Here is a 72,089-nt window from a genome sequence, read left to right as displayed (position 1 = left end):
CGATAATTGGAACAGATTTTAGTCCCAGAAATGAAGTGCTGCAATAAAAAATACTAAACTTATGGTATTGCCTTGGGAACAGACAGTAGGCAGTTACTGAAAGAACTTAAAGAAAGTGAAAACAATGTTCTTGAAGGCTAGAAAAAAGACTAAAGATACACAATAGTAGAAAGCTTAGTGAAACTGTTACCCGCACTGTGGCTTATAGAAATTTTACCTAACGAATTATTGAATCTGAGTATGGAGAGTTCTATACAAACTAATTAGAAATTAATTCTTTTAACTGCAGATAACAAAATACAAAGAAAGAGAGATGATCTAAGGAAGGGATTGATATATTTTTAAGAAGAATTGAGAGAAAAGTAAAAGAACCGGGACAAGTTGCATTCAAATATAAAATTAATTCTCATCCCCAATTTCTTGCAACAAGTTAATCTTCATCAAATTAAGAAAGGATACTATGGCAAAAGGCCAGGCTATTGTCAAATAGAACATGACCTCAAGAAAAAGATTTCAAAGGAATTTCCGTGATACCTTTTATTAAAACTTCAGAAAGATGTAAGATGATGTCTTATGAACTATCTAAGAAAAGTCTCAGAGTCTTAAAGACATTTCCCCACATCACCCAAATAAGTGAATCAAGTAAAGAGGGCCTGAAAAACTAAGTGGTTGTGATTTTTGTCTATGGATTTAATTATGAATTGGCATATAGGTTACCCAGGGTGTTTTTAAGTATTGCGTGTTTGGACTACAAGGGCAGGAATGGTACCAAATGAAAAGAAGACTGTGAGTTTCCAAACTTCTATTGGCAGGAAGAAAGTGAGAAATGTCCCAAGCTGCAAACACAGACTATTTCTTGTACAAATACAAGAATAATTCAGAGAGAGCAACCTAGACTGGAGAGAATCTTTCCCCAAGAGTAGATCTAGATCCTAATCAAGGAAATGGCCTCACATCTTTGGCTTGACTTCAAAATTGCCATGAATCTGTGAATTCTTGGTGTTTCCTATCGTTCTCCCCTCGCCTATTTGAATAGGAGTTTCTTTAGTGGTTACCTTATGGCTGTCATGTTGTGTATGTTGGGAGTGTGGTTTGACGGGTAACTTTTCATTGTAGGTCATGCGTCTTCAGATTGTGAAGCACTGGATTTGGAGGAAGAGTGTGTGTTTACATTTGAAGAACTACCATCAAGAAGCCTCATTCTCACCTGAACTTGATTAGATGTTGAAATACTGGATGTCAAGCCAGTACACAATGGGAGGATGTTGTTCATGCCTTGGGACAGGGAGGTTCTCCCTGTGGGGATAATGTAAATAATTTGCGGTCACAGGGCACACTGTGTTTTAGCCCCACATTGTATGGTGACTTTTTATGTAGCCATAGATAATCAGAACATAGAGTCAGCTGAGATTAAGGAGGAGGGTAATTTGGAAGGTTTGAGGATAGAGCAAGAGGTATAAGATTGTCATCTAGAAGAAATGGACTATAAAATTTAGCATAATTGCCAGTCAGCACTGAAGACCTGATTATGAATACTAATTATGAGTCATAATTTGTTTAAATGCATCATGAATCATAATTTAACAATGTTCCTGTTATTTTTAATTTAGATCTTTTCTTCCCCTAACATTCACTCTTAGAAATCTAGCTCAAGGGCAGGATTTCATTAAGAAGAGATCTGAGAGCATCGGCTCGCCATGTAGATTACTGTTTTAGTCTCAGGCGTGGACCAAAGGGAGGCGACAGTAAATACAGAGCTGCTGAGTGGTACAAAAACCAAGAGACACACCAAGAAAAGGCATCAAGTAGGATCAATAAGGCAGTCAAAATTCTGAATGGTTGAAACTACTGTAAGTAGAAACCATGAGGGAGAGGAGGATGAATAGATACGCTATGAAAATACTCAGTTCATAGTATGCATATATATATTGGCAGCAGTGGAACAAAAAGGTACAAAATTTATAGAAAAGCAAAGATGAAGGAGTTGATGCTGATTCAGAGAAATGTCTTACCACTGGAGTCAATCATTCATTCATCATTTATTTCTTTAGTTGCAAAAATGCATTGAGTGTTTAAAATGAATGGGCACTGTTCTAGGTATTAGACATGAACATACTGATAAAATATAACACTACAAACTAGTGAGGGACATAGGTCTTAAAGTAAAAAACATACACATACATTAACACGCATAATGGAATTTTTAAAATTAAATGCATGAATACATACATGCATATATGTATATATATATGTATACATATCAAAATAAAGAGAAATATAAATGCTATAACAATCGTAAAAGAAAAATAATGGAACATAGAATGGTATAGCTTGGTCTCCATAAGGTGGTCAGAAAGGGCCCGTTGAGCAAGGAATATTAGAACAGAGAACTGAATAAGGGAAGGAGGGAATCTGGAAGAACTTTGCAGGCAGAAGGAGCAGTAAGCACCGAGGCCCAAAAGGAGGGTTGAGCTTGGAAGTTCTTAAATAGTAGGTGACAGGAACAGGAAGGAGAATAAGAGTGGTTTGAAATGAGGGTTCAGACAGAAGCTACAGTTCGGGCTTTAGGTTTTATTTTGAGAGACATCAGAAGCCATTAGCAGCCTGGATCGGGAGAGTGATGTGGGGTAATACATGTTTTAATAGGTGCTTTCTCTCTTCTGTATCGAGAATAGCAGAGCAGGAGTGGAATCAAGGATGCAGTTAGGCGACCATTACAGCTGTCCTGAGTAAACCTGACGGAGCTTTTGACTGGAGTCCTAGTTGATCACAGTGAAAGGCAGTGATTAAACATGAGATAGATTTTAAAAGCAGAGCCTATATCTCTGCTGATGGATTGATTGTGAGAGACAGGTGATGATTTCAAGCTTTTGTTTCTTAGTTTTTTTGTTCTCCCCTCAGTACCTGAATGAATGGTAGCTCTACTTCCTGAAGTAGAGAGCAGCTTCATAGGAGCAGTTTTGGAGCTGATGTTGGGGATAATTCAGAGTTTGCCTTAGAACATGTTAAACTTGAAATACAATTTTGTCATCCAAGTGGGGATTTCTTGCAGTATTTTGGTCTCTGGTTAACTGGATGGAGTGCCAGGTCATTCTTCCAATTACAGGATGCTCTAGGAAGGTTACCTGGAAGTGATGTGAAGGAGAAGCACATTTGTTGCTGAGTCTCAAGCACTATTGTCAAATATCTAGAATTTATATTATATAATGGTAGGGAAATAAAGATATTTTTTGATTGGTCTGTTGATCTTTTTTGAAGAAGAAGAGGATTAGCACTGAGCTAACATCTACTGCCAATCCTCCTCTTTTTTGCTGAGGAAGACTGGCCCTGAGCTAACATCCGTGCACATCTTCCTCTACTTTATATATTGGATGTCTACCACAACGTGGCTTGGCAAGCGGTGGCATGTCCGCACCTGGGATCTGAGCTGGCAAACCCCGGGCCGCCAAAGCAGAGCATGCAAAATTAACTGCTGCGCCACCGGACCGGCCCCTTGGTCTGTTGATCTTGATACACAGGGCCTTTCATGATTAAGTCATCCTCGTAGAGAATCAAGAGTCTTGGTTTCTCTAGCAATACCAAACCCTGAGTACAATGGATGAAAAAGTATTTGTTCAAAAATTGTCAGAGTAGGGGCTGACCCGGTGGTATAGAGGTTACGTTCCCACACTCCGCTTTGGTGGCCCAGGGTTCACTAGTTTGGATTCCAGGCTTGGACCTATGCACCGCTTATCAAGCCATGCTGTGGCAGGCATCCCACATATAAAATAGAGGAAGATGGGCACAGATGTTAGCTCAGGGTCAATCTTCCTCAGCTAAAAGAGGAGGATTGGCAGCAGATGTTGGCTCACGGCTAATCTTCCTGACCAAAAGCAAATGTCAGAGTAGTAAATGTAAAAAAGACTTTTATCTGATTTAAAAAGGAACCAGAAAAATACAATAAAACTGCTAGTTCGTATTTAAAAAAGGAAGTATTTGAGTGTTGCAATTGATAATGTAGACAATACAAATAATGTATGTTCGTTATAAAATATAATAATTAAACAAGTTTCCATGAACTCACTTCCCAACTTAGGAAATAGTGTTGCCAATATGAAGTCTACAGATGTGCTCCACTCTTATTCTATACCAGTGCTTTCCCTCCAGAAGTAACCCACTTTCTTGACTTTAGATTTATTATTCTTTTCCTTTTCAAAAACCGAGTTTAAAAATGTATATATGTTTTCCTAACAAGTATGATATTTAAGCTTTATAAAAAGGGTATCAGACACTACGTATGTCTTTCTGAAATGTCATTTTAAAATCAGCATTATGTTTCTATATAGATCCATCATGCTGTGTGTAATTGATTTGTTCATTTTCAGTGCTGTATCACAGCATTTCTCAAACGGTTGCCTGCAGACACTGGGGGTCTACATGACAATTTCAGGTAGTTTTAACACTCAAAAGTTTTTTTTATATAATAAAATGTTATTTGCCTTTTTCACTGTGTTGACATTTGCACTGGTGTTACTACAACCGTGGCAGCAGAATTGCTAGCACCTTAGAATAAATCGAAGCAAACTGTCCTGGGAGTCACTGTCGTCTTCACTGTTTTGCACTTGCCGCTCAATAAATTAAAAGCCAACTTCACTTAAGAATGCGCTTGATGAAGCAATAAACTATTAATTTTATTAACTTTCCATACTTGAATACCATCTTTTAAATATTCTGTGTGAAGAGATGGGCAACACACATAAAGCTCTCCAAATGCACACCAAGGTAAGATGCTTTGTGCAGTTGCTTTTGTTGCAGGCTGAAGTAGCTGCTTTTCCTGGAATGTCACTTTTACTTAAAAGCATAACTCACAGACACACAAATAAGTTCAGCTTGGGGATTTGGCAGATCTGTTTTTGAAAATTAAGAATGTAGATCTGTCCCTTTAAGAAAACCCTGATGGTATTTTTACCAATGAAAAATTTCAATGTGTCAACCAAAAATTAGAATTTGGGAAGCTTGTATCCATCATGATTAATTAAACTGTATCCCAATATTTATATATTTTTTTCTGACGAAATAATAAAATTTTGAATTTTTGATGTCGTATAGTGGAATATGTCAAAATTTTGCAATCTGCAAAACTCTGCAAAATAATATTTTCTAAATGATAGATGCACAGTGTTACAAAACCATGCCTGGGTAAAGATCCATTCAAAGTAAAGGTAGACCAATAGAATTTAATGTAACAGAGTACAAAACCTTCATTGATGAGGTTTCAAGTTGCAAATTACAACTATTATTTAAAAAACTACCACTAGTAGAATTTTGACGTCAAATTTGATGTAATATCAAAGATGAATTTATATAATTATATGAAAAAGACATTAAAATATGCACTCATTTTCCAAAAATATGTCTATGTGTGACAGGATTTTCTTCATCATACTCTTTAACCATAACAACATGTCAAAATAATTCGAAGGCATAGGCAGCTATTTTTTATTAAGACGGACATTAAAGATATTTGTAAAAATGTAAAACCGCACCATTCCTCTCACCAATATTTTTATAGATTTTATTTTTTTAAAGCAGTTTTAAGTTCACAGCAAAATTGAGGGGAAAACACAGAGATTTCCCAAATACTATACTCTGTCCTCACACACGCATCACCTACCCCATTATCAACATCCGTCATCAGAGCTGTACACTTGCTAACATTGATGAAACTGCATTGACACATCATAATCACCCACCGTCCAAAGTTTGCATCAGGGTTCATTCTTGCTGTTGTAAACATTTGTTGCACAGATGTGTAATGATGTATGTTCTTCGTTATGGTGTCATACAGAGCATTTTCACTTTCCTAAAAATTCTCCGTGATCTGCCTATTTATCCCTTCCCCCACCTCCCCTGGCAAACACTGATCTTTTTACTGCTTCATAGCTTTGCCTTTTACAGAATATTGTACTATTGGAATCCTGCAGTATGTAGCCTTTCAGATTGGCTTCTTTCGGTTAGTAATATACATTGAAAGTTCTCCTATGTCCCTTTATGGCTTGATAGCTTATTTCTTATTAGCACTGAATAATATTCCACTGTCTGGATATATCACAGTTTACTTATCCATTCACCTACTGAAGGACATCTTGGTGTATTTTTATTTATTTACTTTTTTGAGGAAGCTTAGCCCTGAGCTAATTATTGCCAATCCTCCTCTTTTTGCTGAGGAAGCCTGGCCCTGAGCTAACATCTGTGCCCATCTTCCTCTACTTTATATGTGGGATGCCCACCACAGCATGGTGTGCCAAGCGGTGCAATGTCCGCACCCAGAATCCGAACTGGTGAACCCCGGGCAGCTGAGAAGCAGAACATGTGAACTTGACCACTGCACCACCAGGCTGGCCCCTCTTTTTCTTTTTTTTAAAGATTGTCCATGAGCTAACATCTGCTGCCAATCTTTTTGTTTGTTTTTCTCTTCTTCTCCCCAAACCCTCAGTACCTAGTTGAATATCCTAGTTGTAGGTTCTTCTGGTCCCTCTATGTGGGATGCCACCTCAGCATGCCCCGATGAGCTATGCTAGGTCTGCCCTCAGGATCCCAACTGGTCAATCCCTGGGCCACCAAAGTGGATCGAGAACTTAACCACTTGGCCATGGTGGCGGCCCAGTAAATTACTTTCTTCCAAGTTTTGGCAATTATGGACAAAGCTGCTATAAATACTCCTGTGCAGGTATTTGTGTGAACATAGAGCACAATGGCTAGAGTATGGCAAGAGTATCTCAGTTTTGTAGGAAAGAGTCAAAGTGTCTTCCAAAGATGCTGTACCATTTTGCGTTGCCACCAGTAATGAATAAGAGTACCTGTTGCTCCACATCCTCACCAGCATTTGATGGTGTTCTTATCAGTAATTTTTTTTTTGGTAAAATATTGCGGCTTGTTTAAAAAATAAAATTAGACCATTGATGTTACCATTCCATGGGCTTCTTACTGTTATTTTTCAATTAATTACTAAGTAAATATTTTAAGAATATCTCTGTTTTAATTAATAATACAGTAAATACCAACACATATAATGCACAAAAACAAAAGAATTTGAGATCTATACTAGAAGACTTCAGTAAAACAGAACCAATAGGAAATTTCATTTGTATAAAAACAGTCATTATGAAGAATTAGCTCACTCAGTTATAGAGGCTGATCAGTCCCAAATCTTCAGAGTGGGTCAGTCGTGTAGGAGATCCAAGGAAAGCAGAGCTGGGGTTTCAGTTCGAAAGCTTGAAAGCTGGCAGTTAGGAAGAGCAGATGAAGTTTGCTATGTTGCAGATGTCATACAATGCCAGTCAGCTACAGAATTCTCTCCTGCTCAGGGAGGCTGGTCTGTCTTTCTTTTTTTTTTTTAAGATTTTATTTTTTCCTTTTTCTCCCCAAAGCCCCCTGGTACACAGTTGTATATTCTTAGTTGTGAGTCCTTGTAGTTGTGGCATGTGGGACATCACCCCAGCATGGCCTGATGAGTGGTGCCATGTCAGCGCCCAGGAGTCAAACCAGCGAAACTCTGGGTGGCCACAGCGGAGCACATGAACTTAACCACACAGCCACGGGGACAGCCCAGAGGCTGGTCTTCTTGTTCTATTCAGGGCTTTAGCTGATTGGGTGAGGCCCACCCACCTTACAGAGGGAAGTCTGCTTTCCTCAAGTCTGCCTATTTAAATGTTAATCTCATGCTAAAATTCCCTCACAGAAACACTCAGAGTAATGTTCAAAGAACTATCTGGGAACCTAATGGTCCAGGTAAGTTGACATAAGATTAACTGTCACAGGGTCCTTAATAAATTTGTTTTATTGTTATTTTATTGGAGTCATACTGGCGTACAATATGGTGTAAATTTCAGGTATATGTCATCATATTTCCGTTTCTGTATAGACTAGATTATGATCACCACCAACAGTCCAGTTTTCATCCATCACCCTACTTATGTGCCCCTCTACCCCTTTCACCCTTCCCCCATCTCTTTCTCCTCTGGTAACTGCTAATCTGTTCTCCTTACCTATGTGTTTGTTTATCTTCCACATGTGAGTGAAATCATATGGTATTTGTCTTTCTCTGTCTGACTTATTTTGCTCAGCATAATACCCTCAAGGTCCATCCATGTTGTCGCAAATGGCACAGTTTTGTCTTTTTTTCTGGCTGAGTAGTATTCCATTGTATATATATATATACCACATCTTCTTTATCCAATCATTGATCTTTGGGCACTTGGGTTGCCTTCACGTCTTGGCTATTGTGAATAATGCTGCAACAAACATAGGGGTGCATATATCTTTTTGAATTGTTGCTTTCACATTCTTTGGATAAATAGCCAGTCGTGGGATAACTGGGTCATATGGTATTTCTATTTTTAATTTTTTGAGAAGTCTCCATACCGTTTTCCATCACGGCTGCATCAGCTGCCATTCCCTCCAGCACTCTATGAGTGTTCCCTTTTCTCTACATCCTCTCTGACACTTGTTATTTCTTGTCTGGTTAATAATTGCCATTCAGATGGGTGTGAGGTGATATCTCATTGTAGTTTTGATTTGCTTTTCCCTAATAATTAGTGACGTTGAACATCTTTTCATGTGCTTGTTGGCCATCTGTATATCTTTTTTGTAAAAATGTCAGTTCATATTCTCTGCCCATTTTTTTATTAGATTATTCATTTCTTTGTTGTTGAGTTGTACGAATTCTTTATATACTTTGTAAATTAACCGCTTGTCAGAAATAAAATTTGCAGATATTTTCTTCCAATTGGTGGGTTGCATTTTCATTTTTTTGATCGTTTCCTTTGGCTTGCAGAAGCTTTTTAGCCTGATGTAGTCTCATTTGTTTACTTTTTCTTTTGTTTCTCCTGTCTGAGTAGACTGGTATTCAAAAAGATACTGCTAAGACCAATGTCAAAGAGTGTACTGCCTATATTTTCTTCCAGATATTTTATAGTTTCAGGTATTTACATTCAAGTCTTTAATAGATGTTTAGTTAATTTCTGTGTATGATGTAAAATAATGGTGTGTGTACTCTCATTATTTTGCACATGGCTGTCCAGTTTTCCCAGCACCATTTATTGAAGAGACTTCCCTCTGTCCATTGTATGCTCTTGGCTCCTTTGTCAAAGTTTAACTGTCCATAGATGTGTGGTTTTATTTCTGGGCTTTCAATCCTGTTCCATTGATCTGTGTGTCTGTTTTTGTGCCAGTACCATGCTGTTTTGATTACTATAGCTTTGTAGCATATTTTGAAATTAGCGAGTGTGAGCCTCCAGCTTTGTTCTCTTTTCTCAGGATTGCTTTGGCTATTCAGGGTCTTTTGTTGTTCTATATAAATTTTAAGATTCTTCATTATATTTCCATGAAGACTGTCATTGGAATTCTAACTGGGATTGCATTGAATACACTTTTATAGTATAAATTTGTTCTAAACCCAAAAAAGTTTTAGAACTATTCTGTATAATATTCCATTGGATAAATATAATCTATGTTTTATTTGTGCTGCTCTAGATGGACATTTAGATTTTTTCCAGATTTTTGTTATTATGAACAAGTTGGTGTGAACTGAGACTCCTGTTTTAAGTGGTTCTTGCTGCATTTATGCAGGAGATTTTCTAGAATACATATAATTGTGAAATTGTTTGGTTATAGGATATGTTCATGTTCCTGTTTATAAAACAATGCCAATTTGTTTTCCAAATATACTGATGTATACTCCCATCATCAATGCAAAAGGATTTTCTCTAAGTCTTCACCAACCATGGGTGTTGTTAAAATTCTTAATATTTGACAACTGTTGGGAAGAAAACTTTTCCTCTACCATCTTAGTTTTGAATAGCGAGAGGAGGGGGCTGTGAATTAACTGATAATAGATTAATAGAAGAAAAGATGACGTTTATTTACACTCGTTCACAAGAGCATTCACTAATGAGTATCTCAACAAATAATCAGAGGTAAAAGTTTATATACCAACACAATGAAACAGGCTGTGTGGGAAGGGTGTTAGGGCGTCAGTGGGAAAATATGAAAGGTTCTATTTGGCTTTTTGATGTTAATGGGAATGGGTAGTCTGTTTTCTTCCAGACTGGATGTTTCCCTGTAGGGGAATTTAAGGTAGCTAAATTCACACTTCTCAGTGCTAAGGGCCAGTCTTCTTTCAAAGAGAAAAGTCCCTCAGAGGAGGGTCATTGCCAACTGTATAGCTGTATTTTCTGAGAAGTAAGCTTAGCCTAAGTTTAGATGATGTTTCTTTTTGCAAGTGTTGTCTCTTTAGATGTTTTCAGTTTAAAATAAGCTGCATGTCATTTTGGTGGGCTTCTAACTTCTTCACAATCTACTAGGTGCAATATTGAATGTTATTGAATTCTGAGTTTGCATTTCCCTGATGGTTAATAACTTTGAGTATCTTCTGACATGTTAATAAGCCCTTCAGATCTCCACTTTTGTAACATGTCTAATTGTCTTTTGGTCATTTTTGTTATATTGGCTTATTGTAATTCTTCTTCTTGATTCTTAGGCTTCTTTCTATATTTTAGACAAAACTCTTTTGTCAGTTATAAGTGTTGGAAATGACTTCTCTGTGTTAAGGAATTTGGATGAGAGAAACTTTGCCTTTTAACATTGTCTAATAGTTTATTTTATTTTTAGTCCTTTCTGTGTCTTTTTTTAAGAAAGTCTATATCACCTTTAGGTTTTTGATGTATATTTTTTCATATTTTTTCCCTAAAAATGTTAAAAATTTTGTGTGCTAAATGTAATTCTAAAGATGGTCATCTCCCAAGATTGCTATCTCTTGGAATCAAACACAGAACCAGGAACTGCTGTGAAGAGATTTTGTAGATGTAATTGAAGTCCCAATTGGTTGATCTTAAGACTCAGAAATCCTCCTGAGGGGCTTTCCTTAATCAAGCCTGACCTTTAAAAGCAGAAAGTTTACTCCAGATAGCAGCAGGGGTAGAAGTTAGAGAGTTTCAAAGCACAGGAAGGGTTTGACACAGTGTTGTGGCCTTAACCATGGAGGATCCACATGAAGAGGAATGTGGAAGGTCTCTAGAAGTAGAGAGTGGATCCTGCTGACAGGCTGTAAGGAAATGGGGACCTCAGTCCTGCAACCACAAAGAATGGAATTCAGTCAATAAACAGAATGAGCCAGAAAGTAGTTTCTTCCTCTGAGCCTGTAAAGAGCCCAGCCTGGCCAACGCCTTGATTTTGGCTTTGTGAGAACCTAGGTAGAGAACTCATCTGAGTCCGTCTAGATTTCTGACCTACGGAACTGTGATCATGCATGGACATTGTTTTAAGGAAGTAAGATTGTGTAATTTCTTATGCAGCAATGGAAAAACAAAACATTTGGCCTTTATACTTCAATCATTAACATAAGGACTTGGTGAGAATTTAATTTTATTTTTCCCTATAGATAAACTGTAATATAGAAACTAGGGATTCATTTTAATTTTACCACATATATGACCAGTTTTTACAAAACCATTTACTGTCTATACTTAACCTTACAAACTCTGTATTTAATCAATATCAAACTTTCCTCTTTGATAATAAAGGACCTTATAATACTTTTATTCTTGTCCCCCTTGCTCTTAGATATCACTGTTTTCCAGTTTTTTTGTTTCAATTCTAAAAATTAACTATTGATATTATGATTAAAGATATTGTCATTGTTATTGTTTTTAAGGTATTTTTATTATCTTACATCAACTCAGTCTTTTATATTTCCTTATAATCTTACTTTTTCCCACACATCATTCCTTGTTCCTTACATTCTTTACATCTGGAAGCTTCCTTCTGTTACTGGATAAACACAGGTTCTTTCATCTGCCGCACAGTAGGGCCAATAACTGGAATGTCAGGCTTATGGCAAGGAAAGAGGTTTGTTATTGAAAGGCAGCAAGATGAGGAGATGGGAGTTAAAACTCAGATCCACTTCCTCGAAGGGAAAAACGTAGGGGTTTTTATCTGGGGTTTTAAGTAGGGGAGGGAGAGCATGTGGTCTTGCTGGCTGGCATCTTCCCATCAGTCAGCGTTTGGCCTTGAAGACTGCATTTCTTTTCCTTGTCTGTCTGGACTTTTCTGGTTAGTTTTTATCTTCAGCCTGTGTTCAGCCTTGTGAGTCTGAATTCTTGTGTCTGGATCCTGACTTTCTGGGAAGGACGGTTCACTCATGTACTAAAGAGGGAGAGAAAGACTTGGTTAGTGAAATAAGAGATGATTATGCTGAATATGCACAGCTGCAGTTAGCAAACCTTATCTTAAAGTTTTTTGCTCCAGGGGAGATTTTTTTAACTCTTTAGTTCTCAGTTTCACTTCTGAGACTATTTTGATTATTCCTGAATTTCCTGCAGCAAACTCGTATTGCTTACATACCTTAGCTTTTTGCAACGTTTGATATTAAAGTAGCAATATTCAAAGGCCAGCTCTGACGGTATCTTGTTAATCACTATTACTACCACATCATTTTACAGCTGAGAAAAGTGAGCCCCAGAATGGCTGTGATTTCCCTAAGGCCACAGGGAAACTCAGCAGGAAAACTTGGATAGAATTTCTGCGCTTCAGCTTTTCTTAGTCCAGTATTCTCTCCATTATTCACTATACAATTTTCTCTCCCACTCTGAAACACCTCCTGTTCATTTTCACTTCCTCTTCCCGCAATAACGTCTTGGCTGATTCTCAGAACTCTGAGGGAAGTTCGATGAGGGGATAAAGCATTGAAAACACTCTTTTTGAGTGTCACAGCTTCAGAACAACAGTGGGTTTTTCTAAAGATATCTACTTGCTTCCAAAATTTATCTCGGTACTGGAGTACCTTGAGCAATAAAGTAATGATTCATGCTCTGGTATCCTGTTGTTACCACCTATGAAATAAAAATTGTGTATCATTGCTCATTTATAGAGGACATTCTGAGAATATTGATTTCTACTTATTTCCATTGAGCATCAGGAGTATTATGTTTCATTTAACTGATACACATACAGTGGGTAAAATCGTCACATGAATATTTCATAGCATAGTTACAATTATTGTATTTGAGTCTAATGTATTTAGAGTGTATTATTTAAAAAACTTTACATAAATTATATTTTCCATCTACCTACTGGACAAAAATAAAAAAGCACAAAATTTTGGGAAAGAAAAAAATTCATTATTTTGTACAACTTATGATTCACCAGTTTTTAAATTGCATTTAGAAATAGAATATGGTCCATTTCTTAATTGTTTGCAATTAATTGTGTGTTCATTGTTTGTGCAACAAACTCATTCAACGAGTTTAATTTGGAAAATTCCTAATATATGTACTATTATTTGTTCTGCATTTTGTATCATCAGAAAATCTTATAAACTAGTGAATCAAATGAACCTAATTGATTAAATGTTCACTCAAATTTATGAGTCTGCTTAGGCAATGAATATTTTGCATACAAATCATTTTATGCTGCTTGGGTCCATTTAAAGCATTGCAGTGAATTTTATAAATGAATATCGACATTTCAATATTGCAGCATTTTGCTAACACATTATCTGATAACAACAAAAATAAGCAAAGGAGTTTTAAAAAGGAAGGCAATTTAATTTCATAAATAAAACCTCTCAGTCTCCAATCACTATGTGCTATTGAAGAGATTAATCTTTGGTGGAAGGCTCCCGGTGAGCACCATAATGGAAGTGGAGGGGTTGTGGGAAAAATCAGTGTTGTTTATAGCCATCTGAAAGCATACTTCCTCATTCCTCTACTGAAACAGTATCTACAGTGGTTAAATCCTGAAATCAGATTTCTCATGAGGAAAGAGTAAAACAGTTTCTTCAACATCAACTATGCAGTAAGTGGGCAAAAAAGAAATATCTGTCTTGCCCTCAAAGTGATATCTTTCTTAGACAAGTATTTCCTGTTGGTAGGCTAATTTGCTTCAAAAACACTACAGAGTTGCTGGCATTGTGACAGCTTCTACCATGTCCCTCTTCTCTCTTCTCTCAGCTCTGCCTTGGGCATCCTTGGCTTTTTTACTGATCTCTATCTGTAACTCTGGCACTCATGTCCACCTGACATGATGTTCGTCCCATGGGCACTTGTTTCAGAGGAGGGCGATGCAAGGACATCCAACCTTCCTTTTACCACTCTCTTCCTTAATTACACAAAATTCTTTTAACATAAGATTGAAAATGCATGTCCTGAATAATTAAGGGTAACTGAAGGGAATTTTGAAATAGAAAGAGATAATTTGAAAACCAATGATAAACATACTGTTTCAGTAGTACAAGGGAAAACCACACACACACAAAACATAAACCTTTATCAAGAGGTCCCTAGCCTTACTCCCTAAATTTATGATTTGCTCTTTTCTCCCCAATTTCTGAGACTCTCATTCTTCAATCATTCCAAGGCATATTTCTGAACTTTTTTCGAAACCTTATTCACTAGTACAAAATTGCTCTCACTCTATGACTCATTCCTTCCTCCTACCAAGACAATTCAAAGTTAAAAAAACTCACATCAGTCAGTTTTAGAGGTAAAGAAAATGCAGTCAACAATGAAACCATGTAGAGCTAGTCAGTCTTTCTATTTTTCCTATGATAACTTTTGGACCCAATATATGTGTCCACGTGCATACACACACACGTTTGAAAGAAAAAGTGTTAATATGAGTCAGCATGATAGAAGAAGTTTACTTTCACATTAAGGAAAATGTTTCTTTTATTAAATTTTACATCAAATTTTCAGATTTCCTTAGCCTTAAGGTAATATTATAGTGTCTTCTTTTATTCTGTTCCTCAACAATATCAAAAGCCACTCATCATGCATGAGAAATACAGGCCTCTTAAAATGTCTCAGTAGACTACAGAATTTTTGAGTGGCCACACTTAGTCTTGCAAAGACTTGCAGAAACTTTGAAATTAGTATATGGTTTTTTTTACTGTTGGGTGGGTCAAATTCTTAGGTAAACCAATTCTCTTCACTGGTCTCTGGAAGCAGAAAAGGAAGCACACTATGGGTTTATTAACCTCTTTTTCAGAGCAAATTCCCTGAGTGGGGAAATTAAAGTTTCAGTTACAAAAGGGTTAATGGTAATATCTTTCACATAAATATATTGTAGTGGAAAGTGAACCCACAGGAGCAACCTCTAACTCTGAACCAATACTGTTGGTTTGATGGGTTATGTCAGGAAGAAGCAATGTGTTAGGGCATCATCATCCTCATCTCTTGACAAGATGGTCCCATTGCTGGTGTGTTACTGGATAACGCCAGTGTTTGGAACAAAAGTTGCTCATGGTAAGACATTGAATTTAGTACTCTCCAAGCTGCCCCTTTGTAATCAGCCAGATGCTCTCACATTTGTATTGCTGGCTACCAGGAGACTTGGTTCAGAATTAATAAAATCTCTCATTGCGTCAACAAAAGCAAATTAAGTTGCATGTTCAAATGCTAGTGTGGGAGAGGAACTGCTCACTCAAAAGGGTTACAACAACTAATCCCCAATTAGAAAGGAAACATTTTGTATCTGTTGCTGTATAATTCTCATTTCCTTTCCCTATGAGCTAATTATATCAGTCACCCAAAGCTGAACTTTGTGTTTGAGTAGTTTGTTTATATAAAGTTGGAACATATTTTTTTCTTAAACAATAAAGAACGCATACTTTTTAAATAATATTTTGCACATTGGGGTTGCTGTGACCACAATAGCTTAATTAAATTTCCTCCTAGCCATCAAAAATTCAGTCCTGGTCAACATAACGTAAAGTACAGTGGAAGAGTGGAAATTATCAAATCAACTGAAGTGATTTGCTAACCTAGAAGAATTTAACCATTCATTTGAAAAAGTAATCCAAATAATTAAATGTTAATTGTTGATTTTGACAATGTGCAAGGAATAGTTTCTTATCTAATTTGATACAACTAACCAATACAATAAACAAAGAGTAAAGATTTTGGGTGCCTGAAGGACTTCCTTCTGCTGTCCACCTTGGGGAAGATTACATGGTCAGTGTCATTTTCCTTAGAATCATTCCTAATAGTGGACAGCTCCAGAAGGAAGCCAATGAAGACTGTGTGATCAGAGATTAGAAAATGTCATTTTTTTCAAAATCTCTCCACACCCTGCTGTGTTTGACTTCCTGCTGAAACGAATTGACACCAAGAACATTTTGAAAGAAGCCTGACCTCAAAATATTTGTTAGCTGCATGTTTATTTGAGTACATCTGTTATATTATTACTAAAATAATCAAATTTATTGAAATTGGTATACTATTTTCAAAAATAAACATAATCTAAATTATACATACATTCTTTAGCTGTTAATGGAGCTTAACTTAGAAACAAATTCATGGCCCATTATGGTTTGTAGCCTCTCTGTTATTTGCCAAAACAATGAAACACTGCTTCATATAATCAATAAAAAATAACAAACATTTACATGGTTGGACAAACTAAGGGATGGTTAATAGTAATCTTGTTCATACTTACAACTGAGAAATTATGAAATATTGGTGAAATGAATTTTTCATACAGGCTGTTTAGCTAATGAAATTAGGTAATGAAATTCAATATGTATGACATTAACTTACAAAATCAGAAATTTACCACACGAGGTAGAGATAAAACTTAGAATCTAAGTGAATGATAGTGGAAAGTAAAATTTAAACGTAAAGGGGAAAAAGCTCTTATACATAAACATTGGACTTTGGATTTAATACTTTTTAATGTATTTTTAAGATAAAAATCACATCTATTCAACAAAGTGTTCGTGGAACTTGTCTATATGAAGATGTGTAAAATGAATTCGCAAGTTTCTTTTTCAAGTTTAGGTTCTGATTGTGTAAAACATTGGGAAAATCTTTATGAAGCACCATTCTCAGCACTATAATAGAGACACAGTCAAAATATTAAAAACTTGAAAAAACAGAATTTTATGAATACATAATTAAGAATGATAAATTCTGAATTGTAAATAAGAAATACTGTTTTCTCCACTTTGCTTTTTATTAACTTAACAGTATACCCTGGAAATCACCCTTAGGAGTATATGGACATATTCCTACTCTATTTTTAGCTGCACAGTACTCTATTGTGTCTATTTGCCATAGTTTAATAACCAGTTCCATATTTATCCACATTTGGGTTATTTCCAGTCTTCCGCTATGACTAGCGCTGCTTCAGTGAATAGCCTTGTGCATGAATCCTTTTGTATTTTAGTGATATTTTCCTAGAAGTAGGATTAGTAGATCAAAGGGAAAAAGTATACATAATTTTGTTAGATATCACCAAATTCCTATAACAGAGATTGAACCATTTTGCATTCCCACCAACAAATGCATGAAAAAGTATTTCCCCCACAGTCTCACCAACAGTGTATGTCCTAAAACTTTTTGAGTTTTTGCAGTACAATAAGTGAAAAAGAAAAATAATTTTAAACACCAATAATCTCAGTTTTGTCAATGCTTGTTTATTCCATATTCCCATTCTGTAAATCAACATGCTTTTCTAAAAGTCATACATTTAGAACATCATGCAATTTTTCTTGCCCTATACCTTTTGTCTTTCTTCTTTTTAAAACATAATTAAATGACAAAATGTATACTATTTCTTTTTTTAAGTGAGAATCCAAGGAAATTAACTCAGATAGACATGGATACTTAAACACAGACTTTCTCTGCTTATTTTAAATTAAAAAAGGAGTTACAAATGCAAATGATGGTCTTCCAGGAACAGTATTTTGATATAAGGGCCATATGGCTGCTTCTTTTCTGCAACAAATGTGGCAGATTTAAATTCCGGCATGCCTTGACATTGCTCTCTTCTATCCCAACTCAAATACTTCTGAGGATATACATGCAACTTTCAGGTGCGATCAGCACTTTGAAAATATTTTGTTATCCTAGAAGTCTATTCAACTTGTTACTGAACCTGAAGTGAGTTCGCTCACCCGTTGCTCAGCAAGCCAATTTCTGACACCAGGTGTGGTGGAAGAAAGTAGGAATTTTATTTTTGCACAGCACTGAGCAAGGAGAGAGGGCAGCTAACGCTCAAATCCCAAACTCCCCGAAAAGCTAAAAAGAAGGGTTTTTATTTGGGGTTTTAGGTAGGGGAGGGGGAGCATATGGCCTTGCTGGTCAGCAGCTTTCCCACCAGCCCCTATCTCTTTGTGGGAGGAGATAGTCCAGGTGCTTGTCCTTGACGTTGTCTGTCTCCATGGAGAATAGTGGATTCTGGAGCCAGGAAGCCAGAGAGTAAGCAGGGAATGAGTGTTTTGGTTTTAACCCCATATATGCTGGGTTTAATGTGGGGAAACTGATATCAGGGTCAGTATCAAACTCATAGATCATTCAAATCACTTTAGAGCTTTAATTCTGAATGACGGCTTTAGAAGCTTCTTAGAACCACTTTTTTGACTCCTGTTACATAATTTAGAACAGTGGTTTTCTCCCTAATGTGTGACTGGTTCATGGGGAAATTGCCATTTATTTTAAGCTGACAATAAAGATTCTTACTTCCAGGAAACCCATTTCTCTCAGAGTCAGAAATCCTGATTGTTTTCTAACAACTAAAAAATATGAAATAACTGGCAATATTATATTTACATTGTACATAGGATAAATAGAGTTTTACCCAGAGCGGTCATAAAGTCTTAACTTAGTGTTTTCAGTAGATCGGTGTTGTTTTCCTTGGGGTCTCCTATAATTCAAAATGTGCTGAGAACACAAAGGCATATTTTCTATTTGTAGCTCTTTGTTCCCTTTCTCTGTTATAAGAAAGTCTATAACTTTCAAGTATTTTGTAGGCTCTCCTCGGGGGAGAATCTATAGTAGATATTCTACTCTGTTGTCAAAAAAGTAATGATCGAAACTAAAATCCCCATTTCCAATGTGGCATTATTTCCACTTTAAAAGAAGGACAAAAATAAATTTTGTTAGTTATTTTTCATGCTGTAAGTATTCGTTTGTGTATCAAATGCCAGCTGGTTTATATGTATTATTTGTTTCACAAAATATTTAAGATAGATATTATTATATATTTTACAGATAAAAACTGAGAGTTTTAAAAAGTAAAGTAATTTCGTCATTGCCACAATGCAATTTGGTCTGTGGACTTCCAATACAGTTCCCACAGCTCTTTTACGGTATGAGGCCACTTCCTCCAGTGAAGTTATGAATCTTGAACTTTTTTGTGTGTATGTGTGAGGAAGATTCGCCTTGAGCTAACATCTGTTGCCAATCCTCTTCTTTTTTTTCCTTGGGGAAGATTAGCTCTGAGCTAACATCTCACCTATCTTCCTCTACTTTGGATGTGGGATGCCACCATAACATGGCTGATGAATGGAGCAGGTCCAAGCTAGTCATCTGAACGTGTGAACCTGGGCAGCCAAAGCGGAGTGCATGGAACTTTAACCACTCAGCCTGATTCTTGAACATTTTTACATTTATTTCCCCAGGAGATAAAAATGGAAGGTTTTTTTGTGTGCATGTGATTTTATTGTGACCAGGGTACTTATCAATTATACTCTAAGATTGCTTTTACATAAAAGCAAGTAATTTTGTTAACAAGAAATAAAAATTTTCTTTATATGCAGGCAACAAACATTTTATTGTTCCTTTAAGACACCTTCATAGTGTTAAAATTTATAGACTCTGGAGTGAGACTGGTTGTATTCAAATCATCCTAAATCAGATGTTATCTCTGTTAGTTTGGGGTAAATCTTTCTGTGCTTCAACTTCTGCATCTATTAAATTAGTCTAATAATAATAATATATAACTCATGGGGTTGTGATAAAGACAAATTAAGGAAAAAATATATATATTTATACACACATGCACATTCATATATATACACTTTACAAATATATACTATACACAATATACTATATACTATATATATATGGTATGTACTATATATATATATACATATATGCACATACATACATACCCTTGAACAGTAATTAGCACTTAATAACTGATCTGCTTAATATATGTCAGCTGTTATTGCAATTATTTCTGAAAGCAAAAAACTTTGTCAAATATTTTCTACTACAAAGATTTTCCAATCACCTAACTGACTATTAGTTGCTTCTGCTCACTTTTCTTGACTATGGCTGGTTCAAGATTTTATTCTGCCCTCTGGCCAGCCCTTAGCAAAATTTTGAAGTTGGCAAAGATTAAATTTAGTTCATTCACTCTCCTATCTTTTCACACTTTTGTCCTACTTCAGTGTATTTTTACTTCCAACTTTCAGGGATTAATTTTTTTTTTATTCTGATTTGCTTTTCCTGTGTGTTCATATATTTATTCACAGTAAAGGGATTGTAAGCTTAACGTGATACTCTTATAGGTGTATTTAAATTAAAACAGTGGCCTGCAGAAAAGGCAATGCTACGTACAAAAATATAAATATCTAATTCTGGAATTTTAGGAATTCTAGAACAAAGTTTTTAGAAAATTTGTCCTTTGCAGTATCCCTGAAATCATAGTGGGTACCCATTCCAGATCTGTGTAAGGCCAGCCTGGCTTACCATGTGTGCCTCTTTGGTCCCAAGTTTATCATTAATTAACTGAAGAGATTGGATTCTGTGAAATTGAATGAATTGAAGATACTTTTCCCATGGCATTTCCCTGTTCTGAGCAGATATAGTTGGCAAGTCCCTTCTCCTGGGTCTCAGTTCTAGTTAGTCCTTGAGTCAACCACAGCTTTGGTTGTGAATGTCTAGCAAGCTCTCAGCAGGAGGCCTCAGACTTAGTTCAGGAGAGTGTAGCAAGCCCAGGGCCGCTCAAAATGTCCCTCTAGTCCCCGACTTTCCCATTATCTCCCACAGTAGCCAAAGATATCCGTGTAAAATAAAAGTCTAATTAGGCCACTCCTATGTTCAGGACAAAAGACCTGTAAGTTCTTCCATTGGAGAGTTTCTTCCGAAATTGGTGAATCTCTACTCTTTCTCCCTAAATTGAATCTTAAGAGTTGACCACCTACCTCCTCATGCTCTGCTATAAACACAGACTCACATATAGCCTCTGATCAGCATTTCAGTGTGGCTCATTTTTTTTCCGGCTTTATTAAGATATGATTGACATACAACATTACGCAAGTTGAAGGTGTACAATGTGATGATTTGACACGTATGTACTGGAGACTGGTTACCACAGTAAGGTTGGTTAACACAATGATCACCTCACATAATTACAATTGTCTTTTGTGTGATGAGAAATTTAAAACCTACTCTCTTAGTAACTTTTAAGTATGTAACAAAATATTGTTCACTATAGTCACCATATTGAATATTAGATCCCCCTAACCTGTTCATCTTATAACTGGAAGTTTATACCCTTCCTCCTTTTCCCCATCCTCCAGCTTCTGGCAACCACCATTCTATTCTCTATTTCTGTAAGTTTGGCTTTTTTTAGAATCCACATGCAAATGAGATCATACAGTATTTGTCTTTCTCTGTCTAACTTGTTTTGCTTATCATAATACCCTCAAGATCCATCCATATAGTCACAAATGACAGGATTTCTTTCTTTTTTATAGCTGAATAATAGTCTGTTGTGTATTTATATATACACAATTTCTTTATCCATTCGTCCATCAGTATACACTTAGGTTGTTTCCATGTCTTGGCTATTGTGAATAATGTTGCAGTCAACACGGGAGTGCAGGTATCTCTTCAAGTTAGTGATTTCATTTCCTTCAGGCATATACCCAGAAGCAGAGTTGCTGGATCCTGTGGTAGTTCTATTTTTAATTTTTTGAGGAATTAATTTTTTTTAATTTTCCATGCTGGCTGTACCAATTTGTAGTTCACCAACAGTGTGCAAAGATTCTTTTTTTTGGCAAGCAAAACCACATCCTTGCCAACATTGGTTATCTCTTGCCTTTTTGACAATACTTTTTTTTCAAGGATATAGAAAAAACAATCCTAAAATTCATATGGAGCCACAAAAGACCCCAAATGACCAAGGCAATCTTGAGAAAGAAGAACAAAGCTGGAGCCATCACACTTCTTGATTTCAAATTATATTACAAAGCTTACTAATCAAAACAACATGGTACTGGAATAAAAAGAGACATGCAGGGCTGGCTCCGTGGCCGAGTGGTTGAGTTTGCGCGCTCTGCTGCAGTGGCCCAGGGTTCAGATCCTGGGTGAGGACATGGCATCGCTTGTCAGGCCACGTTGAGGTGACGTCCCACATCCCACAACTAGAAGGACCTGCAACTAAGATATACAGCTGTGTACAGGGGGGGTTTTAGGGAGATAAAGCAGAGAAAAAAGAAAAAAAGATTGTCAACAGTTGTTAGCCCAGGTGCCGATCAAAAAAACAAAGAGACATGTAGACCAATGGAATAAAATCAAGAGGTTAGAAATAAATCCATGCATATACTATTAAAATATCTGACAAGGGAGCCAATAATACTCAATTAGGGAAAGATCATCTTTTCAATAAATAGTTGTGGGAAAACTGGATATTCACAGCAAAAAAAGAAACTGGACACCTATCTGACACAACTCACAAAAATTAACTTGAAATGGATTAAAGACTTAAATATAAGACTTGAAATCATAAAACTTTTAGTGGAAAACATAGGGAAAAACTCCTTCTCATTGATGTTGGTAACTATTATTTGGATATGACACCAAAATACAAACAACAAAAGCAAAAAATCCATGAGTGGGACTGCATCATACTAAAAAGCTCTGCACAGGAAAAAAAACAATCAGGAAAATGATGGAATAACCTATGGAACAGGAGAAAATAGTTGCAAACCGTATATCAGATAAAGGGCTTATATGTGAAATATATGAGGAACTCATACAAGTCAATAGTAAAAAGACAAATCATCCAATTTAAAAATGGACAGAGGAGCTGAATACACATTTTTCCAAAGAAGCCAGACAAATGGCCAAGAGGTACGTGAAGAAGTGGTCAACATCACTAATCATCAAGGAAACGTAGAGCAAAACCACAAGATATCACCTCACAGCTATTGGTGAGAATCAATTTAAAATGTGAATGGACAGCTAATAACTACCAAACTTGAGGAAAATCTTCAATACAAAGACAAAGATTAACATAAATAGATAAAAGAAACTCTGAAGTAAGAAAGACCATAAAAAAATAAAATTTCAAGGATATATAACCAGTATCATCAGAAATATGAGACAAGAAATGGAATTTAGGGAATGAGAAAGAATGCTTGTGAAAATAATAATATTACTAAAAATAAAAATGTTGGAAGACAAAGTGGAAGAAAGCTCCAGAAAGTATAGCAAAAAAAACAAAGAGATGAAATATAAATAAATAAATTGTGTGATTAGTGGATTCAGTCAAGTAGTGCAATCTGATGATTAGGAGTTTAGAAAGAGAAAATCATGAGAAGACAATTCTCCTCTAATCTTGTGGTGCTCTCACCACTGTAACGTGTAATTCTTGATCTTGGCTTGTACTTTGTTGAGAAAAAAGAGACAATCAGATAAGTACATCAACTACCACCAAGTGAACAATAATAGTAAAAACTTGCTTACAGCTTACTGCGTACTGAGTATTTCTCCAAGCAATTTTTACATGTTAACATATTCAGACCTCACAACAAACATATGAGGTAAACTCAGTTATTATCCTCAAATCACTGAAGAGAAAGCTGAAGCACAGAGCATTTATGAAATATGCCTTAGGTACACAGTTAGTAAGTAACAGAATCAGGATTTAAATCAGAGGGTCTGGATCCAGAGTTTGTGTACTTAAGCACTAGGATATATAACGTATTTCTTTTGTGCTTGTGTTTCTTGTTTGCTGAGGAAGATTAGCCCTGAGCTAACATCTGTGCCAATCTTCCTTCATTTTGCATGTGGGTCACTGCGACAGCATGGCTTGATGAGTGGTGTAGGTCTGTGCCTGGGATCCAAACCCACGAACCCTGGCTGCTAAAGCAGAACATGTGGAACTTTAACCACAGGGCAGACCCCTCAACCTCTTTCTTAAATGACTTCCCATCACATCTGGAGGAAAATTCCAGCTGTTTACAAAGGTCTATGATTCTCTGCATGTCCTCCTCCTGTTGCCTTCTCCTGTAGTATCTCATGTTACTCTCTTCTTGCTCAGTGTGCCTAGGATACTGGTCTTCTGACAGTTAAAGTGAAGACCAAGCTCTTCTCTGCATTAGTCTTTCTGCTTAGAACTCTGGTCATCCTTGACTGATCAACTCTCTCTCAGCGTGCTTCTCTACTACGTCTGTACATTTGTTTCCTTAGCACTTATCATAGTGGTACACTTTTTGTCCTTTTCTTTATTTTTTACTTAAATTTGTGCTCTTGATTATTGCTTCTTTCTCCCACTGTGCTATGGAATGAATCGTGTCCCCAAAGAGAAATATTGAAATGCCACCCCCAGTGCCTCAAAGTGTGGCTTTATTTGTAAATAGAGTATTTACAGAGGTAATAAATTTAAAAGGAGGTCATTAGTGTATGCCCAAATCCATTATAACTAATGTCTTTATAAAAGTGGAGAAATATGGACACAGACAGACAGGCACAGAAGGAAGATGATATGAAGAGACACAGGGAGAAGATGGTCATCTACCAGCCAAGGAATACCTGAGGCTACCAACAGCTAGGAGCGAAGCCTGGAACAAATCCTTCTTTAGCACCTTCTGAGAATCATGGCTCTGCCAAGATCTTGATTTGGGAATCCTAGCCTGCAGAACTGTGAGATAATGTATTTTTTTGTTTGTTTTTGATTTCTTACGCAAATAAATTTAAGCCTTTTTATTTTATGTATTTGTTTTGTTTTTGCTGAGGAAGATTCACCCTGAGCTACCATCCACTGCCAATCTTCCTCTTCTTGTATATGAGCCACCACCACAGCATGGCCACTGAGAGACAAGTGTTACAGGTCCATGCCTGGGAACTGAACCTGGGCTGCTGAAACAGAGCACATTGAACTTAACCTCAGACCACTGGAGCTGGCCCAATAATATATTTCTGTTATTCTAAACCACTTAGTTTGCCATACTTCATTAGAGCAGCCCTAGATAACTAATGCACACTGTTACGTGTGTTCTGTGTGGAAACACAGCTTGTCTGGCTTGATTACAGCTGTTTCCTCAGCTCTGTGCCTTCAGCACAGTTGTCCTTGTGAGAGTGTGGAATAAGTGAATGAATTCATGCATGAATCAACAGGAAATGAAATAGAGAAGCAAGGAGAATATCAGCCTCATTATCTAACCTAAATTGCACAATGATATTTAAAATTAAGCACACACAAAAAGACCAATAAAAGCAACTTCTGTGTGAGAAGGCTGCTAAGAAATATTATATTCTCAGTGAATGAACAAGTTTCAGGAGCTACCAATCTGAGATGATTTAAGATATAGGCCAATAAAATCTGCAACTCATTAGTTAGAACATACATATTTCTTCCAGTATTTCTCATTCTAATTTGAGGTACGTGACTTATTAAATACAATGTTTTCCAAAGATTGGTTTTAAAGTCAGGAAAGCTCGTCATGTTCACAAAAGCTAAATAGTAACAAGGTTCCATTTTAGTCATTTTACATTGTTTATTAAATGACTTTGTTAAACACTAAAAGTGAAATAACATAGGAGACACATTAGAGAAATTGTATGTACTTTTATTGAAAATTACTGCAAAGTACTAGATTCATGGCAGAATCGTGTCATAGAAGAAGGCTGGCAATGTGCCAGGTAACTCTCTTGACTATTTGTGACTAGATTAAGTTGTAGAACAGTAAGCAAATCAGAGTTGATGTCTCCCAGATATGCACCAACATAGCAAAGTCCAATTGTGTATGGCTCATGTCCCTTCCTGTGAGTCAGAAACTCTGCCAAGTCACTTGTTATATACTTTTATAATATTTCTGGAACCAAATCATTTTTAAAAATAAATTTAAGATTTGATATTTAATAATTCCAAATCATGCCATAAATAGTTCTTCCGCCTGAATCAAGAATTTAGGAATGAAAGCCACTAGCTTCTAGAATATCTAGAAATATTCTAGAATATTCCAAAATGTCCAGAATATTATAGAAAATTTGCAAGCTAATATCCTTCATGAGCATAGATGCAAAAATCTTCAACAAAATATTATCAAACCAAATTTAATAATACATTAAAAGAACAATACATCATGGTCAAGTGGGATTTATTACAGGAAAGCAAGGATGATTCAACATCCACAAATCAGTCAAAGTGATACATCATGTTAACAAAATGAAGGATGAAAGTCATATGATAATCTTGATGGATGTAGAAAAAGCATTTCACAAAATTCAACATCCCTTTACAATAAAAACTTCCAACAAAGCAAATATAAAGGGAATGTACCTTAACATCATAAGGGTCATGTATAACAAGCCCACAGCGAACATCATACTTAATGGTGAAAAGCTGAAAGCTTTTCCTCTAAGATCAGGAACAAGACAAGGTAGCCCACTCTCACCACTTTTATTCAACGTAATACTGGGAGTCCTAAGCAATTAGGCAAGAAAAATAAGTAAAAGGCATCCAAATTGGAAAGGAAGAAGTAAACTGTCACTATGTGCAGATGACATGATATTATATATAGAAAACCTTAAAGACTCTATCAGAAAACTGTTAGAACTAATAAATTCAGAAAAGTTGCAGGATACAAAATCAATACATACACATCTGTTGTGTTTCTATACACTAATAATGAATGATCAGAAAGAAAAATTAAGATAACATTCTCATTTATAATTTCAAAGAAAAGTACCTAGGAATGAATTTAACCAAGGAAATGAAAGACCTGTATATTGAAAACTACAAGACCTTGATAAAAAACTTGAAGACAACAGAAATAAATGGAAAGATATTTTGTGCTCATGAACTGGAAGAATCAATCTACAAAGTTATCTACAGATTCAATGCAATCCCTATCAACATTCCAATGGAATTTTTTACAGAACTAGAACAAATAATCCTAAAATTTGTATGGAACCACAAAAAACCTTGAATAGCCAAAGCAATCTTGAGAAAGAAGACAAAAGCTGGAGGCATCATGCTACCCGGTTTCAAACCATACTACAAAGCTATAATAACCAAAACTCTATGGTACTGGCACAGAAACAGACACATAGATCCCCGGAACAGAAATAAATTCATGCTTATGTGGTCAATTAATCTAAAACAAAGGAGGCAAGAATATACAATGGGGAAAGGACTGTCTCTTCAACAAATATACTGGGAAAATCAGACAGCAAAAGAATGAAACTGGACCACTACCTTACACCATACACAAAAATTAACTAAAAATGGACTAAAGACTTGAACATAAGACCTGAAACCATAAAACTCCTTGAAGGAAACATAGGCAGTAAAGTCCTCGACATAGGTCTTGGTGAAGATTTTTTGAAGCTGACAACAAAAGCAAAGCAACAAAGCGAAAATAAACAAGTAGGACCACATCAAATAAAAAGCTTCTGCACAGCAAAGGAAACCATCAACAGAATAAAAAGCAACCTACTGAATGGGAGAAAATATTTGCAAATCATATATCTGATAAGGGGCTATTGTCCAAAATATATAAAGAACTCATAAAGCTCAATAGCCCAAAACCAAAAAATCCAATTAAAAAATGGGCAGAAGAGCTGAATATACTTGTTTTCAAAGAAGACACTAAGATGGCTAACAGGTACACGAAAAGATGCTCTACATAATTAATCATCAGAGAAATGGAAATCAAAACCACAATGAGATATTACCTCATATCTATTAGAATGGCTATAATAAAGAAGACTGGAAATAAGTATTGGCAAGAATGTGGAGAAAAGGGAACACTTGTGCACTGTTGGTGGAAATTTAAATTGGTGCAGCCACTATGGAAAACAGTAGAGAGGTTAAAAATAGTAATTCCACTTCTGCGTATTTATCCTAAGAAAATGAAAACACTAATTCAAACAGATCTCTGCTGCCCCATGTTCATTGCAGCATTATTCACAATAGCTCAGATATGCAAGCAACTTAACTGTCCATGAGTAGATGAGTGGATAAAGAAAAAGGGGTATGTGTATATATACATACATGGAAGGCAATATTATTTAGCCATAAAAAAAGAATGAAATCTCATCATTTGCAAAATCATGGATGGACCTTGTGGTCATTATGCTAAGTGAAGTAAGTCAGACAAAGACAAATATCACTTATATGAGGAATCTAAATATATATATTTATATGTAATAGATATATATATATATTTATATATAATAGATATTTATATATATATATACGAAGCTCATAGATGCAGAAAACAGACTGATGGTTGCCAGAGGCAGGGGAAGGGGCAAGAAAAGTGTGAATTGTTTTTGGGTTTTTTTTTTTTGTCTAAGTAAATTGAATTAAAAAATAGAATATCATATTTTGCTTGTGTAAAGGTTCTAAAAATCCAGAACAACAGAAATAACACCAAGAAATGTCTTTTACCATAATTTTTCCGTTACTCTAGTCTAAAATAGGAAAAATGCTTTTGCTTAAACTTAATCAATAATAAGTAGTAATATTGTTGAAATGACTCAGGCACATTAAGGACCAAACGCATCGTGTAACAGACTGAAATGAATAGTACACTCTGGACTCAAACATATTTGGGTTCAAATTTTTTGGTTAAATTGTGTAATCTGTCCTGGATTTAGTACCCTCATCAGTAACAATAGATAGAAAATTCTACTTTATAGTCATTTGGGAATATGATCGGATACATGATGAAAAGTGTTGGGTATATTCTCTTCAATCTGATGACAACCAACCCCCTCTCTGCTCTGTGAGCCTGCTGAGGGGCTACTGAAACAGATAACGCATCACAGGGAGACCCTGCCAAGGGGCCCTGGTAACTTACAACTGAAAAATTGGGGGGCAAAACTGATCATATATTATAATTTATATGTTGTAAATATTATAAATTTTATACATTTATTTTTAAAATAAACCCTGATATACCATGTATAATTAAAAAAATTAAAGTTCTAAATCTTTGCTCTGGAAATAAAATAACCTAGCATGTGACATATTATTAATATCCAGAATATAAACACAGTAAAATAGTTTTTTAAAGTCATGAAAAAATAAAACTATAGATCACTATACCAATATAATATAGTTTTAAACAATAATTCCACTAGAGCCTTTCTTTCTTATCGTCCATTCTTTCTAAAAAGGCTAAACCATCTTTTAGATATTAATCCCTCTCAGCTAACTCGATAACATTAGGCTGAATGTTTATATTGCCAAGGAATATTTTTTAATGTCTTTTTTTATGTTGCATTTATTTTCTGTAAAAAGGACACATATACTTCTCTCTAGTACATACAATGAAATAGGCAATAGTGGAAATAATCTCACTCCGATGGTGGCAAAGTGCACATTGCATCCAGCCAATGTCATTATTGCAGTCCAGCATTAGAGTGTTTGCAGATCCAATAAGTTATCTTTCTCAACCACCAAATTTGTGTCTTACTTCTGAATATAGGCCTTAGGCAATTATTAATCTTCAGTGGTAGAAAAACCCAAGCTCAACCTTTTTTGTTTTGTTACCTCATTACTCCTGTTCACAAGTGAAAATTTAATTTGTTTTGGCATTTTGTGCAATCAACTCTTAGGTTATTAATTATAGAACTGTTTCTAATTCCTACGAGTGATACTTTAATAATGTTTAATCTCTTTTCCACATTCTAGTATCTTTCATAATCATGTCTCTGTTTTCCTTCTTGCTCTTATTTTATTTGCAAACAAACCCAGCAGGGCAAGTTGTATTTCCAAGTTGGCTGATGTTTCTGTATGAGATACACTGCTCGTAATCAACACTGTAAGTTTTCAGAAAAAAATTGGGAAGAGAAACATAACCATACTCCAAATACCAGCTGCAATCTTGAGCCTAGAATTTTAAGCCTGACTTGATGTTTACTCCTTTTACAATTACTGAGCGGTCCTTTAAGCTTTTGGTAATTGATGTTGAAGGATTTTCAGGTGGAACATGCTTTGACTAACACAAGACACATGATGTCCTTGGTACAGTTATGCTTTGACAGACTTCTTTACAACAAGTGCCTATAGCTCTGTGGGCCCTGTATATATGGCAACAAATTGAGGCTTCTCATCCTTAAGCATTTCATAACTTGTTTTCATAAAATAGTATATCTACCAGAAATATTAGAGCTGTGTCATTTTACTGTTTTTCTTCCTTAAGTTAGTGGGGCTTGGGCTTAAATTTACCTTGACTAGTGTCCTTCCTGTATTTATATTTCAAAATCATCCACTCATGTCTCTTTATATTATATTTACTACTTAATAAAGCAGGGCTAAACAGGGATCATTTCTTTGTCTTTCTCACTCTCTCTCTAAGTAAGAACATTTTAATTTTTCCTTATTTGATGGATTACACACGGAAATAGGCTAGTTATTTAATTCAGGGTGGACATAGTAGAGAACCTAAACCATAGTCCTGGTGGCCAATGTGTTGTGAGTATCAGATTCTTTAGGATTTGTCATAGCTCTCATGTTGTGCTGCACCTCATACTCACAATGGGAATAGATGGATCTTATTAGCAATAAGTTCTCAGTGAGGAAGGCAATAAATTATTACAAATCATGATGATAATGTCAATGCAAATAGTCAATAATCAAGCTATAAATCAAAATTGGGGTGAGTTTATTATATGACCAATCTGAGGACCATACAGCCCTGGAGAATGACTTTGACCGAGGAAGGAAGTACTCTGAAGAAGTGAGGTGTACAGCGTGGTTATATACAGCTTGAAAACAAGGAATATACATCAAATATGACAGGAATACCTCTTTTTACTACAGTCACAAGATGTATTGCCAGCACAGCAGGACGGTGGTCACAAGACATACTCAGTAGGTCAGTTTGACCCTTAGTTTCTGCGAAGAAATGCTGATTTGGGAGGGAGACATACATCCCTATCTTTAAAAGCATCATTCTTTGCTTTGAGGTATTGTAAACAGTTAAAGCAGATATACAATGCATACTGGAAAGGCCTCCTCAGGCCATTCTGAAAAACAAGGTCCAGCCAAATTAGTTTTAAACCAAATCGCTTCCTCATATACCTCGATATATTAACTTTTCTTATTGCTTTACCTTTATTCACCAATGAGAACTGTGAGTAAATGGAGGATGAGGGAATGTGGTGATATAGAGTGGGTGGTCTTAACCTGTGTGATCCAAGGACAGAAGTTAGGGGGCTGTGATCCTGAAGGGAAAATTTTCATCAGTATTTTAACTAAGCTCTTAAAAATATCATTTCCTTCAATTTATTAATACAGACAATACATCACAGTAGATTTAACAGTGTCTCTGCTATATCATCAACGTAGATCACAGACACTTTCATATCACCTTATAATTGCTGCAGAAATTTTGAATTGCTGCTGCTTATTCTTATTTTAAAATTATGGCACTTATTAAACCTGTCTCTAGATCTTTTAGTTTCTGTTAAGATAGTATTTAAATATATGTTTTGGAACTATGTTTGAATGATTTGCATATTTATCCTTTGCATTTTGTTTCGTATATTAAAAATCAGTCCCATAAAGGGTTCATAGACTGCCAAACATGTGCACGACACAAGAAATAATCAAAAATTTCTGGTTTGGAGATAGATTTTAGATGGAGAAGACAAGAAACTAAACAGGAAACTTTCAGGAACACCAAAATTTAAGGAAGACACAAGGAAATGAGAAAAACCAGTTAGAGGTTGAAGGAGAAATGGGAGAGAGGAGAGTCAACAACCAAAAGAAAAGAAAAACACAGTTTCAAAAAAGAGGAACTGATCAGCAAAGCAAAGTGTGGACAGAAGCCAAACTATGTGAGAAAAGAGGAGTGGTTATTAGATTTGGTAATTCCTGGAGAGGTGAGGAAACTGAAGCTCAGAGACCTTACATAAGCTGTCCAGAGTAAGGTGGCATTAGGGGAGAGAGCCCAAATCCTATTTAACATTTAAGGACCATGCTCTATTCTGTAGTCTGCGCTATGTCTAAGAGAATAAAACTGAAAAATCTATGGGAGCCAGATTGACTTAGGTGGTTACGTGCCTAAGTGGATTTTCTTTTCTTATTAAGACCTACTTGCCCACACACATCAAATTATTTCCTTCTGGAGTCTTTTGATTTAACACGAACAAAGCCTCATGTACAATGTTGGTGTTGACTTTGATGACAGTAGCAGTTTGTTATTACCATTGAAAGTCAGGCCATCCTCTAAAATATCTCCAATCAAAAGATGCCACAGGGATAATATACTTCCATTATAGGTCCTCCTTAGAATTAATATTTCCATAAGGAATCTCTTTTTAAAATACAAATGCCTCTGCACATCAAATTCACTGTTATTGATGTCTTCATTGGAATTATTTCACTGGATTTTTTTCATTCATGGTGATGCGGGGTCAGTGAACCAAGGAGTCGAAAGAAAGATTTCTTGGACTCTCAAGATCTGGCAGTAGTGCTCTTTTATTTAGAGAATAGTGTGGAATAGCATGGGGACAGGACCCATGGGCAGTCAGAGCTGCTGCTGCAGGCATGGGGGCAGGACCCATGGGCAGTCAGGCTGCTGCGTGGAGACAGGGCCCATGGGCAGGATATTAAAAATAGAGGTGCTGCTGCTGCTGCTTTTGCTGCCATGGGGACAGGAGCCATGGGCAGGCAGAGCTGGTGCATGGGGACAGGACCCACGGGCAGTCAGAGCTGCTGCTGCTGCTTCTGCTGCCAACATGAGTGGAGTGTAAGGCTAATTTTAAGGCATAGGTATGTTAGCCATCTCTTTACAAGACAAAGGAAAGAACATGAAAAAAAGTTAAAATGGTATCAGTGCAGGTGGGGTCTGGCTATTGGGTGATCCCATGACTTTTAGATAAGAATCAAATCGGATTAAGTAAAGGTCAGAAGCCACCACCCTAAATCAGTTACATGAGATTGCCAGACAGTAACCAACTTAAGTTCTTACCTTCCCCATTAAGAGTTTCTAGAGACAAGGTCATCTCCCTTCTTTCACAAATGCAAATGTCTCTCAAAGGGCAAGCAAATTCCAGTCCTCGGAGCCTGCCTCTCATCTGCAGTTTAAAATTAACCGACCTAAAGTCCTCGTCAATGGGAGTGGATGTACCATACAAATGACACTGAGTGCTTTGGATAGAAAAAGAATCTGAATGCACAGGATCCTAAGGCAAGATGAAGTAGAGAAAAATTCCTTCACCTTTACTATACACCTGATGAACGCATTTCAAATTAAGAGCAAATAGGGTCAGCATCATTAAGAATACATATGACATACACAATTTTTATACTCTTATGTTTAATTTGTAAACATGTGCTGTCAAGTAACAGACTCAGAGATGTTCTAATAGTTTTCTTATACAAAAATTAAACATCAAAAATATGATTTTTTGAGTTTAAGATTAATATCATAAACTTCACAGGAGGTTTGAATAATTTGCTGTAATCTTATTAGCTAATATCACATTTCAGTGAGTAATAAAAAGTGGCCAGTCTTTTCAAAAATCAAAGAAGTCCATTGTCTCCGTGGTAACATTTGTTTAACAGAGAGAGCTACGTATGGTAGCTGTATATATGTGTGTATGTAACCATAAAAGATGAATGAACAAATTACAATGCATTTTTATTTAATTGTGATCTTTAGAAGTCTTCAGGCCTACAGACTTCCCATTCTATGAAAATCTCAAAGATAATAAAATAATTATACCTCCTGCCATGTGGAAAGAAATAGACAAAACTGCTGGTTAAAGGTGACTTTGCAGCACTGATGGAACATTAAGGATCAACAGGACCCCCAGGAAAGCTTCACTTCAGAGCACCTCCTTGATAAAAATCAACAAGGCGATCCCATCCTGCATCCTTTCTCAAGTTATTTCTCTTCTTGAGAAGAATGACTATTAACTGTGAAAGAAAATGTTACTCACAGATTTGTTGAAAAAGGGAAGATAATATAACACTAAATTGTATGGAAATGAATACATCTAAGTAATTAAAAAATATTGAAAATACACATTTAAAATTAAATGAATATGTGTACCATATAATGGAGGAGATTTTTATTAGCTTGATATTATAATCTTTGTTATACATGATCTTTGTTTTTTAGAATGTAAAAGGAACATAATCCTTAGAGTTTTGAACAAATCAGTACTTTCAGGCTTGTTCCCGAATTGTTCTCTTTGGAGCTCAGTGCTATTATTTGTTTGAAATACAAACATTTCTTGTGAAAGTATATGATTTGCTGATGTGCTCTCCAGTCTTCCTTTTAATGTCCTCTGACTGCAAAATGGACAGTGCTGAAAAATACCGATATTTGTATTAGCTTAAGGAATTAACAAAATCTCGACTGCGGGAAGCGAAAGAGATAAGAGTACTTGCTGGGTAAACAAACCTGCTCCATATGGTCGAGAACAAAGCTCTATGTTGGAAGCTTGTATATGTGAGGAATGAATAAAATCCACAGACAGAAAAAGATAGCTAATTTTTTTCTACTTGTTTCCACGGGCCCCCTAGAGTCAATTCAAACACACCCCAACTCTTATCAATAGAGTGATTAAGAATTGTTTTCCAGAGAATTTGCAAAGTCATGCAGCCAGAGCATGCGCAGAAGAAGAAATCTTGACCTGAAATGACTGAAGAACCAAAGATTCTCCTCCCCATGGAACCAAAGGGCTGAGCAAGACATGACTGGAACTTGAAAGTTGGGCTCTCATCAGAAGGGAGGGGTCAGCATCAAGGAAGATTTGGTGTTAAAATCCCTTCCCCATCTTACCATAAATGTTTAACCTATTACTATAAATGCCTAAAACATTACCATAAATGTTTAAAACCTTTCCATTAAGGTTTAGACCCTTACCATAAATGCTTAAAGTGCACCAATGAATTCTGTCCCACCAGTGTTTCCGTGTGCCAGTCTGTTCTTCCTGGTCACATAAATTTTGCCCCAAATCCTGAATCAGGGAGACAGATCTGAGAGCACGTCTCTCCTATCTCCTTGCAGATTGATCTCACAAATAAAGCTACTTTTCTTTTCCCAAAAGCTGATGCCATAATTAATGGGCTTTTTTTATGTGCATTGGGTAAGAGAACCCCATTTTTGTGCAGTAACATACTCTTTTTCTAAAATCATTGATGATCACAGTATTTCTCTTTTCAGAGTCAGCTCAAAAATTAACAGAAAAGCAAATGTTGGAACTGGAAGAAAGCAATATGCTGCTCCTCAACTTTAAATGGATTGTTGAATTGTGCTGTATAACTGTTCCAGACATTTTTTAATGTGATATTGTTATTCAGACATAAAAAATTCACGCCAGATGAGTATTTCATCTTCTTGACCTATTGACCTCAAATAATAGAACAGACATGGACCAAAATAGGAGGCCCATGAACCAAAATAGAACAGACTTAAAATTCCAATTCATTATCAGATAATTTTTTAAATAAATTCACACGTTAAGGGCTTAGAACAGTGCCTCCAACACAGTAAGAGCTTAACAGATATAAACCACAATTATTACTATTATTTTTGTTATGATTACTATTAGGTAACTATTTTATCTTGTCTGTGTGTGCAAATGAGTCATTAATGTCAAGGGAATTAATAAGCGAGGGGACATTTGTTTTGATATACCTCGTTTCTAGAGGCCAACAGTTTCCCTAAACTAGTAATTTTCGCAAATTAAACTTAGTGCTGCTGTATGTTTTCTCCAGATAACATAAAACTAAAAAGAGCAGCAAATGAAAAAAAAATGTGGAAAAGTGAGGAGAGAAACACTTTAAGGAAAAGTTCTTTTTAAGCTAATTAGAAACTTAAAAGTTCTGTCAAAATGTCCTTTGCGTGATTTAAGATAAAGTCCTTAAAAAGAGGGTATAATATCCAATAAATTATCCTATCAACTACTGTATCTAATTCCTGTTATTTCAGTCAAGATAATTGCATAGTAAACAGCATTAGCTATTCATTAGCTGTAGCTGTTCTTGGTGATTCTTTCTCAGATGGGAAGGTTTAATTTAGTGACAAGAAAAATACTGCAAATCAACTCTGTCATATGAACTAAGCAAATAAAAAATAAAAGTACAAAAAATTCATACACATATGGAAACGGCCCATATTAAAGAAATGCAACATCTAAAATTTAGTTGTCATTGCTATAATACTCTACATTAGTTAGATTTATAGATTAATAATTAACCTTATTAGTACCCAGTGCAGTATTTTGGTAAGATCAATGAGTGGGTCTGGCAGGATCTATAAAGGATCACTAACACGTTAATTAAATAGCGTCATACTTTCTTATCCATTGTCAATAGTATTAACATGTCTAATCGAACCAAGGTACGCTTACTTCTTCACTGCCTTAGGATGCTTGTTAATAGTGAAATCATGACTGAGTTTCACATGGATGTGTGAAGTTTACCATTTCCCCTCCTAGTCATAACACAGATTAAGTCAAAATTTTCACATAATTTCTTTAAGTAAATGTCTAAATTTTTAATTGACCTAAAAAGTTTATTTTTCCTTCACAGAAGTCAACAAAACAGGAAACTTTCTAATGATTTTGCTTATTGTTCTTTTATACAGATTTGTCTTTCATATATAATTTATAAAGATGCATATTATGTAAATAATTATTTCTATCATCTGCTTTTTCATAAAATATTCCTCTGAGAACAATTATAGACAAAATTAAATGTTACAAGAAGACCAGGTGTATATAGAAAAAACTTATACCTCTAAGGTTTAGATAATTGATTGGGGTTCAGGTAAACGAATCCACGTACCTTTTAAAAATATATTTGAATTTATTTTCTTTTCTGAAAAATAACACAGCAGAAAAATAACCCACTTGATAACCCTGGACATTTTGCCATCACTTTAGGGAGCTTTTCAAAGTAAAAACGGGGATAGATGGAAAAGGAAAAGGTCATTATTAACTTGGAAAAGAGCAATCTAAGAGGAGATGTAATCACTGTATTAGCCAACTATTTGTAGAACCATTATATTCACCATAGATTTAACTCTCCTGCGTTCTTCAGGAGGACTGTAAACATAATTTTAAAAGAGGAAATTTTCAATTCAGTACACGAATGGGCTTCCTTCCTCCCTTGCTTCCATTATCTTTTTGTCTTTTTCTTTCTTTCTCTCTCTTTCTTCTTTCTCTCATTTCTCTTTTCTCTTTATCTAACTTCTTTTCGCTCTTTCATTCTTCCTTTCAATCTAAGATTAAAAATCATTTGAGAAAATTGGAAAACTCTTAAAAACAATGAGAAAATAATTAAAAATTTTTATAATAACAACATCCATAGACAACAAAAGTACACAATTTTAAATTTCTTAATATTTTTCTAAGCACCAGTATAACAAGATATAGATTGATTTTCAGAGGGAAATCTAATATTAGTTAGCAGTGGAATGAATGACTGGCAATAGTGAATTGGTTCCATTTCTCATGGTATTTTTCAAATTACACTTGAATGACCACGAGTCAGGACTATTAGAAAGGTGATTTCTGTACCCACAGATGACTGGACACCATAACCTTTAAGACCTTTTCAGCTACCAAGATTCCATGTGTTTACAATTCCTGTGATACCACAATAGTCTTTCTAAATTAGTCAAAAATGGAATGAACCAATAACTTTTAAATAAAATAGTTTCTCTCTTATGCTTCTATGAATCCTATTGGTTGTTTCCTATGGATAGTTTCCATGATTGGGGAAAACATTGTCTCACAATTTTGTTTTTGGTGGTTGTTTTCATTAGCGTTGAACTTTGAACTTACCATTTTTCTGAAAGTCTAACCCAATGCAACGTGTTTTAATATAATCACATCAACTAATGTGCTTCATTGAAAAAAATACATCAACTAACATGCTTTATTCACTTATTCATTCAATTGTTTATCATTTCAAGAAATATTCTAAACATCCACAATATGCCAGGACCTGCTCTCCAAGTTTGGATCAGAACTAAGATTTTCCCTCAAAACCTGACTACATAGTATTCACAGACCAGTGGGGAAAAGTGGACAAGAATATAAATGATTTTTACAGAGTGTCAAAAGAGTAATATGAGAATTTTCTGGGAGAATAAAGAATAAATCACATTGATGGAATTAAAATGATACACTTGAAGTCAACAAAAGCAATTCTAACAAGGTAAATTATTGACTTTAACATGAATGAGGAGAAAGGAATATTTTCAGCTGAGAGAATAGCATAAGAAGATGTGTAGAGGCCTTTGTAAGTAGATTTGAGTTGGGAAGTAAAGAAGATACAAAGGATGAGACTAGAATGTATACAAGAATCAGGTTGTGTGTGTGTATATATCATGATAAGGAATGTGAACTTTATCAAGGATAGGGGGAATTACTGAACATTCTCAAGTAGAGCAGAGACATGATTACATTCTAATTTATAAGTTACTTTGGAGAAATATGATAAAACATTGGAGAAAGATCAGATTGGCGACAAAGAGGGTAATCAAGGGGCTATTTCAGTAAATCAGTGAGAGTTGATGAAGTCTAGACTGAGACAGAAGCAGTAGCAGTAGCAGTAGCAGTAGGGAGACATGGAGAATTTGGAACAGTAAGTTTGACAATTGACTGGGTACAGGGAGTGAAGGATAGGGAAGCCATCATACCTTTCCAAGATCCTGATGCAGGAGAGGAATAAATGATGACATCATTCGCAAAGAATGCCCTCTTTTGTTAATGGGTAGATGAGGAAAGAAGAATTCAGTTTTGTACAAGTTGGGGCTGAGATGTCTGTGGACCACCTGGGGTGGTAGAGGAGGGAAGTTCAATATGCCATTTGAAATCAGTGTTTGGAATTCAGGAGGAAGACCAAGTGAAATCGCTGGTGTTTAAAGTTGTAGATATGAAGGAGATCTTTCAAGGAAAGCATATAGATAAAGGAAAGGAAAGGTCCAAGGAGAGAACACCAGGAACAGTTACATCTCCCAGTGAGCTGATAAAGAAGTGTTGGGCAGGAGATGGAGAAACCCCAGGAAGATACAGAACTGTTAAAATAGCAATCCCTGGCAGGTTCTCTAACCCTAAAATTCCTTTAAAGTCATAGGAATTCTGTACACTTTCAATGCATTCTGTGTGTTCTATTTCATACAGACATGGGTAGGGAGACAGTTTACCAGATTTCAGAAAGAAAAGAAGTTTGGATCCCTGAGACACATCTTTTGGAGGAATTCCTTTACCTTTATGGTAGTAGCAGCTGAAAAAAATGCACTCCTTACAAAGAGGCAGGGGATAAGTGATGTGACCTAGATATTAGAGGTATAGGAGATTAGGGTAATCTCACACACTTCATATGCTTTCCAAGAGAACACCAGAGGCTTATTAATAATAATGGCAATAGTAATGTCAGTGATATGGAACTTATATAGTGCTTATTATCTGCTAGGTACCATGCTAAGCATTTTATATATTTCAACTCATACAGTTTCATAGTAGTTCCATGAGAGAGGAAGAATTATTTTTCCAATTTTTTGATGGGAAAACTGAAGTAGAAAGCATAAAAAATTTTACCAAGTTCACATTAAGTTAGCAAGTGACACAAGATGTAAACCTAAGCAATTTACTCCCAAAGACCATGTTCTTAACCATTACACACATAGTCTCACATACCAATTTAAAAATCAGCCATTTTCCTTTGGTGTTTACAATCTGCATTCCTTTATTAATTACACAATTATAATGCAATTATTATACAGATATAGTAGGCCCCCCTTTTCTGCAGTTTTGCTTTCCTTGGTTTCGGTTATTTGAAGTCAACAAAAGTCTGCAAACATTAAATGGAAGTTTCCAGAAATAAACAATTCATAAGTTTTAAATTGTGCACCATTCTGAGTAGCATGATGAGATCTCATGCCATCCCGCTCCATCCCACCTGGGATGTGAATCATCCCTTTGCCCAGCATATCTAGGCTGCAAATGACACGGGCCACTTAGTCACTTAGTAGCTGTCTAGGTTACCAGATCTACTGACATAGTATCAAAGTGCTTGTGTTCAAGTAACTCTTATATTACTTAATAATGGCCCCAAAGTGCAAGAGGAGCCATGCTGGCAATTTGGATATGCCAAAGATAAGCCCTAAAGTCCTTCTTTTAATTGAAAAGGTGAAAGTTCTCAACTTAATAAGGAAAGGAAAAAATTGTATGCTGAGGTTGCTGAGATCCACGGTAAGAACAAATCTATCTGTGAAATTGTGAAGAAGGAAAAAGAAATTCGTGGTAGTTTTGCTGTAGCACCCCAAACTGTAAAAGTTTTGGCTGCAGTGCATAGTAAGTACTTAGTATAGGAAAAAACGTAGTATATATAGGGTTTGGTAGTGTCTGAGGTTTTAGGCATTCAGTGGGGGTCTAGGAAAGCATCCCCCTCAGATAAGGAGAGACTACTATATAAATAAAATGGTGTAATAACACTGACAATATCAACGTTGGCTACAACTTCCCTATACTACTATCATTTTATGAGTACCATATACCAATTCTATGTTAAGGCTTTGCCTCTATTATAATAACTTGCTAAGGTAGGTATTATTATTACTCATTTTTTATCAAGAAGAAAAAAAATCTTTGAAGTATAATAAATAAAATACCTTGTCCAGACTGGTAAGTGGCAGAGAGATGCTTGAGACTGTACCCCAAAGCCTCAGGATTCTGCCCTGCAGTAAAGGGGAAATGCCACACAGTGATGGGACTTAGTTCTGACATGTAAATAACTGATATAAAAGCAGAATTTGATGGAAGAGAACAGTGGGCACCTAAAAGGAGATATTTGGCAGTGATTTGGAGCGAATAGTGATTGGGTCACTGGTGACACTCTACACACGCTCCACATTGCACCACATTTAGCTGCTGGAAAGGATCCGTGTACTCAAAACAATTTGAGTAGATGGCATGGGGTAGTAACTGTCTAACTTTATCTTTGCAACTACCTCATTATGCTGTCGTTACCTATTTATACATCTATCCAATGGTCCAGACTGCAAAGTTTAGACATTGGGGGGTCGTATCTTTTTGTTTTTAATCTAAAGGTTAAGTTGTGCCAGCACATAGTAGGAGCTTTATAATGGTTTGGAAAATGTTGAATAAATATGTGCCCCAGCTATATTACTTTATTTTGTTGTGATTTTTATGCAAAAAAATTACTAAAATCATTTAAAATTGCATTTCGCATTAAAAAGTCAATAAATGTGTGAGGTGATATATTTATGGTTTTATTTCTTAGGAATATAAACATATTTTAAACAAGCAAATCATTTCTTCAAAGTTATTTCACTAATACATTTCCATTTAATTTGCTGTGTTTTCCTTCCTTTTCTTTTACATCCTTCACATTTTCTAGTTATAGCATCTTAAACACAATTACGATGAAGTAAAAAATATTTAATAGCTATGCAGAGTTCAGTCAGTTTCATGTTTTTAAATGACTACCTTGATTGGCAAAAGCAATGGGATGAAATAACGTTAAGAAGACAGAAGAAATACAACAATATCAAATCACTGTTTGTAAAGATGTCTCTTGAGAGTAAAAATTTGTCTTGTGAAAATATGGAAAAAATTAAAACAGGAAAGATGAAAGAAAAAAAGTGAACTAAATAGGAAACAGACTATAAGACTAAATTTACTTGGGAGGGAATGATTTCAGGTCTTTATCCCACATGTTGTTTGGCTTCAGATTTCTGGATAGATTGCAAGAAACAGATATCAATTAGCTAGTTATTCTCAAAATTTTATGTCAAGAATGAAGTACTCTTAGTTTTCTTAAATGTCTTCATAGATTTTTAAGTATACAATAGACAATAATTACCATTAAAATCTCCATAAAATAGGAATACAGACTTTAGTTAGTCTCACATCCACTCAATTTGCAAACTTCAAACACAGCATACTATCCCCTTAGGCTTCCTCAAAAATATATAGTCAAAAACGTAAAATGCCTATCATGCCTTTAAGGAAGTAAATATTGTAAAGACAAAAATATAAAATTTGGGGCTGGCCTGGTGGCATAGTGGTTAAGTTTACGTGCTCCCCTTTGGTGGCCCAGGGTTCATGGGTTCAGGTTCTGGGCACAGACCTACACACCACTCATCAAGCCATGCTGTGGTGGTGTCCCACATATAAAACAGAGGAAGATTGACATGGATGTTAGCTTGGGGACAATCCTCCTCACCAAAAAAAATATACATATATATAAATTTTACAAAATAAACTTGAAATAAAAATTTACACACTTTATCTTATGAATTAACCTAATTATTTTAATCATACATAAAATTAAGATATAAGATGTATCTTGGTGTTAAAATATTCAAGTGATATTTAAGAATATGAAACAAACTAAGGACTGAATGTAAATACATATAAAGCTATTTTTCATGAATACAACAATAAAAATATAATCAGGTATTCATCCATATGAATAACTTGTAACAAATGATGTGTAAATATCATTTAATATAATATTTAATATAATATTTATTATATAAATAATTTGTTAGTTTATACACAATATTTTACATTTTAGAAATTTTATGAATAATCTATTTATATTATATATGTTTATAAACTCTCTTGCATCTACCTTCAACGTCAAAAGCTATTGTTATATTAACTTAGTGCTTTATTATTATGCATAATTTAATTCATTCATTTAATTTATATATAGACATATATTTGTATACGTATACACACAGACAAGTATATATACTATATGAGCCTGGAAAATTATAAGGGAGCAGTGGAAACATGAAATGGCTCTTAAACCTTTGCTAGTCACTGATGTACATCTCTCCCACTTACATTCATTCAAATCACATGGTCAACCTAACAATGATGTAGAGAACAATCTTTTCTCCATAGTGTGGTCCTGCAAATCACTTGCCAAAGGGCTGTAATGTGTAAATCCTCTTACTGGAAAGGGGGACAGGTGATTGGGAATGATGATATAGTTTTCAAGTTTTTTAGCTTAAACTTACAGTCGGATTATCAATATTATCCATTGTTACTAAATTTTTCTCAAAGAAATAATTTTTTAATTCTGTAAAATATTATAACAACATTATTTTATAATAGATATTTCTCTAATTTTGACCAAATAATTTATTGCTGTTTATGTATGTTAAAATACTGTTTCTAAGAGTCTTGATTATTCCTCAGGGTAAACCAATGGAGTAAAATAACAAGTGAAAAACCATTTGAGGTTCTTGATAGATGTTGCTAAATTTGTTTTTAAAGATTAACCAAATTTTCTCCAACTAGTAAGTTTTGAGAATGTCAGTTTTCTTTCCCCTTACAATAGCTGATTTTTATTTTCTATTAATCTTTCCAGTTGGATGGATGAAAAATGATATAAACTTATTACAGTAACTTGCTACATTTAATTTAAATTTCGCTGATTACGAATGGAAATTCTATTGATTTATTTAATTGTTTTTTGATTTTTATTATATTTTCTCTGTGAATGATCTGTCTTCTTTTCCATGGTCAACTTAGCATTTTATGATTGATTTTAAAAAAATATGGAAAATAATAATTCTCCTTTCACTCTTTATTACATTCTTAATTAAATATTTTATTTTTATTCTCTAATGTATGGACATTAATATATATTTATTTAGAAAAATGTTGTTATCCAATAAGGAAACATAGACCATTCAGGCGACATTTAGAGGCACAGCCTTTAGCCATGCAGAGTTAAGTATGTGATATGCCACCAGTCACAACTGACAGAAAGCATGGTCTCCAACCCAGGGTCCCAGGAGTAACTTCTCTTAGTGGAGTGAGTTGCCTTCATAGGAGCATGTAGAACCAGTCCATGCATCCTTTTTACTTGGTTAATATATTTTTCCAAAACTGAAGGAAATTATTCCATCCTCATCGGGCTCACTGCAGTCATTGCTAACTTCAGATGGGGTCTCTAAAGAGCACAGGCATTTTCTAAAGGAACATAGTTGATGAGTCTTTTCACTTTTGTGTAAAGTAAAAATTCTTAGGTCTGCTTTCCAATTAAACTAAATTAACTTAGTTTAATTAATTAATTAGTTCCTAGTTTCAAAGGAAATAGGCTGATCAAGGCAATGAAGTGGTAAGTTACTCTGATTAAGTTAAAACTGTGTCTTCCAAGGATGGGCACATTTATAATGTGAAGGAATGTTTCATTTCTCTTTGCAGGCTGCCAAGATAGGAGTTATGGGGATCTCTAGGATTTGAGAAAATAATAGGTTGGAAAAGAGACAGTGACTCTCAGCAATATGAGCCTTGAGGAATGAGAGGTTGAATAGAGGACTTCCTGTAGGTGTATGGATTGGAAGTTCAGTGATTAAATTGAGTGATAAGCTTTTGTTTTCTGTGTGACAATTTCACAGGGCTTCAATAAGGAGTTACTCACAAAAACCTTGGAATTAGTCTTACTTTGATTCATTCAAATGAATGAAGTTACTGGGGAAAAAGAAAGATGAATGGAGGAGGGGAGAAAATAAAGAATTTATTTACATGAGAAAGTTTGCGTTACCAAATTTTACCATTTCATTATAGCTGTTCCATTAAAATTCTGACTATAACAATCATACTAATAAAAGTGTGTTAATTATATAATAAGATTATTTTCTTTTTCTTGACAAAGTTTTTTTTCAAGAATTCGTGGTCTACAATATTGCCTTAGGAGGCCTTTTTTATCGTTATAAAATATTATGTTAAATTCTCTTCTTATGCATATGACATGATTTAATTATTTCTCTCATTTGCTTAGAATGTATATATTAGTACGAGAATATATTTTTGAAGATATTTTTGTAAAAATGAGCAGCAACTTAATTCTTAAAGGTTTTAAATTCATGAATTTTGTCTAACAAAATTGTCATTCATTGGATAGCAATAACCTAGCAACACTGTCAAGAGATGATATTGGTTTGAACCAAGGTAGACTTGTTGGAGATGAAGAAAAGTAGAAAGGTTCGAATATTTTGAAAAGTTAAAATCTACAGCACATGGTTATACATAGGATGGATAAATCCCAAGTTTCTTTCTCAATTACTAGATGGATGGCAGTGGCAATATTGTGATAGGAAATAATCAAACAAAGCGAAGTTTTGGGAGAAATTATTGAGTTTGGTCCCTTTAATAACGTTTAGTTCCTTTAAATTTTCTAAAGCATGTTATAAAGAAGTCAGGTTTTCATATTTTAAAAATCTAGTAAATAATATCAAGTAGAAACAATATAATTTTAAGGAAATTATGTGATCGCATTTTTTTGACAAAGATCATGCTGTGAAGTCAGATTAGATTATTGAAAGTGAGTGTGCGTGTGTGTAAACACACAAACACCATATGATCACCAACTCTCTTAGAATTGACTTGAGACAAGTTATTTTGTTGTATTTATCATCTTTCAGAACAAAGATCCTAGATTTCTTTAGTCAGCTTTATCATAAAACGATTTGATGAGTAAAAGATTAATATATGGGAGAAAGTGAGCAATCTAGTAAAATAGAAAGACATAAATGGCTTAGCCAGTTTGCAGCTCTTGTGATTGTGTGTATCTCATATGCACACTCAAGAAACTGATAGAGAAGACCTCCTGCAGTCCCACAGAACATTGGATCTAATTTAAATTCATACTGCCACCTGCTTCTTCCGCCTTGGTTGCTATGCAGTGTAATGACTAGATAGAGCATTTAGCAAAGCTTGATAGTACTGTGGGGGGGAAAATGGATGCTTTCTTTGTAACTGCTTTTGTTGTTTATTTATTTTTTATTCAAAGGAGAAAATCCATCAAATCCCAAGAAGCATAAATATTTCCTATTAACAGAGAGTATAAAGAGGAGAAAAACATCTTTGTGAGAATCTAAACTTAATTTTTTTTAACTCTTTCATTGCTTGATTTTGAACTAGGGAAATGAGATTTCTGGGTGTCCTTATGGTGGAGTCCTGGAACTGTCTACTGGGCTTTTTGACCTTACTGATTCTATAGAGTTGTCCAACTTTGATCGGATTTCAATTGCCTAGAATATTTTATAACTCTCCATGGTCAGAATTTAAAGTATAATAATATAATAGTAATGCTAATTATTGTCAATAGCACTGCAATTAGGTTTTTTTTTTTGGAGTAGAGATCAATTGGTTTCCATCTTATAGAAAATATGGCCCCAGATATTGCATTTTATTAACCTATGAGTTATTAATCAGTTTCTCTTTTCTGAGCAAATTAATTTGAGCATTCCTGATTCATATATACGTGTGCATGTATTTGTGTGTGTTTGTATGTGTATAATATAAGAATATATATGTGTGTGTGTCTCAATGACAGAACATATACATAAAACCCCAGCAATGAAAATAGTTAGGTTTTTAGGCTTTGTTAAGTTATGAAAGTTGAGTCTTCACAAAATAGGAAGGACTTGGAAGGAAACATTGCTGATCAATAAGTTACTTTGGCTTACTACTTTATAAAATGAAGACGTAGTTTTTGTTATTTAGAAATGACATAAAAGATTTATCCATTTTTTTTCAATTGAACAATGATAAGTTGACAACTCTTCAACTAACTTAGGACTTGACAGCTTCATCCATCTAATGCTTGCTCATTGTAGTGGCTTCTACACTACAATGCTGTTGCTTATACACAATGCTTATTAACTTCAAATTTTCCAGATATCTTGACAGGAGGAAATTAAAAACAGAATTTTCTAAAGGTTAGTTAATTACAGATAATAAATTTTGTTATGTAAAGCTGAACTCCCTTAAAAGATTATGTTTTCCAACAATCCATACTGAGCTGAGAAATTAAAGCTTTCCTTTTATTTACAGTGTTAAAATGTCAATCAGATTGAAGATTATTTAATTACAAGGACATATAAGTTTCTACATATGTTTGATCTTTTCCACTTGAAGGAGACTAGGGATCTAGTTTTAGTCTTTTGAGGTACTCTTTAGAGCTTTGATACAAAGATAAAATATGTTTTTACCCTGAACTAAATTCTTCCAATGCTTACAGTAAGGCTCAGAAGTAAATTTGGCATTTTGGGGACTTTTATTAACTCATTCACTCCACACACTTTCTTCTTTTCATCTACAGAAGCTGGTTCAATTTATTTCATCCTAATTTTTATTCTATTTCTTCCAGCACAAGAATGATAGAAAAAATTAACTAATAGGATATATATTGATCACAGTTTAAGCTCAGGTGCACTAAGGATATTTAATAAAAATATCTTTCTGTTCCTTTTTCCATTGTAGGGGAGGAAAAATAGCTTTCCCTCTACCTTCTAGGTTCTTAGCTGAGACCCTCTTATAATAAAAAGACAGATGAACAGGAGGAAAAAAAACCAGAAGCTTAGTAACATGTATACCCCTTGTATATATGGGAGAGACCCAGGAAAAGTGAGTAACTTCCTGAAATGTCCCAAACCACCACCTTAAATATCATCTCCAGCTAAAAACAAAAGAAGATGTTGGGGATGGGGAGTCAGTTATGTGAGGCTATCAGGAAAACACATTAAACAAGGGTAAGGTTGTTATGCAGATTTAGGTCATTGCTTCTCCACTGATAGGAGATTCTGGAGATTCAGTCATCCTTCTCTTCCTGGTACAGAGAGAGAGACATCCTTACAAATGGAGATTTCCCTTAAAAATGTAAATGTCTCTTACAAAAAGGTAATGTCCACTCAGTTTTCAGAGCTTTTCCTATATCTGCTGTTTCTTAAAAATAATCAGCCTAAAACAATCCTTATGCCAAAGAGACATATTTTGGGGTGGCAAATTCTGCTCCTCTTCACCATCTAAAATGATTCAAAGTTAATAATTTTCTTTCTGTGAAAGAATTTCAATCTAAAATGGAACCAGAGGATATGAAATAGAGAATCACGTGCATGCACCCTCAGAATAACAGAATTTAAGAACTGAGAGACTGATTTCCATCAAATGTCTGATTTACAGAAGACCAAGCCTTATCACCTGACCAATGAATATTCTCCAAGAAACTAAAACTGATGGGATCCAGGGTAGCTGCCCCAAGATCTGCCACTCTGGGAGGAGAATTATTTAGAGCTGAACACAATAAAGGCTCAGACTCAGCAAGACATTCTACCTTTCCCCCAAAACTGCATAAAAGAAATTTAAATTAAAGCCCTGTCCCCACCACAGACCATCACCATAGATAACTCTGGGTTTCCATAGACTGGGAGGATCCTTGCTAAGCACACTCTTACCAAAGTTCTATTTACCAAACATTTGCTTTTCCATTTCCATGTGAGTTCCCTTCCTCCCCTTGGATGTCCCAAATCACTACCCTAAACATCCTCCATGTCTGTAACTGAAGATACTTAAACAGGCAGCCTCAGCCAGTTGGCTGAGTTACTCAGTTTCCCCTGAGTTTCTCCCATGTATACATGTGTCAACAAAAATAATCCATAACCAATCTATAAATGAAAATTTGGGTGAGTTTATTCTGAGCTGAATTCTGAAGACCATGGCCTGGGGCCTTTCTTCCCAAAGGAAGAAAGGGCACCAAGGAAGTGGGGTGCACAGAGTGGTTATATACTCCCAAACAGGATGCTTCACATAGGATTGAAATGGACCTTTTACAACAGTCGTGAGACTGCTCTGTTGGCACAGCGATTGATGGAAACAGCAGGTAGGTCTGCTGTCTTGGTGAACACAGCAGGATGGGAGGTCTGTTGTCTCCAGCTGAGTGGTCACAGGTGAGCGCTGCAATCAGTTCCTAGCCTAAGGAAAGATGCTTAATCTTTAAGGAAATGCCAACGTTGGGAGGGGGAGGGAAGTTGCACCTTTATCTCAAGGGCCTTTGTTCTTGCCATAGGAAATGTATATACAATGCATGCTCAACGACCACAGTCAGGCCCTTTTGGAAAAAACAAAGTCAGGCCGAATTAGGTTTATACTCCAATATATCCTATTTCTTGCCATTTCAATGTGTCACATGCTATAAACTTTGTTTGATTTTCACCTGCTAAGCTGCGTTTTTAATTATTTGACCAGCCATAAGAACCTTAAGGAAAAGGGAGAGGGAGATTCTCTCACTTCCCTGACAAAGCCAACAAACTTACTGCTTGGACTCTGGCTGAACTTCTCCTTCTTTGCTCTCTTTGTTCTTAAATATAGCCCACTCCAAACCTTCCATCGAGTCCCCTGTAGCTTCCTACAGCATGGGTTTCCTGATTGCAATTCCTCTGCTACTCCAAAATAGACTCAATTTCTGGTATTTCAAGCTTGCCTCAGTTTATCTCTTTATTTAGGTTGAAATTTCCTTCTTTCTTTCTTTCTCTTTCTCTCTCCCCCATACCTACCCTCATGTATTCCCTTCTGACCCAGTTCTGAAGGGGAGTAAAGATAATTCATGACAAATCTAGACAATCAAAATGGCAAACATAAAAAATTTAGAGTAATAAAAGAGTATTAAAAACACTAAATAGCTAAGAACCTATGATCATAACATTATTGTGGTTGATAAGAAATTTTCACATATTGGGATATATGACATGGCTATTCTGGTTTAAACCTGGACTAAAGAAGCTTGACTTAAAGCCTATCAGACATACATTGTACATCTGCTTTAACCATTAATGCAAAGAATGAATTAAACACTATCTCAAAGTAAAAGAATGCACTGTTTGAAGGTAAGGGTGCATACTTCCTTTCCTATGATGCCAGTATAGGTAAGGCCAGTCTCAGTACTCCTAAAGCTAAGTTTCCTTTCCAACATCAGGGTCATGTTGACCTGCTAATCTGCAATTAACCTCTTCCAAATTTTGATGTATATGTATTCTGGGCGCGTTTGATGTATGTTCTTTCTTCTAAAATGATATAAAACTATACTGAAAATCATACTTCTCTGGAAAGCTTTCTGGAAGCTGTCTCCCTGGATTTAGTTCTCAGCCTGGTTCAAGTAAAATTCACCTTATCTTTCTTATCTGTAGAACGCTTATTGGGTACCTGCATGGACATGGTCTAATATTTAATGTAAGTTTCAGCTCCCCAGACACACAATCACATCTACAGCCACCTGTCCCCATCCTTTCACCCAACAAAGCATGATGATTATAGGATCCTCACTGTTACATTGGTTCTGTCAGTTCCCAGGTGAGCCACACTTTCCTCTGCACCTTTGTACAAGATGACAGATGACATTTTCACACTGGATTGATCAACAATTTCTTCTATCACTGTGTTCAGGGATTCATTATGTTATAAAGTTAATAATAAATTTTTTAATAATAAAGTTTTTAATTTTAAAAAGTTGCCACAGGATCTTATACAAACTTATACAAGCACTTATACAAAGTACTCATACTTAGCTTAGATAGCTTTGTAAATTTTAAAACTTTTATTGGGGCTGTGTTTTTAGAAGTTAGTTTTTTTTATGCTAAGATTTTTAAAATTTTAAATCATATCTCAAAAGACTTAAAATAGAATTACCATATGACCCAGCTATCCCACTACTGGGTATTTATCCAAAGAACTTGAAATCAATAGTACAAAGAGACTTATGCACCTCTATGTTCATTGCAGCACTATTCGCAATACCCAAGATGTGGAAGCAACCCAAGTGCCCAATGACTGATGATTGGATAAAAAAGATGTGGTGTATACATACAATGGAATACTACTCAGACATAAAAAAAGACATAATAGTCTCATTCACAGCTGCATGGATGGTCCTTGAGGGCATCGTGTTAAGCAAAATAAGACAGACAGAGAAAGACAAACACTATGATTTCACTCATATGTGGAATATAAACAAACTTATGGACAAAGAAAACAATTTAGTGGTTACCGGAGGGGAGGGGGGAGGGTGTGCACAAGGGGTGCATGGGCACACTTACATGGTGTTTGATAAATATTAACGTACAACTGAAATTTCACAATGTTATAAACTATTAAACCACAATAAATTTTTTTTAAATATGAAATACAAATAAAAAAATTAAATCATCAACCTGCAGTTAGAATAATCCTTCTCTATAATTCAACCACATAATTCTTTAATAGTTGCCTTTTTAAATGTATTATGCCATTAACTTTTGTCACCACCAGGCAGAATTTAGTATCTAAGAGAGCGCATAGCTGGGAGTAGAGTTACGATGTTAGATTTGCAACTGATTTCTTTATAGAGTCAAACAATTGCCTTTAAGAAATGAAAAAGAAAAAAGCTTCCACTGCTTTCCTTATCAGGTCTGTTCCATGATGGAGGTTACCATGACACTGTCATTTCCTTCCTTTCAGGCTATTAAATATATTTGCACCCCCATTGTGCAGATTCTGTCTTGCATTGTTCTGTCTTTAAATAGCCTGTGTTCTCTGGAAAATATTTTACTCTTTTTTTTTTTAATGGCTTTCCTTTCCGTGCTTCCTCTGTATCCTTACCACCCTCTCAACAGCTCATTTAATTTGCATGTTATATAATTTTAAATGTCTTTTGTATTGATAATTACATGCTTGAAATTTATCTAACTTCACACCTTCCACTTTCATCACAGCTATTTTTTCCTCATATGTTCAGATGCTTTCAAAATAAACCTCAAGCAAATGCTGTCACAGATATTGAAGAACAGGGATTCTCTAGGAGCTTTACTCATGTATTCTTAAAGACTTAAAATATCATAAGCTCATTTTATATGAGAGAAAACTTCTCAAAGAGTCTAAGTTTTAAGGGATGTCAGGATCTTTATCTCAATTGCATTTGAATTCGGACTCCAGATCTGTTTATTAAACAAGCTTAGATCCTTAATCCGAATTACAAAACTGAGAATCACAGATTTTTGTCCTTGTATCAGGTCTCATGTATCCTATGTGTGCACTTGTTCCTTTTATGTTCTGGCAGATGACTTGTGCAGTGGAATTAAGTGTTTTTGCGAAGTTTTCCAGGTACATCTGTTTGGACTCTTTCCATTGGATATGAGAGGACTACTCAAAATTCTCAAAGCATATGGAAATTTTGTGCCTATAAAGACCCAGTAAACCTTTGCTCTACCTCAGAGTAAAGGAGAGCATGGCTGATTTGGTTCCAATTTGAGTACATCTACTCCTGAAGTTAGCACAGAAAAAAGTTATTAAAAAAATACCCAGGGTAACCACACTCATCTTGTGATGGCTCAGTTTTCTAAATCTAGCTGAAGGGCTTCACCATATTTTCTGTGAAGTTTTACATCTATTTATACTCTGCCATATGATTTAACTGGGACCATGACTTAGTGATAAAGATACAACCAGAGGAATAAAAGGAACAGGAGGAAACAGACACAGTAGACCACAAACTCAAATACTTGATATCTATGGGATCCAGTATTTTAACAACACCTACTAAAGGTTGTCAAGGACACACTTAGTTTTTATATCTAAATAAGATCATAAGTGTATTACTATTATCAGTTTGCATTATTTTTTTAAAGATTGGCACCTGAGCAAATATCTGTTGCCAATCTTTTTCCTCCTGCCTTCTTCTTCTCCCCAAAGCCCCCCCAGTACACAGTTGTATATCCTAGTTGTAGGTCCTTCTGGTTGTGCTATGTGGGACGCCACCACAGCATGGCCTGACGAACGGTGCCATGTCTGTGCTCAGGATCCAAACTGGCGAAACCCTGGGCCACTGAAGTGAAGTGCACAAACTTAACCACTCAGCCACAGGGCTGGCCCTCTGTTTGCATTATTATCTTTTTGACTAGAATGTAGGGTCCTTTGTAATCAGTCACTTTTATACATTCAATGTCTAACATAACAGCTAGAATATAGTAGTTGACCAATAAATGTTTGCATGAAATGCATGAGCGAGTTAATGAATGACGAGTATCTTATCTTTGGGATGCAATTCATCTGCTTAAACTGTCCTAGTTTTCAGCTTATTTTGGTCCTGAAGTGGCTTTGTATCTCATTAGCAATCCCATGGGCCCCCACTCTTTTCGTTCAACTGTCAACAGTCCTTGATGTTCTGAATAAAGAAGGTCCAGGCCAAATTATTTCTTCTTCCCCTGAGAATCTTCGGATTAAAACTCTGCTAAATTTCCTTTGCATCTTATTTGTATTCTTTACTAAATTAAATATAGCCTCCAGTATAAGCCTTCATATTTGTCTATACCACTCACCACGGCATTCTTATAAACTAGGAGATTCTTTATAGGCATATATTAGACATCAAATATAATGCTAAGTAATAGCACATGTTCACTAAATGCTTGATGAAATAATCCATTTGAATAACAAAGTACACCTTCACAAACCAGAGAAGAATTTAAGGACTCATGGTAGAGGAACTGGGAATTCTGAAAATATTTATGAAGAGTCTTTAATAAATTGTCACGCTGGGCGAACCTTATTGTCTAGGGTCTTCTTTCTCTTCCCCAAACCTTTGTATCCAAATGGAGCATAGTTATCACCAAGGATAAAAGTGGAGATATTTGAAATTGCAGTGAAATCATTCACTGAAGGGAGAGAAGAATAATTTTATATTCAGAATTCTGATAGAGAGGGAGCCCAAATATTCTATGTGTAACTTAAATTTATCATTTGACATTTGGTTTTGATATTACTGATGGAAACTGTGCTCCAAAATAGAGAGTGAAAAGAAAAATAAGATAAAGTTCCAGGGTTCCCATTATATCTCCGAATGATATCCAAGAAAAAGGTAACAGTGATTACTTCTAGGGAGCTTAATTGGGTGAGTGAGGGCAAGAGTAGAAGGAGATTTAATTTCACTTTAGACTACCCTGCATTTTTTAAGTATTTTAGCATCTGGCTTTATGTTCTGTTAAGAACGAAACAACATATAATTTGCAAATAACAATTTTATCAGAAATTAGCTATAAACTCAGACATATGTAAACACGTCTCATTAAAAAAGGTTGATATTCAATGTACCAACTTTTCATTTATGTCTGTGTTTTTGCTTATACAGCTGTCATTAAGATATTATCCTGTGTTATCTTGCTTTATTATTTCACTTTTTATATTTAAGCCTGTAATTTATCTGGAATTTATTATTGTTATGGTGTGAGGAAGAGATGGAGAAAATGTTCTTGTTTTATATATATATATATATATATATATATACACATATATATATATTTTTTTTTTTGTGAGGAAGACTGGCCCTGAGCTAACATTTGTTGCCATTCTCCCTCTTTTTGTTTGAGGAAGATTCACCCTGAACTAACACCTGTGCCAATCTTCCTCTGTTTTCTGTATGTGGGATGCTGCCACAGCATGGATTGATGAGCAGTGTGTAGATCTGCACACAGGACCCAAACCTGTGAACCCCAGGCTGCTGAAGTGGAGCATGCAAACTTAACTACTATGCCACCGGGCCAGCCCCTCTTGTTTTATACTGATACCCAAAAGTCTATTTGGAGTATTAATTTATCCAACATTAACTAGTGAAACTGTCATGCTTTCCCTAGTGCACTGCAGTGACGCCTTTGCTGTATATCAGATACCTGCACATGTGAGACTGTCTCTGGACTCACCCTCCTGCTGCACTTGAATTAATTATCTTTTTGCATATACGTCATTACTATAATCACTACAGACTTCTACTAGGTCTTGGTATCTGGTAAAGTAAGTCCCTTAATTTATATATATACGTGTGTGTGTGTGTATTAAGAATATATATCAAAATATGTAATGAATTCATAAAAGTAAATAACTAAAGATGGGCAAACAAGTTTTAAAATAGATAAAAAAATCAGAATGGGCACTTCACACAAAAAAGTTATCAAAATGACTATTGAACACAAAGAAGGTCTCAATAACATTTTTCATCAAGGAAATGCAATTTCAAATGGTATTGGTCAGCCTGACTAAGATTACAAAAAGAAATGAAATACAAAGTACTTGGGAGGATGTGAGATAACTGGAACTCTTGCACACTGCTGGCAGGAGAGTAAATTGGTACAACCACCTTGGAAAATTGTTTGCCTGTAACTTATAAAGTTGAACATGCGCATAGTGCGTAAGTCAGTAATCCCACTCCTGCATACACATGCCATGGAAATGCAGACATATGAGCACCAAGAAACATGTATTAGAATGTCCATAGCAGCAGTGATAGTGAAAGCCCTAAACTAGAAAGAACGCACGTGATAATTAACAGTCGAATGGACAAGTACATTAACATAAAGGAATACTAAACAGCTGGGCTATCCAATATGGAAGCAACTAGTCACACGTGGCTACTGGGCACTGGAAATCTGTGCTAATTAGACTTGAGATATTCTGTAAGTGTAAAATGAATAGTAGATTTTGAATATCTAATAAAAAAAGTAGAATACTTCATTCATAATTTTTCTATTGATTGCATATTAAAATAATATTTGAAATAAGATAAATTTATAAATTTCATTTTATTTCTTTTTTTATGTGACTACCAGAAAATTTAAAATTACATATGTGGCTCACATTATTTTCCATTGGACAGAACTGCTGTGCAAACATGAAAAAAACCAAAACAATTATCGCCCCTCAACAACCTAGACGAATCTCACAGTGTAAGATTGACTCATATTTGCAGAGTGACAGATGGCAACTAGACTTTTGGTGGTGAACATGATGTGGTCAATACAGAAATCAAAATATAACGATGTACACCTGAAATGTATATATAATATTATAAACCAATGTTGCCTCAATTCAAAAAATATATGCGGGGCCCTCTTGGTGGCATAGCAGTTAAGTCCGCGCACTCTGCTTCGGCAGCCTGGGGTTCACAGGTTCTGATCCTTGGCAAGGACATTTGCACCGCTAATCAAGCCATGCTGTGGCAGGCATTCCACATGTGAAACAGAGGAAGATGGGCAGAGATGTTAGCTCAGGGCCATTCTTCCTTTGCAAAATGAGGAGGATTGGTGGCAGATGTTAGTTCAGGGCTAATATTTTTCAAAAAAACAAAGATTGAGTCATAAAAGATATACATATGAGTAGTACAAACCTATACTTTCATCCATATAAAGTTTAAAACAGATGATACTAGTCTATGGTGGTTACCTTTGTTGGAGGGGATCATAAGCAAGACACTGAAGGCTCAGAGGATGTCACAATTTGATATGAGTGATAGTTATATGGGTGTATTTATTTTATAAAATTTTATTGAGTTAGGAATTATGCATTTTAGTTTATGCATGCTTTACTTTAAGACAAATGTTTCAAAAATATCAATACTTGTATTATATTAATATCATTCCTCTCTTCCTTCCCAAACACATTCTGTTTACCTGGGAAGCCTTCTAGGTCTCTGAAGGAAAATTTGTAACTAACATTTACTGATAGCACTTTTTAAGTGCGTGAGATGTACATCACTTTTAAACATCACAAAACCTACATTGCAGATAGAGTGAAGCTTTGGAAAGTTAAAGGATTTTTCAGGGGATCAAAACTGGTTTGTGTTGGAATTGGATCTTGGACAATCTAAATTACTCAAAAGCTTGCGGTTTTCTGCCTCCCTGAGTCAGAAATTTCCTCAGCCCTTCTTTCTAGGAACAGTTTCCTGACAGTCTCATTCTCTCAGAGTCAGGAAAGCTCTGATATCAAACTGTAGTGTAATATTAATAGCGTATTATGTTATACTTTCCTGTATACTAATCATATTAAAGAACTTGGCCCAGAAAGATGTGCAAAATAATTCAGATGGAGTCAGTGAAAGAGTATTTTTTCTTGCACGTGCTACTATGTAAGATGATCTTCTTAATCTAGATGGAGAGAAAAAAAGTTGCTAGATCTGCTGACAAATAGAGAATTTTACATTTTCTAAGGAAATTGTCTTTATGCAAGCACATTTTCCTGATGAATAAAGTACATTTTTGTAATAGTTCCTTTTATAACTTACTATATCTAATTTGCCTGATGTCATGCCCTCAATTTGCAGAACTATAAACAGGTTTCTTCAGTAGAATTTGGTTATATTTGGATAATAGCTGAAATGCATTATATTTAGCTCTGATATTATTATTTAATTTCAAAAATTGTCTAAAATGTTCAATGTGAAAAAGTCTGCAAACTTTGCAATCTTTAAAGACCAAATATGTGTGCCATTTGCTGACACCCCATTATAACTTCAAAATTTATTACTTTATCTAAATTCTCTTATTACTAATTTAAATAAATTACTACTAATTTATTTATAATTTTTATTGATTTTTATTTTACTCTAACATTATACATCTATACATATACACACACGTGTGCATATATATACATAGACTATGTATAACGTATGCAGTCATGTGCCACGTAATGACATTTCAGTCAAGGATGGCCTGCATATACTACGGTGGTCCCATAAGATTAGCACCATATAGCCTAGGTGTGTAGTAGGCTATACCATCTAGGCTTGTGTAAGCACACTCTATGGTGTTCACACAATGACAAAATCACCTAACCACGCATTTCTCAGAAGGTATCCTGGTCATTAAGTGATGCATGACTAAATATAGTGTATTATATCTATGTATAACATTTTAAGAAATAACTATAACTTATCCAGCTATACCTCCTCTGTCTCTAGCTTCCAAAGGCAAACCCCAACCCAAACATAACCATCTTTATTCCCCTGAGGAAACCAGCATCTTGATTTTTGTGATAATTATTCCCTTGCTCTTATTTTCAATTTCATTGTTTACTCCTAAACAATATGGTCTAATCAATGCATCTGATGACTGAAAAATAAATGGTTTTATATGTAATTTTTCCAGTTTTTGTTTTCGACACAATTGGAAGAAGATCTAATTGATTTGTCAATGGAATAAGCATTAGGAATAATTTTTCATGATAGAGCACTGTATGATATTTGGCATATTGTTGAGTGATTGCACAGTAAAGCTCATCCCATTCATATGCACTTATTTATATTAAAATTTCTCAATGTTGCATCAATATAAATTGAATTTAGGAATAGACTCATACTGTTAAAGCCTATCTCATACAAGCAATAAAGGATAGCCATAAAAGGTTAAATGAACTATTGAGAATTAAGACCCATTTACCTTTAGAAGACCCATTACTTTAGAATTAGTAATACATTTATGGTATGATCAACAGTCTATAATAATAACTAAAACAATACCTCAAGTGAGAATAACATTTTTAGTACTTAAAATCTTATGAGGGGGCCAGCCTTGTGGCCAATTGGTTAAGTTCACACACTCTGCTTCGCCTGCCCAGGGTTTCTCTGATTTGGATCCTGGGCGAGGACATGGCGCCACTCATCAGGCCATGCTGAGGCGGAGTCCCACACAGCACACCCAGAGGCACTCACAACTAGAATACACAGCTATGTACTGGGGGGCTTTGGGGAGAAGAAGGAAAAAAAACAGAAGAAGATTGGCAGCAGATGTTAGCCCAGGTGTCAATCTTTTAAAAGAAAAAGGAAAGAAACAACTTATGGGGACAAGAACGAAAAATAATAAATTTCACTTCATATACATATCTAGTAGGAAATAAATATTATCAAAAATAAGTACCATTATGAAATATTTTAAATTAGTATGAAATCCTCTGAAAGAAGATGGAAATGTAAGCTCAGGAAGAGAAAGATCTGAGACCTTTTTAATGTACTTTAAAATTGATTTTGGTGGTATTTTGATATACAGCGGCATTTTTATTTCTTGATATAAATGAATAATGTGAACATTTTTATTTTCTAAAGTCACTGTTTACAATATGCTAAAATGCTAACGTTTATCGGCAACTTTTTAAACTTAGAGGAGTTCATTTTAGATATCACCTTAAAAATGTGCAAGAATGTATATAGCTTTCAAAAGATTTTAAGGGGGTATGTGAGCATAAAATCTTAGGACCACTAATCTATTCCTACAAGTCAGATTCCTACAAGTAACTACCCTGTTTTCAATCTATTGCAGTTTTCATTTTAGAATTACTATTTTAAAACTTCAGAAAGTCTCTTTTATATCTTAACTCCTTAAATATTCTTATTAATTTTAGCTTGAATTAAATTTTGCTGCTTTTGTCATTTCTACTCATAATGAGAACCACCTATTCAGGACATTTAGCTTGATTTTCTTTCAGACTCCTGCATCTTCTCAAGTTAGTGGTAAATCTCTTTACCTGCTCATAATTTTTCATTCCTATGCTTTTCAAGTAAGTAAGGTCTCTCATATAATGGAAAAGGAGATAACGATGATAAAAACACCAATTTCAGCTTCCGGGAGCTGAAAAAGCAAGCAAAATCTTGATTTCTGTGTTGAAGTTCTGGGAAGAGGCTTCTGTCCATGCTTCAGCCTCTCCTCCAGCTTCCTAGCCACTATTTTCTCACCTCCAAACCCTGATAGTGGAAGAGAATGTTCTCTCTCAACTGTGCAGACATGCAAGCACATCATCTCATAGGTCCAGTCTGTTCTGATTTACACCAGGGTCAGCAGAACTCAGCAGAGTCACATAGATCTCAGCTGTTAGAGCCCTTAGTAAGCAAAATCTCAGTCCACTGTCTGCTGAGCCCCCTGAATAACAGTAAAATCTCAGGCTTTGTTCCAGGCATCAAGTGGCACAGCCACTACATTGTCATGAAGGTCTGGAGTCCCACGCGGTGTTAGGAAGAAAGCGTGTTACCTGAAAACTATGGCAAGGTCCCTGCACAACATATTGACATTGACAGACCAAATGGGACCTGATTGTCATATTACTTGACATACCAGGTTAGTGGTGAGAAGAAATCATGGATAGATGCTTAAGTCTCTATCTAAACTCCCAGGTTATTTTAACTGTGTCTAAGCTTAAAAAAAGTATGGAATGTTTCACATTTTGTTTTCTGAAAGTAATATAAATTTATTATCCAAATTTTACAAAGATCATATAAAAGTTAAAACTACAAACCAATTTAACTATGAATTGAGATAGAAAACTTCTCATTAAAGTTTTACAAAATCAGTTTTAGCAAAGTACTTCACGAGTAAAACACTGAGCTAGCACAAAGATCTGACTGTCTAATTGGAATCAAACAAGTCAGAGGGTTTTTTTTCCCCAGTAGCAAGCTTTACTAACAATTATGAGGTTATCAGGAAAGAAGACACCAGCAGAGGACATCCCACAAATTGTTCCTTTCCACATTTGACACACACTATCTGGCCCAACGAAAATGAGGTCTTTTAAGGAGGATTGTAGGTCACTTGACACAGCAGGGATCTTTAAGTTATTAAACATCTTTATTTTTCTTTTTACCCCAGATAGATAGTTATTTACTTAGATGGTATTCTTCAAGGAGCCATGCCTCATAAATTCACATATTACGGGTTTGTTTATCATCAACAATCCTAAAACAGGAAAATCAGTGCTCAAAGCATTCTGGAGATAGGAATACTCTCCTAGCAAACTTCATTAGTCTTTTCATCCAGAGGTTCAGTTACCATTTTTGTAAGACTATCAGATGGGGACGCTTGCCTTTTTTCTTTTTTTCCGAGCACATCCAGCTAGTAGTAACCCTTGAACTGGATCCCAGCCCAGCTATTTTAACTCCTTCCTTTCCAGGTCCTCTGATGTCAGTAAATATCTTGTTGCCCATATTTCTTTTCGATATTTGACTTAGAGTATCATTATTTGGACTGTCTTATTTGTCTTAATGAAGACATTTAATTGAATGTATAATTTTTTTTAACGTTAAGTTCTTGTTCTTTCCTGGCCATTTGGTTTTAGAAACTTCAACTCAGCTTCTCAAAATATTTTCTCATACTGGAAAAGTACTGCTTATAATAAGTGATCTCATAAACACTTTGTTACACCATATAGCTATGGAAGAGATTTTAAGGCTTGACATAGTATGCATCAATTTAAATTACAGTAAAATCTCCAAAGGAACGGCATTTCCTTATGTTCTACACAGTCCCCGTGATTAAGGTGGTGACGACAGACCACCAGCCAGTAAACTCTGGGTTTCACCTGCTATGGGAATTTAATAAATGATTTGACTGTTTTTGATGTTTGACGACTGACAGCTTTCAAGCCCCACCTTCTTTTTGCCATGTGTCCCATACCTGGAACACTTAGAAGAAAGTTTGGGTGCGCTATTGACACCAGCAGGGATATTCAAACAATACAAAGTGCAATAAGGAAATACTAACCCTAACTGCATCTCCTAGCCACAACCCATATGTGCTAAGTTATTGGAGATGTCTTTGGTGGAAAAGGGATAAGGTATGGAGCTTATGACGAGCCTCAGTAGGATGCACATACTACACAGGGCTTGGCATTCTGGAAAAAGTTCATGTCATCAGCAGAATTATATGTCATTTGAAATATATTTCCTTTTTTGATACTCGTCCTGGCAAAGATAAATAATTCGGCCGTGGAACATGGAATTGCCAAGTATCTGGAAATGCCAATCATGAACTGGTTCCTGTTGGATGTAATAAGTTATAAAGTTGAGCAGATTCAGCTGTAAACCATTGGAATTTGAAAATTATGCTTCTGGAGCCAAACATGATCCGCACCAGTGGAAGGGACCAGGTATCCCAGAAATCCCAAGTTTGAAAGATTAGGATTATGAGTTCTGGGATAGAGATATGTGGATGTATATATGCGAATGGGCACAAAGTGTGAGAATCTTTCTCTTGCATCCCCACCAGAAAATGTAAAATAATTAATTAGCAAGTTGATGTTAGCAAGTCTTTATCAACAGCCACTCCACCGCTGCCATGATGGACACACAAATGAGAAAGTCATACTTGCACAGAGTAAGTTGTACATAGAAACAATATGATGCATTCTCACTTATCAAGGCCCAATTAGCTACTGCCAGCTTAAATATGCAAATTTCCAACAAGAAAGAACAAGTCTGAGTTATTGGTATGGTATCATTCTTCTAGGAAATCAACTGACTATTTGTTGGCAATCTGACTACGTTGGTCTTCTTTGTCCTGGAAGGAACAATGGTTTATTTTCCAAACAAGAGACATATTCTTCAGGTTTAAATTTGCTTCTTTTTCCACAGGGTTCAGGTAGCACCGCTCTCTGGGGACTTAGGTTTATTGAATCTATATATCACAATAAAGGCCTCAACCAGGGAACCAACTTTACAGGGACAAAGTATGGGAGTAGACTCATGACCATAGGCTCTACTTAGAGTTGAATTACAATCACACTCCCCAGAAATTTCTGGTCTGATAGAGTATGGAATGGTGCGGTGAAAACACACCTGATCCAGACAACCTGCTTTAACTTACCTGGGAAGGAATCAGAGTGTTTAGCTGACTGTGATGGGAGGCATCTGCCCCAGGCATAGGGAAGATGTTTGATTATACGTGTGATAGACTCCTCTTAATTTCTACCTTAGCATGCTCTTGATCCTTTTCTAATTTATGAGTGAGCCATGTTGTACAGTATGTTTCCCCCGCTTATATGAATGCCTTTTTTGCATTACAAAAGGTGTGATCAACATTCGTGGCCTCATAATCATCTGACATCCGGTAGTAGTGGGAATAGTTTCCACCAACTGCCAGGAAAGAAGTAGCAAGTTCTTTCAAATGGGTTTTAAAGGGCAGCGCCTCAGGTGCTTTCAGGTCCAAAACTCAAGAGACCTTCACTGAATCACCATATTTGCTTTCTTTCAAAGAACCAGGTTTGCATATCTCTTTTGCAGATACTTCTAATATCTGAGCAGCTGAAGCATGATGACTCTGAGAGGATGGTCTGCACCCCTGTAAATCTTGTTTCTGCTCAGGGACCCTCTTAAATTCAAATTTTGCTCGGACTTCAAAAATTCAACCCTTCGTTTCAATAGAATAATACATGCCTTGTACACATTAAAACATTAAAGATTAACCTATATTCTTTCACAAACAACCATGATTTCATTCTCTCCCTCATGAAACCACCGTAGTAAGTATGGTATGTATATTTGTGCTCTAGTAAGAACTAGCAAAGGCTCTGTGGCAAATTACTGGGGAAAATTCTAATTAATGAAATTGGGAAAATGTAAGATTTGAATAGAAAAATTGTAATTTTACTTTAACGAGTAAACCATTCCTGGTTTACTATTAGAATCATAGTATTCTAAGTGCTCATAGTTTGTAAGGGAGCCCATAGAAAGACTGACCGTGGAACTCCATCTCGTGGGATGACAGGAAGGGAAAGCTGTATCAAAGTTGGGAATATTTCCTAAGGAAGGTGAGTTTTGATAGGTTAGTTAGCTAGCTAGTTTTCCAAATTTCTCCCTGACATATGGCTTCACAATGTTTAGAGCTTCAGCCTGAGGATAAAAATGAATTAAAAAATAACATTCATAAACACCACACGCATAAAAAACAAAAAGTTTAAATACCAGTATTTCACCTTTTTTTCTAGAACACATATCTTTAGTTACTTAGTTTCTCTTCTAAATTTATTTTATTCTTTTTATATTAAGATATGCATTTTCTATTCCTAAATACATGGGAACTATTATTGAAAAATCAAAGTAAGTCTTAAAGAAATGGTCTATTAAGCCTAAGGATATTTAATACATGTTCCATTAATTACTCATGATTAGTTAAATACTTTTCAGTATTTTTTCCTGGTGAATATTGTGGAATGTTTTGAAAAATGTCTTCATAATTCTAATAAATGATGTAACAAAACAGAAAATCTTACTGATAAATTGTAAGAAGAAAAATAGAGTTTCAGGAATATTGTTCTGACACTTGTGTACACAGCAATCTAAACAATCTGAATGACTAAATAAAACCTTTTGATTGCTACAATGATCAAACTTTTTTTTTTCAGTTACTGTTGAAATAGAATGAAGTCATGTGGATTTAGCCAAATTAGTTTGATAGATGGCCTCTTTCCCAATATAGACTTTGTTTTCTAGAATAGATCTTGTTACTTGTAACCCAATTCACCTGTGAGTAGACATGAACAGTGCACAAGAGCTGATAAATTCAGTACTCATTTCAAGCAAATTTATCTGGAAAAATTAAATAAATAGAAAATGAAAGTGTTATAAGTAGAAAAGAATGTATACTATTGTAACAAGAAAATATTCACAATATCTGCTTCACTGATGAGAAGAAACAGGAACAAGAAAACACGTCGTTTGTAGAAAGAAAACTTGGTAGCATTTTCTACTTGTAGGCCTAAACTCAAATGCAATATTATTTTTCATCACTATTTTAAATGCAATTATAGCACATAAGAATAACATAAAACCCTCAGCTTCTTGTCGTGAAAGATTTCTTTAAAAAAAGACTGAGAAACTTTAATATAAGTTCAAAGATCTATCTATACAATTCCTAATTTTCCCACATTTAATTTTTTTTTTCAAAATCAGGAAATGTTAAATCTGTTTTCATGAAAAGTGAATATGATATTGTCCCCTGAATTAAAGATTCTAGATAAAGGTTAAATGAAGAAGTTTATTCCATGATCAAAGCGAGGAACTTGAGTCCAGGGAACCAACAGTCCAACAGAATATTCTGAGGAACTATTCCAAGGTCTACAGATCTGAGGGCAGTCTGTATACTTTTTAACAAAGAAGTGTACATGCAGGAAAGGGCTTGCACATCCAATAGTCATATACTTCAAAGATAACAAGAACTTTTTGTTCATACATTAAACAAGGCTTGGAATGTTGGTGTTATCTATGTGTTCAAGGAGGCAAGGAGCAAGGTCATTACGTTTTCCCTCAATCTCTAAGAAATGCAGCTGGTAAATGTGAGAGCCAGGTACCATTATCTCTTCCTGTTGCTGATTCATCCTGCTGGCACCTCCAGACTTGAGAGGAGGGGCTGCAATTTCATTTAGACACAGGCTTAGGAGGCCTGCGTGGCTGCTTCTGGTACAGCGTGGATTTTTATTGTACTGGCTTTAATCCTATGCAGCTTGCTTGTTAGATTCACTATTAGACCAGGGAGGGGGGCCCAGTTTCATTCACAATCTGTGCTTTTGGAACATCTTGTAAAAAAAGAATATGTGAATATTCTAGCAGAAACAAGTAAAGCATTGAGAAAACCTTCAAGTCCTCTGCATAACAATGCTTTCCACACACACCAAAGTGCTGATAAAAATGGATAATTTACTTGCTACCCATCCGTCATTATATTTTCCTCAGCATTTCCATAGAAGTGGAGATATGGATTGCATTCTATGGTGTCTGAGAAGCATAAGAGAATATCAGTGTGATAAAGCAACAAAATGAACTTGTGTTCCTGGTTTATTGTGCATAAAACTGACATCACATGGTCACTAACAAAATGAGAGGCAAATATGGATGTTCTCTGTTAAATAGACCTCTTTGGGAGTAATGATTGACATACTAAAAGAGTAATACATTCTCTTCTTCAGACCTATCTGAAGATCATTATTATTCTTTTGGATATTGATTATTGAATCTACTTTATAGTGGTTTGCTGGGCTTATTTTTAAAAGTGCTATCCAATTAACATTGGTGAGAGTAATCTTGGTCTTTAATATCTCTTATTATACTTAGAAATGTCTAAAATAATTTTAGTCTGTTATTGGTGATGTGAATTTTAATCTGGAAATCTGCACATAGATGTGACTGCACAGAAAGTGAAACATTTTTAATGGTAAATGTGGATGGAATTTACATATAAACTTATTTATTTTGTTTTCCTTCCTGATGTTTTGAATATAGCTTTTCAAATATGTTTCCATGTATTTGTTCATGTTGCTACTTATGTAATAGAACATTTGTTTTTTGATAGCTTATTAATATTGCAAAAAACCAGATGGGGGCCAGCCCAGTTGCACAGCGATTAAGTTCGCACATTCTGTTTTGGTGGCCCAGGCTTCACCAGTTTGGATCCCAGGTACGGACCCACACACCACTTGTCAAGCCATGCTGTGGCAGGCATCCCACACAAAATAGAGGAAGATGGGCATGGATGTTAGCACAGGGCCAGTTTTCCTCAGCAAAAAGAGGAGGATTTGTGGCAAATGTTACTTCAGGGTTAATCTTCCTCAAAAAAACCCAAAAACAAACAGATGAAGTTAGTGAGAGAAATAATGGGAAACCAGAGTTTGCAGGTTCTGTAGGTCTTTGGGAGAACTAGGGCTTTAGTGAAGTGGTGAGCTGTTAGAGGGTTTTGAGCAGAGAAACATCATAATCTGACTTACATTTTAAAATTATGAAGTCCGAATTTAACCTGGTTTTGTAATAGGAAGTAGTTGAACATCGGTGGGTGAACTCATAAACAAACATCTAGGGAAAATTTCCTTCTGATACTTAATTTTTCTCCCAGCTGTGTGTGCTCAATTAGTTAATGACTTAGCTCGATATCCAGAGGAAACATTTTTAGAGACTGTCTATATGGATCCCAACAGGGACAAAGTTGACGTATCTCCATGTGTAAAGGCTTTTCTCTATTGAATCCAATGCATGATAGAATGAATTTGGATTCCACTTAGATCTTGACTGGTCACAAACAGGTTTCAAAGTTTGAATACTCAGGCTGAAAAAACTACTTCTCTTTTCTGGGACTAGTTTGTGCAATTCAGCAATTGAAGTATTTTTTTGCAAGTTCTATAGAGGCAGGGACTATGGCATATATTTCTGTTTTAGTTTCCACATCCCTGAGTAGAATGTTGGCTGTTGGGATAAGGCTGAATAAATAATCTTAATGCCTCAGTGGAAATGCCTTGTGCATCTTTTCACTCTTACTACACCAACGTCAAAGAGCAATTGTAAGAGTAAAAAAAGAAAAAGGAAACAATGTGTAGAGTTCGCTTCCTCAGTTATTAATATAACTATATATAGGTGGAAAAATATGACATTGAACTTCCTATCCAGAAACTGTAATAATCCAGGTTATGTCCAAGAATAAAACCTTCTAGATTAATTGTCAACAGGTCAGAATCATGTTATAATTTATTTATATTTGTAAGGATTAAAAACAGTAAACATGTACCTAGTGCTTACTATATTTCAGGACTTCTAAGTTCTTTTAATATTTATGCTCATTTAATATATCCAATACTACTTACTCTGTGTGTCATTTTACTCTGTCTCCATAACAAAGTCCCTCAAACTAGGGGGCTTAAAACAATAGAAACTTATTCCTTCGCAGTTCTGGAGGTTAGAAGTCTGAAGCACAGGGTTTAGCACGGCCATAATCTTCTGTGACGGCGTAGAATACATCTTTCCTATTCTTAGCTGTTGGGGATGGTCATCAATCCGTGGTGTTCCATGGCTTGAGATGCATCACTCCAATCTCTGCCTCTGTTGTCACATGGCATTCTTCCTGTGTGTCTCTTCACGTGGCATCTTCCTTCTTATAAGGACAGCAGACATATTGGATTAGGACCCACTCTAATTATTTTGTCTTAAATTGATTATATCTACAAAGATTCTATTTCCAAATAAGGTTACATTCACAGGCACTGGGAGTTAGAACATCAATGAATCTTTTTTGAATCTTCATAACACCTTATGAAGTAGAAAATGGTTTTATCTTCATTTAACAATAGAAAGAAATAGACCCACTTACAGATTAATAACCACTAGTGAGTGGAGAATTGTGATTGAAATGCAGTTTTTTTATAGTTAACAACTTTAATAACTTTAATTAATTTTATACTTAATCCTCACATAGTCATCAATTATCCCTTAACAAAATAGTTGTATGCTTCTTATTGATTATGATGTTATACCCTTTGTCATATTTTAAAGACTAATATACATCATCTAGTCATAAAAATGATCTGAAAAAAATTTCAGAGGTTAAATTGCAAATTTAAATGGAAGTCTAAAAAATTCTCTATGGTCATACTAAAGGTCAAAATATGATTGTGATGTTATAACAATCTTTTGTTGTTACTGGTATTATTATTTCCTTATAGATGGTATGACAGGGAAGAGAACAAACAGCCATCTAGTAAGGAATTTAGGCTTGCCCAAAGAGAGTTCTGGTTTTTGTCCTGGCTTTCAGGAAATGACCTCTAAATACACGGAATTTCCTGAGTGATGCGTCACTTTATTATTCACGGTGGGCCCCCTGTGCCACAACTGGTAGTTTATGCTAACAAGATGGCTTGGGGTGGGTCAGACCACACCCAATAGTCTTAGGGTAGGGGCTGACCATGCTAGAAAGACCAACTATGTGTTTAAAGGGTATAGGCTCTGTGTTACATAAAATCAGTTAATCTCCAGACTAAGTTTAATTACTTGGGCAACTAAGCAATCAATCATGCCTACATAATGAAATCCCAGTAAAACCTTGGGACACCAAGGCTTGGATGAGTTTCCTGGTTGCCAATATTCTGTGTGTATGCTCATGCATCATGGTCAGGAGCAGGTAATACCGTCCATTTTTGCCCTATGCATCTCTTCCTTTGGCTGGTTCTAATTGGTACCCTGTTCCTGGAGTAAGTGTGACTGTGAGTATGTTAGATTTCCATGAGTTCTGTGAGTCTTTCCAGGGAATTTTTGAACTTCAATAATTAGGGAAACTCCTGAATTTGCCATTAGTGTCAGAACTCTTGAGGAAAACTTGGCCGTCTGGAGGAGTGTGCCCTTAGCCTTCTAATTTGGCTAATTCCAGGTAACAGCCCACAAAACAAATTTAATTTGCTGTGCTAAATTATTCATAGAAATTGTATAGTGGAATAAAATGGCAATTCCTAAGGTACCAATAGAAGTCAATGCCAGTATGCAAATTTCCTTAAATACTTATATCACGTGTATCAACTAAAATGAATTTTCCAAGGCTGTGAGTTCCTCTTAAATAAATAGATCTGTTAAGCTAATAAAACTGGCACAATAAAATAATCTTTTTAACAGATTTCTGGTGTGTTTACTAAATCTGCAATCACAGGGCTTGGAGTTTTCTAAAGTGTAATGATTTGAATGATCATCAGGGACATTTAAACTTTAAATTTCTTGTTAAATACAGAATCCAAATGTGACTCTTTGTGGGTATGTTTTTTGTTTTTAGGTAAAAGGTTGCCTGCAGAGTTTGACTATTCAAATCTCATTTAGAGACTGAGAATTAGTCATTTCTATACCATACTTATAAACTTGCCAGTTTGGATATTTGAGTAAGAAATTTATTTTTTATTAATTGGAAAGTTTTGATCTCACCAACTTCAGCTCATTAGTTTCATTTATTATGATCCAGTTATAAAATTGATATTAGATTCTTTTTTCAAAATCATGTTAATTGTGATGTAATGTATTTTGGCAGTTGACGGCTTTTGTGTGACTTCTGCCAAGAGTCTGAAGTGGAAGAGAAAAGCAATTTTGTGCATTCCACTTTTGTGTTCTTTTTCCAAAACAATTGTGTTTTGAAAGATAATACTTTCAGCAAATAACTTAAGAGTTTCCTTAAAACCGCAACATGCAAATGAGAATCCTTACGCTATTGGAAGAAAATAGTTAAGAACAATGCTTAATTTACAACAACATCCTGAATTAATTCATAATCAATTAATTTTATTATTTAATTACCATTAATCTGTGAAAATAAACTCAATAAACGCCTCAGTATGTCTTTCAAGAGATCTGCAAAAGAAGAATCATATTAAGTACCAGCAAGTCTTTGGTCTATTTGCTTCACTTCATAATGAGGGCTGGCTTTGAGTTATTTGCTGAGTTCAGAGTTGTCTAAAAAAACCCCTCCTCTTGTGCTTTGTTTAGCAGAGTTGTGCAGGTGTTAAATTGTAATAATTTTTGGTTTCTATTTTTATTTTCTCTAATCTTGGGAAGTTGTATTAGAAAAGCCTTTCTTCTCTTTATTGTTATCTTTTTTCCTACAAATGTGATCAAATGTTCTTGAATCTTTGCAACTTCTGGTTACTCATGGTAGATTAAAAGCATTGCCATTCGCCCTTCATAAACCTGTTCAAATGATAGGAAGGAGAATAAAAGAAAGTTATAAACTCAGAAGATCAACGAGCCTAGGAGACAAAAGATTTCAGTATTTTTTTTTTATAATTGGAAAGTAAGTGAACGATTTGTCCAATGAAAGCATTAAAGCCGCTCTCTATTATTTTCTCTGAATTCAAAGTGGCCTGAGAAGGATTGGTTACTTGAATAAGCAGCTCTAACTTAAGGAATTTACACGAATAATACACCAAGATAAATGAGAATTTTGCTGAAGTTGTTATGTTTCAAACAAAGCATCTAACTTTTTTTTAAATGTGTAAGCTGTAACTAATGAATAACCACAAATGCACTTGTGCTAGAGAAAGGTAACATCACATAAACCTGAAGCAGATACATGGATACGTGATTAAAATATACATAAAGGTTGAAGAGATTCAAGAATTGCTGGTTTCCCTGAGGTGAGCTGGTCTGTACCTCTGAAGCTCATCTCTCACGACCATGTTCATCGAAGTACGGAATAACTTCGGCACCTCAGAAGCTTCACCCAGGAGTCACGAGACATCAATTATGTTATATTGCTTTCACTAGATTTTCCTAAAAACTGAATAAACGTGGAATCAATGAAGTCTATTGTGTCTTTTGAGATTTACTTCCAGTGTGAACATGAGACCACTGCTGCTGGTTGAGCAGAATGTATTGTGTAACTGGTAACCAGCTCAGCAGAGAAAGATACAACAAATAGGCTGGCAGAAAAGGAAACAAAAAAAGAGAGAAATGATTTGGTTTGCTTCAAGAGAATGGACAGGTTTAAGACCGGTGTAAGGAGACACATGGAAGGCAGCTGTGGAGATGTTGAGCTGTGGAGCTAAAAACAGAAAGATAGTAAAAATTTATATACAGAGAAGTTCGATCCCCAGTTATACTTTTAGCTCACACAGCAAGGCAACTGTTCCTGCTTTTATGTTATCTCTTCCATATTCAGACTAGAGGCTGTTATTCTGAGAAAGTGGAATCAGTGAGTACCTGCACGTAGGGACATCAGGCACCATAAAAACCAAAGATTTGACTGAGGACTTTAAAATAAGTACTTCGGTTGAAAACTCTCCACTGAGCAAGAAAATTCCCCTAGCCACTCACCTCCTCTTGCTCCAGAGCTCATCACCCGCACTATACATCCCGTACTCCCACTGCCATCACATCTAGAAGAAAATTAGAAGACGTTTTTAATAGAAAAAAACTGATCCCAAAGATAATAATGCACATTGTGCTGGCATCTTATTCATGAATGAAGCACACCTGACTCAGATTACCAAAGTCCACTAGTGGACAATTTTTGCTCTTTCTCATAGATGTTACAGTGAGTTCATTCTGCAGCATGAATGGACGGCTTAGGTTCTCCAGATATTTGACTAAGAATTAAAACATGAAAGAGAAAGCAAAGCAACATGCAAATATGTGGAGAAAATTGGAGAAAACTGAGATAATGCAATTAATCCCAATGCAGAAAAAAGATTTCACAATAAGACAAAAATAATTAATTAATATCCACCAAAAAATGGGGAGGTTATTCTACTCACAAAATCAAAATGAGATCTATAAACCATACCAGAAAAAAAGGAACAATATTAAGTTTGACATTAGAAATAAGAAAAAATAAAGTTGCTTAAATCTACCAGAAAGAAGAACAAAAAATATGAAAAGGTAAATACATGAAATAAAAAGCTAAAATATTAAATGATTACTTTAGGAGACTCATTATTCGACTATTCAGAGTTCCAGGAAGAAAAAAAAATTGGAGAAAATCATCAAATAGAAGAAGAACATTGCCCTTAATTGAAGGACATCGTTTCCAGATTGTAAGGCTGAACAGGTGATGGGGCAATTAATTGAATCCCCACCCCATCTCTTGCCAAACATTCCTAAACACTCTTACATCAAGGCGTATGCCTGTGAAATTATGAAATACCAGCAATAAGGAGGAAATCCTACATTCTGTGAGAGAAGATAAAAAAATTAACAAAACAACACTAACAAGATCACAAAAAATAATCAGGAAAAAAAATTCCTGTGCCTTCCAAAGAATGACATATAGAGCTTAAATACAATAGGGCAATGCTTACTGAATCCTGAGGGAAAGTGATTTCCAGCCTAGAAGTCTATATAAAGCTACAATTTAATCAACGGTCAGGGAGATTAAAGGTATGTTGAGATATATGAGGAGTAAAATGCTAACCTCTCCTGCACTCAGAAAACTACTAGAGAATATC

Source organism: Equus asinus, chromosome 18, assembly GCF_041296235.1.
Source record: "Equus asinus isolate D_3611 breed Donkey chromosome 18, EquAss-T2T_v2, whole genome shotgun sequence".
Classification (NCBI taxonomy): Eukaryota; Metazoa; Chordata; class Mammalia; order Perissodactyla; family Equidae; genus Equus; species Equus asinus.
This window is presented reverse-complemented; position numbering follows the sequence as displayed.